Source organism: Scyliorhinus canicula, chromosome 3 (assembly GCF_902713615.1).
Source record: "Scyliorhinus canicula chromosome 3, sScyCan1.1, whole genome shotgun sequence".
NCBI classification, from domain to species: domain Eukaryota; kingdom Metazoa; phylum Chordata; class Chondrichthyes; order Carcharhiniformes; family Scyliorhinidae; genus Scyliorhinus; species Scyliorhinus canicula.
Window position 1 is genome coordinate 21,875,741 of NC_052148.1, and position 72,089 is coordinate 21,947,829.

General features: G+C 50.8%; 1 protein-coding gene and 1 long non-coding RNA gene across 2 annotated transcripts; one reads left to right on the forward strand and one right to left on the reverse strand.

Annotated features, from left to right (window-relative positions):
• Positions 1-12,394: 12,394 nt before the first annotated feature.
• On the reverse strand, positions 12,395-56,297 carry LOC119963856 (apolipoprotein L3-like). The gene is made up of 4 exons (XM_038793210.1): positions 56,180-56,297; positions 49,181-49,269; positions 27,379-27,406; positions 12,395-13,562 (listed from the first exon to the last, which is right to left on the reverse strand). The coding sequence occupies exons 2-4, from the start codon at positions 49,200-49,202 to the stop codon at positions 12,815-12,817; spliced, it is 798 nt and encodes a 265-aa protein (XP_038649138.1). The 5' UTR covers positions 49,203-49,269; positions 56,180-56,297; the 3' UTR covers positions 12,395-12,814.
• Positions 56,298-56,694: 397 nt separating this feature from the next.
• Positions 56,695-60,097, forward strand: LOC119963857. Its single transcript, XR_005460185.1, has 2 exons — positions 56,695-56,911; positions 59,707-60,097. It is a non-coding gene; the product is annotated as an uncharacterized LOC119963857 (long non-coding RNA).
• The last annotated feature ends 11,992 nt before the right edge of the window (positions 60,098-72,089 follow it).

Sequence of the window (72,089 nt, forward strand, 5' to 3'; positions counted from 1 at the left end):
GCTTCACAGTGCCAGGGTCCCAGGTTCGATTCCTTGCTAGGTCACTGTCTGTGCAGAGTCTGCACGTTCTCTCCGTGTCTGCGTGGGTTTCATCCGGGTGCTCCGGTTTCCTCCCACAGTCCAAAGACGTGCAGGTTAGGTAGATTGGCCATGATAAATTGCCCTTAATGACCAAAAAAGGTTAGGAGGGGGTTATTGGGTTACAGGGATAGGGTGGAAATGAGGGCTTGTGGGTTGGTGCGGACTCGATGGGCTGAATGGCCTCCATCTGCACTGTATGTTCTATGTAATGCTACTTTGGCTACTGCAGTGTTGATATTTACAGCGAGGGAAGCAAGAAGCAAGATAATGGCATAGTGGTATTGTCACTGGACTAGTAATTCGGAAACCTGGGATAATTCTCTGGGGACGGAGTTCAAATCCCACCCCAGAAGATGGTGAAATTAGAATTCAATATACAAAATTCTGGAATTAAAATCTAATGATGACTATCGTCAATTATTGAAAAAAAAACCATCTGGCTTACTGATGTCCATTGGGTAAAGAAATTTGACGTCCTTACGGCCGACATGTGACTCCAGACCGACAGCAATGATATTTAGCTCTTTCACTACCACTTGTGGTGATATTTGGTTCTAGTTTCTGGTGGAGAGATGGAAGTTGTGTCTTCAGCCATCTTCCCATCGGCAACTCTGGTGGTGAGAATATATTTATAGTGGTGACATTTATTGCATGTGTAAAACCTCAGATACTTCCACCAGTGAATTAATCAAACGTTTTACCCAGGTGCCCTTATTTGTGAGGTGAACAAAGGACAAAATAGGTTCACGGTTCAACGCAATTTTATTCACTATTTTCTCACTAAACAAAGTGTGACTCAGACTCAGATCTGAGCTTTAGGATTTGCCCGCACTTAGTGAAGGAGGCTGGGCAGGCTACGATCACACGATGTGGATGCCTTTTCTGGGCTTCGAAAACCAGGGTCCCAGCTTCTTGCAACGGCTGTGCCTGGGGCACTCCCAGGTTATCGCTAAAGATCTGTTCCAAATGGTCCTTCTTTTATACTGGTCTGCTAGGATTGAGTCACAGGTATACACCCACAGCTGGCCATTGTCCCACCCAGACCCCAACTTGTTAATGGGGAAGACAGGATACTCCTGGGGCAGCAGGGTAGCATGGTGGTTAGCATAAATGCTTCACAGCTCCAGGGTCCCAGGGTCCTAGGTTCGATTCCCAGCTGGGTCACTGTCTGTGTGGAGTCTGCATGTCCTCCCCCTGTGTGCGTGGGTTTCCTCCGGGTGCTCCGGTTTCCTCCCACAGTCCAAAGATGTGCGGGTTAGGTGGATTGGCCATGCTAAATTGCCCGTAGTGTCCTAATAAAAGTAAGGTTAAGGGGGGGTTGTTGGGTTATGGGTATAGGGTGGATACGTGGGTTTGAGTAGGGTGATCATTGCTCGGCACAACATCGAGGGCTGAAGTGCCTGTTCTGTGCTGTACTGTTCTAAGTTCTATGTCCTGTTTATCCAGGGTGATTCAATGAAGACCTGTTGTCCTCTGAAACACCCTTTGTCTGACCAGCCATCAGCTCATTAAGGAGTCTGATGGTTCCTTTTGCCTGTCCAACATCCTGCTGCAAAGGTGATCACCTGTGTTTGGAAATTTGTTACATATTCATATCACGGCCTTGTTCTTTTGTGTAATCACAAAGACCAAAAAGTAATAACAAGTTTCTGGAAGCGATTTTCCAGAAAGCTTTCCAAGTGTTGTAGCGAACAGGAGCTGCCACGAACTTCCGGGCACTCAGCCCAGTGAGGCCAGCAACGCTATTCAATGTTAATTGGTCCACTTAATGAGGCCTCACGGGCTTCTCACCGCAAATGAAGGCTCCCAGCTGATTCGCCGGGACCGCGCTCGCCAGCCGCCCGCTTACAAGATCGAGCAGCACTTAAGCTGCACTTGCTCAGCCAATCCCAGCCAGCTCGCAACAATGGCGCCGAGGAGACCTGCCTGAAGTTTCGGCGTTGAAGACCTGGGGAGGCTGCTGGATGCTGTGGAGGCCAGGAGGGATGTCCTGTTCCTCTAAGGCTCCAGTAGGGTCAGTCACAGGTCATCCAGCGCTGCCTGGAGCGGGCTGGTGGCAGCTGAGAGTGGCAGGAGTGTGACTAGGAGGACTGGCCTCCAGTGCAGGAAAAAGGTCAACGACATAAACCGAGCAACATGAGGGAGTACGCAGCAACGCACCCCACCCCCTGTTGGAACCAGCAATTCTACGGACACGTGCTTGTAGGATTAGAATAGCGGTTTTAATATACTTACATCAGAGCCAGCCTGTTAGCCGTTGAACTTTCGGTGAACTGGCCGGCTGACCCTGTGGCACTGATCTTTATACAGCAGCTCCTGGGGGGAGGAGTCCTGGGCGGAGCCAAGGGAGAAGCCCAGTGCAACTCTCGAGTATTCCCAGAGCTACTCCCCCTGGTGGTCAGGTAGTGCAACTGCACTTATAATATAGACACAGATATATATACAGATTATAATCCCGTGTGAATCACATTCACCCCCCCCCCCCAAGATCATCCACCCCCAAGGAGCATCCGCCCCCAACTCTCCATGCAACCCCTAACCCTCCCTCCACCCGCTTCCCTTTCAACTCACCAACCCTTCCTTCACACTCCCCGCTCCCACCACTGTGAACCACACGTGTGGCTAACGATGCCCTCTCCATGTCTCCTCAGGAAAACCTCTCCCACATTCGACGGAAGAGGGCCCAGATTGGCGGTGGTGTGCCGGACAGCAGAATCCTCACCACCTTCAAGGAGCGAGCCCTGGAGGTGACTGGGTAGGCCGAGGGAAGGGCAGTCACCAACACGGAGGCTGGAGGACACCTCTGAGGTGAGGAACCACCGGGCTCTACCGGAGGATCTGTCAAACATGCATTGGTATTGCCTTGCTGACTGACCCATCCCTCCCACTGACCACATGTCCATTCTCCCGCAGGTACTCCAGCCGACAGCACCGGTCCATCCCGGGTGGTCCCCTCTCCAGTCTCCCAGGAGACAACTTCGGAGGAGAGCTCCAAGGATGCCATCGTAATATTCACGTCAAAGCTGTCAGCCCCACCCTCCACCAACGTAGACACACGCACCTCGGTGGGAAATGTTAGTGGTCAGGCTTCCGGGGAACAATTTAGTACACAACACGGCACCATTAGTGAAGGTGTCCAAGGCGTCCTGCAATTGGTGTCGGCCGTGGCTGAGGGTCTCGGCAGAATGGTCGGCTTGCTGGGGGATGTGACCCAGTACCAGGTTGACTTGATGAGGTTTTGCGGGATATGGCCCACTCTAAGTTGGGAGTGGCCGAGGCACTGCGGAGCTTGTCCCAGTCACAGGCGTGCATTGCCGAGGCATTGCAGAGCATGGCCCAATCTCTGAGGGGTATCGCCGAGGGTGTCGCCACGATGGTGCAGACCATGGGGAACCACCAGGGCTGGCAGAACCAGATGATGCAGGAGCAGCTGGGACCCGAGCCCACTGCCCCTCCATCCCAAGGTGAACCCCAGGGCCCTGTGGGCACTGAGCGGGCACTGGGTGGCAACCTGGACCTGTCTCATGGAGTGGTAACAGTGGCCAGCAGCTTCCCCAGGTTCCACCCCCTCTGATGAGGCCGTGCCTCACAGCCAGTACACGGGACATGACTGCACGGCTGTGCATGTGCTGCCAACAAGTGAGCTGGGATCCTCCGGCCTCCAAGCACCAAGAGGATGCCCGTCAAGGGCATCGTAGGCCCGTGGACATGGTAAGCAGCTGGCTGCCTCCATCTTGGATGTGCATCATGGCGACACACCTAGACGTAGTGGTAGAGATGGGAAGGCAAAGCACATTGAGGATCATTGAGGGCACCGGGGGAGAGGGGGAGGGGTTGGTGGGGGTAGGTAGGGGGTGAGGGGGCTGTGAGTGGGTGAGGGGGCAGAACCATCAGGAGGGTGGGGAATTGTAAAACGCGATAAACACCTTTGTGCACAACTAGTTTGATGCCTCTGTTACTTTCTTTCGCAATGTGTGGCGGCCTCCGAACCCTTGGCCCTTCTCTCCAGGCATTACCCCCTTCTCTCCCCCCCCCCCCCCCCCCCCCCCCCCCCCCGCCCCCCGGGCACTCACCCACTCTCCAGCCGTGAATATGTCCCCGGAGTTGTTTTACCTCCCCTGGGTGTTCGCATGTTGGCTGCTGCGTGTGTGGCGTTGCCTCACGCAGTGTTCAAGCACAGTGCCCATGCATCAAGGTGTGATTGGGATGCTTGGCAATGACTCCCACATGCTACATGGCCCGCCCTCCCATGGGAATCCACTTGAGTTGGGTGAAGTTGGGTGCCAGTTTGCCCGTGCCAGCGATCGGGCCGTACCTTTATGAGGTGGGGTGTGGGATGGGGGTGGTGGTGGGGGGCTGCAGATTAAGGACCCCCTATTTGGTAAACTGTGGCAATGGGGTGGTCTGGATGTTACAACGGGGGAGTCAAGAAATCAGAGCGCCAGCGATCTCTTCCTGTACCGCTGAGCTGAGCTTGGCAGTGCAGGAAATAACTCTGAGTGTGGCCTCGGCATGGCGTCCCTCACAGGGCCCAATAAGAAGCAGAGTCACGTTTAAAAGCAGGGTCATTCTCGGCACTACAAACACAGGGAAACAACTGGCTAAACTCGACCAAAACAGGACTGTGTTATTTTCATTAAGTCGCACCCTAAAATGTGCCACGTGTTGCATACTTTCTGTTCAGTGATTAAATGACTCCTTCCACTGTGATGCTGTGCAATCTGTTCAGTTTAATCTCTCCGGAGCAGTAACCAATGACAATGCTTTGCCTTTAAAACCAAATCCATTCCCAGGTGTTCCTGTCGTATGAGAGGGTGACAGCAGTTCCCTTTGCTCTTGGCTGTTTGTTGTAGAAAATTCAAAATAACTTCTTCTAGGGCAGCACGGTGGCCTAGTGGTTAGCACAACCTCCTCACGGCGCTGAGGTCCCAGGTTCGATCCCGGCTCTGGTTCACTGTCTGTGTGGAGTTTGCACATTCTCCCCGTGTCTGCGTGGGTTTCGCCCCCACAACCCAAAAATGTGCAGCGTAGGTGGATTGGCCACGCTAAATTGCCTCTTAATTGGAAAAAATAATTGGGTAATCTAAATTTATAAAAAAAAAATTTTTTAAATAAAAATAACTTCTTCTATGGAATGAGTAATTCCTGTCTATGATGGCTCTTAATCGATATTCTGTTGTCTGTAAGTGACATTGGGGAACTCTTTGAAGAATGTCAAGCTGAAATGTTCTGAGGAAGACCATCCTTTCATCAAAAGCTGAGAGATCATCAATGATTGTGAGGTGCACTTCACTGCTGGGACACTGACCAGGGGCAGCGCCGGTGTCCTCCCCAGGCATGATCCTCTCGTCCCGCGTGATGTATTCACCTGCGAGCGCCTGGTGGGTTCTGCTCACCAGGTGCATGTCGTGGGTGGTCTGTCGTGATTCACGTTGGCATGCCGCTACGCGGACATGAATGGGCAGCCTAACAGGGGTAGTTATCTGTTGTATGTAAAGGCCTGATGGTGACATTTAAATGTATTCAAATGGGGATTCCTGTTGCGCCATTGGAGGGCAGGTGGGGACAATGTGAAAGGGAAATCCCGCTGACGTAAATGGTGTTTTGGGCCTCCTGCAGTTTCTCCTGCTCCATCGCTGATCCCAAATGTAGTATTATCATACATGAAGGTAATGTAAGGGTTAATGAAATGGATACAGACAGCCACTAGAGGGAGTTATCCTAGAGGTATATAAGGGATAACACTGCGCCTTGTGGGGCAGAAGGTTGGAGTAGGTGGTAGGAGCAGGAGCTGAGCAAGGAGTACTGAAGATGGTGAGAGAGCAAGAGAGTAGTTGAAAAGTTAGTGGGTTAGATGTTAGATCATAGAATTTACAGTGCAGAAGGGGGCCATTTGGCCCATCGAGTCTGCGCTGTCCCTTACAAAGAGCACCCTAGTCAAGCCCACGTATCTATCCTATCCCCGAAACCCAGTAACCCCCAGTTAAACTTTTTGGACACTAAGGGCAATGTAGCATGGCCAATCCACCTAACCCGCACATCTTTGGGCTGTGGGAGGAAACATGAGCACCTGGAGGAAACCCACGCAGACACGGGGAGAAAGTGCAGACTCCGCACAGACAATGACCCAGCAGGGAATCGAACCTGGGACCCTGTTTATGTGTGTTTCATAAACTGTGCAGTGCACGTTGTAGATGGTGCAAGTGTAACCCTACACTTCTTAGGGTTAAGTGTTGAATCCAATTGTCGTGTCATATTAATAGTTTTGTTAGTTTACAAGACTCGTTGTTCTCTGATCAACACTACACTGTGTTGTTCCTCGTATCTTAATAAAGCTCGTAGTCTCAAAGGTGGAGAAGATGCTTTATTGTGAATTTGTTCTGTCTTCAGAGCTTAACTTACGGCTACCTCAAATGCTGCCTGCCTGTGTCTGTGTCCTGCTACGAGTTCTGCCTTCCGTGAAGTGTGTCGTCACTTCCTGTCCCTGTGTATATATAGCTCTCCCGTGCTCCCTCTAGTGCTTGCTCAGTTGTATTGCATCTAGTCAAATCTACAATCACCACATGCACATCAAATCCATCTGGTTAGAGCAATGCAGAGAACAACACACCAATTCCAAAAACAGAGGAACAGAATCCCCCACAATGATAGTTAGGAATTCAATCACGTTACAATTCTGAGCGCAGAATCTTAGCTCTCTGTGAACTGTAATACTCGTTATAAACTAACAGACATTTCTCTGAATTCCTCACCGTAACAACCCAGTCATGTTATTTCACTCAGCCAATTACATTTTCACCACGTGAACCTCAATTAGGAGTTTGCTTTTTATTTTCTATCATTTTGTGCAAGACAACCCAGATGTTTCCCTTCGCAAAATAAACTGTTCTGATGAAGATTCATAGGGACTCGAATCAAACTCCGTTTCTCTCTCCACAGATGCTGACAGTCCTGCTGGATGTTTCCAGTATTTTCTGATTTTATATGTTTTCCCTCCATGTCGTCAACTGATTCAAGTTCTGTGAAATATCTCAGTCCGTAGGGAGATGTGCGTGGAAAGTTTTTTACGCAGAGGGTGGTGGGTGCCTGGAACACTTTACCAGCGGAGGTGGTAGAGGCGGGCACGATAGCATCATTTAAGAGGCATCTAGACAGGTATATGAATGGGCGGGGAATAGAGGGAAGTAGACCTTGGAAAATAGGAGACAGGTTTAGATAAAGGATCTGGATCGCCGCAGGCTGGGAGGGCCGAAAGGCCTGTTCCTGTGCTGTAATTTCCTTTGTTCTTTGTATACACTGGGACACTGCTAATTCTTGCAATTCAGAGATACAGAGGACACAAAATGTCACAGTTCATTTCAGTATCAACATTTATTTTATTAATCGTGGATTCATACAAAGCTAGTCCGTTTTGGTTAAGAACACGCAACTTTTAATCAAACAAATGTTAGGAAATTTGTAGAAAAGCAAAATAATAATTCAGCGAAGTTTTACAGCCATTTTTATTGTTTCCTATTACATCCCGGAGGGAATCCTCTCCGGAACACCCACTGATGTCAATAAAGACACCGAGGACAAAGAAAACAATTGGACACAAGCTCATGGAAGTGCCAGCAAAAATAATTGCAACAAAAAAAAGTTTTAAAAAAGCTAAAATGCTGGAATAAATCTTCTTACTGGTTAACTAAAATTGCTTTGCTTTACTTCTTCAATTCTGCATGCTCATTTCCATGAGTTGTTATTAGCAATGTGTGCACACAGTCAGAAAAAATGCGGAAACTTTGAACGCAGAAAATATGAATACACGTTTTATCTACAATTTTCAAATTTCTCTTTATACAATCTAATGGAGCAAGACATACTCCAGTGCAGTTTACATAATTTTAATAGGGTCAAATAAAACATCGCACAGTTATGAATATGTTCAGACAAATCATGCAGAGACAAGGGGGAGAAATTGGAATGAGTTGTCTACATTTAGGCTCCCTTTAACCATGGAGCATCTGACCTGAAAGTGGATGAAATATTCTCGTGTCTAACAGCCTTACCAGCAGCTTTTAAAGTAATAACTGAGGACAGTCAAAGACATGGTAAAATAAATCTTTAATTCATTTATGGGATGGGGGCATCTCTGGTTGGTTCAACATTTATTGCCCCTCCCTAGTTGCCCTTCAGAAGGTGGTGGTGAGCTGCCTTCTTGAACCACTGCAGTCCTTCAGGTGTAGGTACACCCATTGTGCTGTTAGGGGGGGGGGGGAGTTCCAGGATTTTGAGCCTGCTACAGTGAAGGAACGGCGATGTGTTTCCAGGCCAGGGTGGTGAGTGACTTGGAGGGGTACCTCCAGGTGGTGGGGTTCCCAGGTATCTGCTGCTCTTGTCCCTCTAGATGGTAGTGGTCATGGGTTTGGTAGGTGTTGTGCAAGGAACTTTGGTGAGTTCCTGCAGTGCACATTGTAGATGGTGCACACGGCTGCCACTGTTCATCGGTGGTGGAGGATATGAATGTTCGTGGAAGGGGGAGCAATCAAGTGGGCTGCTTTGGCCTGGATGTAGTCTAGCTTTTTGAGTGTTGTTGGAGCTGCACTCATCCAGGCAAGTGGAGAGTATTCCATTACACTCCTGACTTGTGCCTTGTAGATGGTGGACAGGCTTTGGAGGATCAGGAGGTGAGTTATTCGCCGTTGGATTCCTAGGGCGCGATTCTCCGCAACTGCGGAGAACCGGGAAGGCTGCCGTGAAAGAGGGCGTCACTCAGGTAGCCTTCGCGCCCCCTCCCGGGACCCGATTCTCCCCCTCCGGCGGGGCTCGGTGTGGGGCCCCGGGGGTCTCGGCGGCGCGGTCTTGACGACTGTCGTCAAGGCCACGTGCCAAGAATGACGCGCGGCTGGCGCCTGTTGGACGGCTCCAAACCGCGCATGCGCTGATGACGTCATCATGCAGACGGCTCCGACCCACGCATGTGCGGAGCCGTCTTCTCTCAACCGCCCCGCAAGATGTGGCGGCTTGATCTTGCGGGGCGGCGGAGGGAAAATAGTGTGTCCGTTTTCGACGCAGGCCCGACGATCGGTGGGCACCAATCGCGGGCCTTTCCCCTCCTTAGCACGGCCGTGGTACTCCCGTGCCAATTGGGCGCCTGGAAGCCCCTAATGGGCTTCTGGCGCCCGTTTCACGACGGTGGCGACCAGGTGTGGTTGCCGCCGTCGTGAAATGGTCGTAAACGGCCGGCCACTCGGCCCATCGACCTCGGAGAATTGCCGTTCGCCGTGAAAAACGGCGAGCGACGATTCGGCGTGCGGGGAAGGGGGAGAATAGCGGTAGGCACCACGGGGGGGCGTGAAAAATGGCGGGAGGCCCTCCAGCTATTCTCCCAGGCGTCGTGGGGAGCAGAGAATTCCGCCCCTAGTCTTTGGCCTGCTCTGGTAGCTGGAGTAATAATGTGACCAGTTCAGTTTCTGATCAATGGTGACTCCCAGGATGTTGATTATGGGGGATTCAGCGACGGTAATGCCATTGTGCAGACATCAGCAAACATCCCCACATCTGACCTTATGATGGAAGGCAGGTCATTGATGAAGCAGCAGACGATGGTTGGGCCTAGGACACTACCCTGAGGAACTCCTGTCATAATGTTCTGGAGCTGAGATGATTGACCTCCAGCCACCAGAACCATCTTCCTTTGTGCCAGGTATGACTCCAACCAGCAGAGAATTTACCTCCTGATGCCCATTGTCCCCAGTTTAGCTGGGGCTCCTTGATGCAATACCTGGTCAAATGCTGCCTTGACATCAAGGGAAGCCACTCTCACGTCACCGCTGGCATTCAGCTCTTTTGTCCATGGTTGAACCAAGGCTGTAATGAGGTTAGGAGCCGAGTGACCCCTGGCAGAACCCAAACTATGAGAGCAGGTTACTGCCGGGTAAGTGGCTCTTGGTAGCACTATTGATGACTCCTTCCATTACTTTGATGATGATGGAGAGTAGACTGATAGGGCAGTAATTGGCTGGGTTGGATTTTTCCTGTTTCCCATGTACAGGAGATATCTAGGCAAGTTTCCACATTGCCGGGTAGATGCCAGTGTTGTAGCTGTACTAGAACAGCCTTGGCTAGGGGTGCGGCAAGATCTGGAGCACAAGCCTTCAGTACTATTGCTGGAATATTATCAGGGCCCAGAGCCTTTTCAGTATTCAGTGCCCTCAGCTTTAGCCCTCGTATTGGCTAAAAACTGACATCTGAGATGCTGGGAACCTCTCGAGGAGACTGAGATGGATATCCATTCGGCACTTCTGGCTGAAGATTGTTGCGAATACCTCAGCCTTGACTTTGAGGATGGGGGTATTTGTGGAGCCTCCTCCTCCAGTGAGTTGTTTGATAGTCCATCACCACTCATGGCTGGATGTGGCAGGACTGCAGAGCTTACATCCGATGTGTTGGCTGTGGAATTGCTCAGCTCTGTCTACTACTTGCTGCTTACACTGTTTGGCACACAAGTAGTCCTGTGTTGTCGCTTCACCAGGTGACACCTCATTTTCCGGTACACCTGATGTTTCTCCTGGCATGCTCTCCTGCACTCTTCATTGGATCCCCCAGCTTGGGGGTAATGGTAGAGAGGGGGAGATGCCGGGCCATGAGGTTACTGATTGCGGTTGAATATAATTCTGCTGCTGATGGTCCACAGTGCCTCATGGATACTCAGTCTTGAGTTGCTAGATCTGTTCAAAGTCCATCCTATTTAGCACGATGGTAGTGCCACACAACACGATGAAGGGTATCCTCAATGTGAAGACGGGACTTTGTCTCCACAAGGACTGTGCAGTGGTCACTTTTACCAATGATGTCATGGACAGATGCATCTGCAGCAGGCAGATTGGTGAGGGTGAGGTCAAGTATGTTTTTCCCCCTCGTTGGTTCCATCACCACCTGCTGAAGCCCCAGCCTATGTCCTTTAGGACCCGGCCAGCTCAGTCTGGTATTTACTTCCCTCAATGTGAAGCTGGAGTAGCAGGGGCACTAATCCTGTCTCCACAAAAATATTGTGGGTTATTGTTGGTCGCACGGTAGCATGGTGGTTAGCATAAATGCTTCACAGCTCCAGGGTCCCAGGTTCGGTTCCCGGCTGGGTCACTGTCTGTTCGGAATCTGCACGTCCTCCCCGTGTGTGCGTGGGTTTTCTCCAGGTGCTCCGGTTTCCTCCCACAGTCCAAAGATGTGCGGGTTAGGTGGATTGGCCATGCTAAATTGCCCATAGTGTCCTAAAAAGTAAGGTTGGGGGGGGGGGGGGTTGTTGGGTTACTGGTATAGGGTGGGTTTGAGTAGGGTGATCATTGCTCGGCACTACATCGAGGGCCGAAGGGCCTGTACTGTTCTATGTTCTATTCACATCCCGTAATCCCCGCCACACATTCCCTGTTCCTTTTGTCTCCCAGGACAGACCTGACTATGACTGTTGCAGCCAAGCCTCTTCGGGATGTCCAGTTAGTGTTTGCAGCCTATGGGTTTTGTGGGAAAGAATTCATGCAATTGACAACTTTCCAGTGATCCTCAGGTTCGAACATTCATTACATGTACGGCACGATAACCAATTTCTCCCCTCAGATACAACAATTATTTGCTTTTATATAACATTACAAACAGCCCATGGAGCCTCACAAAAATATAATCAGAAAAGCAGTAACACCAAACCAAAGAAGGAAATATTAGAATGACTGAACAAACTTTTCTCAATGAAGGAGATATTAAGGAATGTTTTAATGAAGGGAAGAGAGTTAGACAGACAGAAATACATGGGTCGATAGACTCCCAAGGCATGAAGGGAATGGGAAAGGGGTCAGGGGTCATTGTGGGAGGAAGGCCATGTTCTTGAAAACATTGAGAGCTGGAGGATGTTTGAGACTTGAAATATAATCAGTCTGATGTCACTTCTAACTTTCCATCATCATGTGAATTAAATTTTTCGTCCATGGGGTGTGCACGTCGCAGCTGTGACATGATTTGTTGCTATCCCTAATTGTCCTTGAGGGGGCAGTTGAGAGTAAGCCATATTGTTGTGGGTCTGGAGTCACCTGTAGGCCAGACCAGGTCAGGGCGGCAGATTTCCTTCCCAAAAGGACAATAGTGAACCAGGTGGGTTTTTCCGACAATTGACACTGGCTTCACGGTCAGCATTCGACTTTTAATTCCAGATTTTTATTGAATTAAATTTCACCAAGTGCAGTGGCCAGATTTGAACCTGGGACCCCAGAACGGTACTGGATTACTAGTCCAGTGACAATACCACCACATCACCCCCACCCTTTGCCATGAGGTAAACTCGCAGTCAGCTGCCATTTTAGATCATTTCAATTAAGCTTCTCACTGAGTTGGACACTAATGAAGCGATGCTGTCCTTAAACTTGAAACAAAGGAAGTCGAACTAGATTGGGGTTGTCAAGAGTTAAAGGCCTTGGGACACAAATATGACAATTTTCAATTTTCTGAAGCCAGAGTTAATGCAGCAGACACAATGGCATTTGATGAGCAGGTCTTTGTGCGAGTTAGAGATTTAAATGAGGGCTAGTTTATGGAAATGGGGCTGATTTTTCATCTGACGATCCCCACATCAGAATTCAATGCTGAGTTTGTAAAGTTTAAAGTAAACACATCTTACAGAGAATAAGAAATGGTAATTTGGTAATTTGGTAATTTGGAGAGAGTGAGTTCTGATTTTGACAGATTAAATTCCACCTCTTAGACAACACTAACAATGGAAATGTTCCGCCAGTTCTTTATAAGCATCTTTGTAGCTCTGAAGTTCCTCCTCTATATTTTTCGCTGCCTCACGTATCTGTTGAGCAACTTCAGTCTCACTTCCATTGTAAAGGTCATTTGCATCCTTCACTAAAGAGTAGACATCCCAGATTATGAGGAGCGCTGACAGAACTCCTGAAACAGCTTTGATTGCTCTGAGAGCGTTTCTGGTTGCTGCTGAAGTCGCTACAGCAATGGTATTCAAGGTTCTGGTGGCAGTTTGGGTTCCACCAATCATTAAGTATTTTGGTATATCTTCCCCATTGCCTTCCATGATTGATTCAATTGTACAGTGGACCAGATGTAAACTGTCTGACATAATTTTGCTATCTTCTTTATAAAATTCTATGATTTCAGTTACTCTTTTCTGTTTATTGTTTTGTATTAAATTATCAGTAATGGAGGCTCCAATGTTAGTGGCACCACCAGCTGCACCCACTCCAATACCCACGCCAGTGAGGGCTAGTGAGGCACCAAAAGTGAAAGGAGAAGCAATTAATCCAGCAATGCTTAGAATTCCTCCGACGATACCTGCAGAAGACCCTGCGACATTCGCAATTGTAGAATTTTTGTGATGCCTGTCAATATCATCCGCGATCTCTCGAAGCTCAGTGGTGTATCCACTCATCTTCTCTTGAATCTTCGTGTATATCGTTAGATAATCCATGACATTCTTTGTCAATGGAACAATCTTTTCACTGTAAGATTAAAAGCAGTTTCTTTGTTAATTTGTTTTGATGTGTCACAGTAATTTACTGACGAACACAAATAATGCACATCAGACAGAGAGCAAACTGTAGCTTCCCTCATCAGCTTCACCCTCTACAACCACTTCGATGTGGGACAGGAGTTACATAATAACATAGGAACAGGAGTAGGCCATTCAGCCCCTCGAACCTGTCCTGCCATTCAATGAGACCATGGCTGATCTGTGACCTAACTCCACATACCTGCCTTGGGTTCACATCTTTATTATTTTTGTTTAACAAAAATCTATCTTTCTCGTATATAAAACTAACAGCTGTTCTCGCTTCAACTGCAGTTTGTGGGAGAGAGTTCCAAACCTCTACCACCCTTTGTGTGAAGAGGTTCTTCCTAACATCTCTCCTAAACAGTCTGGCCCTAATTTTTAGACAATGCCCCTTCGCTTTAAAATCTCAAACCAATGGAAATAGTTTATCTTTATCCCCCCTGTCTTTCCCTGTTAAGTAGGGTCACAACATCGAGCTATGGGGTCAGCTACTATCAAGTCATTACTCGCTAGGGGGTGAATTTTGCATCTGCCCCCTCCAGCCCCCCATCCCCTCCCCCCCCCCCCCCCCCCCCACCATTCCTACCTCCCCCATCATCCCCCCACCCCAGCCCCCACACTGCCAGAATATTTGAAAGTGGGGAGTGGATGCGCTTAATAGAAAATGGGTGGTCACCCCACTCACCCCCAACCTCTTTCCGATATTACAGGAGGCAGAGGCGTCTGATACCCCAGCACCCTCAACATATTGAGGTCTTTAAATGGACATACCCTCTCTGCCCTTATAATACATTGGGCTGGGGAAGTCCAGCAGCTTTAACAGCTTAGCCTGTTGACTGACAGGAAGGGAGGGGTACCATTAGGGGAGATCCCCTGTGTCCATCGGGGGAACACCCCCAAAATGCTGCCCTGTCCTTTGTGCCTCCCTCCAATATCCTCCCTGCTGTCACTGCTGTCACAAAACCTGCCAGCCTCAAAATCCCTGGACTTACTTTAAGTCCGCTGGACTTCTTCAGTCGTCTTGGACTCCTTGTAGTCCCTGTGGTGACCACTAACTGTGTTTTTGCATTGCTGGGACTGACTCCCTGATGGGGTTCGAAGTTTCACTCTTTCCTCAGGAAGGCCTCCACCAGCATAATATCCTTTGAGGCCAACCAGATTTCAGATCGATACAGGCCTAAGGGACCTTTCGGCCTGGTGTGTGGGCAATCCATCCCACCCCCCACCCCCACCATAAGATTTGCCCCTAAGTCATCCTTTATTAACTATTTATCACTTGAAATTCTTGTAATGAGAAGGGAATCATTGCCAGTCTGGCTGCATGAGACCCCTTGGGGATGAGCGACCATAACATGATAGAAATTTTTTATCAAGATGGAGAGTGAAGTTGTTGATTCGGAGACTAGGGTGCTGAACCTTAATAAAGGGAACTATGAGGATATGAGGCATGAGTTGGCCTTGATAGATTGGGGAGAGTTGCTTAAAGGGATGACAGTGGATAGACAATGGCAAACATTCAAGGAATGCATGGGGAAACTACAGCAACTGTTCATCCCTGTCTGGCACAAAAGCAAAGGGGTGGAAGAGGGCCAATCCATGGCTTACAAAGGAAATTGGAAATAGCATCCAATCCAAGGAAGAAGCATACAGATTGGTCAAGAAAAATAATAGGTCTGAGGATTGGGAGCCGTTTAGAATTCAGCAAAGAAGGACAAAAGGGTTGTTTAAGAAGGGGAAAGTGCAGTACGAAAGGAAGCTTGCAGGGAACATAAAGGCTGACACAAAGAATTTCTTTAGTTATGTGAAGAGAAAGAGATTGTTGAACAGAAATGTAGGCCCCCTACAGACAGAAACAGGGGAATGCATAATAAGGGACAAAGAAATGGCTGAACAATTGAATACATACTTTGGTTCTGTCTTCACAAAAGAGGACACAAATCAGATACCAGAAATGCTGGGGAATGAAATGTTATGTGAGAGGGAAGAACTGAGGGAGATCAACATTAGTAGAGAAATGGTGCCGGGAACATTGATGGGACTAAAGGCAGATAAATCCCCAGGGCCTGAGAATCTGCATCGGTGGCTGTGGAAATAGTGGATGTATTGTGGTCATGTATTGAGATGGATAGAAACTGCTTGGCAGAGAGGAAACAAAGAGTAGGGATTAATGGGTCCTTTTCAAATTGGCAGGGAGTAACTAGTGGGGTACCACAGGGATCAGTGCTAGGCCATTTCTTCACACAAAGTATGGTGAGCCTGTGGAATTCATTATCACAGGAAGTAGTTGATGCTAATACTTTGAATATATTCAAGAGGCGGCTGGATATAGCACTTGAGGAGAATGGGATCAAAGGCTATGGGGAGAAATCAGGGTTAGGCTATTGAGTTGGATGATCAGCCATGATCGTGATGAATGACGGAGCAGGGTCGAAGGGCCAAAAGGCCTCCTCCTGCTCCTACCTTCCATGTATCTCTGCATCTATGTACACAGTCAGGAAGAGGTCCTTTCTTGGCAACTTGAAAAGTGATTCAATTGGGGCCTCTGTGTCTGGGTCATCTGCTACCTGACCTACCACTAGCAAAATGGCTTGGGGTTTAGGAAATGTCAGCAATGCCACCCTACCCTTCACATGCCATTCCATTGAATTCCCACCTCCTAGCCCATTCCCAAAGCTATTGTAACATTCATCTGTTAGATTGTCAATCAAATGCACAGTAAAGACTGAAGAATACTGGATTGTTCAAATTTGATTGGGTGAATGGTTTTCCTCTCCAATTCTTCTGTTTAAACGTTATGGCCTGTGTTTAATCTTCTCAATGGTACACTTTTGGTTTCCTTCTTTAAGAAAGGATAGAATACCATTAGAAGGAGTTCACAGGATGTTCACTTGACTGATACCAGCGATGAGGGGATCAGCCTCTGAGGAAATGTTGGACAGGTTGGGCCCATATCCAGTGCAATTTAGGAGAATGAGCGGTGACCTTATTTATCGGGATCTGGATGGATGCTGAAAGGGTTATGGGAGAGACAAGAACTAGGCAACACAGTTTAAAATAATGCGGCTCCCATATAAGACAGGGATGAGAATAGTTTTTTTCTCTCAGAGGTCGTGAGTATGGACAATTCTCCAGACAGCAATAGAGGTTATGTCATTAAATATTATTAATGCTGTGTCAGATAGTGCAATAACCTGCACAGAACACAAGGGGCAGTGTCGATTGTTTTCCTCATGTGTCTCAAGGAGTATGTGCTCTCCCACTAACTACAGGGCTGATACCATATAGATCGGCCAGATAGGAACCGACCGACAATGAAACTAATTCGGCAGGGGGAGGGTCTGCAGACTGTTAGCAGAATAGAGACACAGTGTATCACAGAAAAACAATCAAGTCAGAGGGAAAGCAGTGGTAGTAAGTTTCAGGAAAGTAAGACAAGGCTGAATGGCCTCTACTTTAACAGGTAAAACCGATGAGTTAAGGGCAAGGGTTGACACGTGTAATTCTGATACAGTAGCCATCAGGGAGAAGTGGTTGAGAGAAGGGCAGGGTTGACAGCTTAACGTCCCGGGATATATAAACTTCAGGAGGGACATGGGTGGGGGCAAACGAAGGGGAAGCATTGCACTACTAATCACAGAGTCAATTACTGCAGTAAAGAAAGATAATATCTTGGGGGTGGCGTTAAATCAAAGATTTGTGGGTAGAGCTTAGGAATGAAAAAGGGACAGCCAAATTGCTAGGTGTCTATTATAAATCCCCAGATAGTCAGCGGGAAATTGAGGAGCAAATGTGTGCGCAATTTGCAGAAGTGTGTAAAAGTAAGGTAATTATCGTGGGTGATTTCAACTTTCCCAACAATAACTGGGATAGTCATTGTGGTAAGGGCTTCGATGGAGCAGAGTTTATAAAATGTGTACAAGAGAACTTTTTAGCTCAACACATGAGGGGTTCACCATGGTGCAGTGCTGGACCTAATTCTGAAGAATAAAGCTGGACAGGTGATTGATGTGATGGTGGGGGAGCATTTTCTTGATAACGAGCACAACATGGGGCAATTTAAGTTTGTTACGGACAAGGAAATAGACAAATTACAGAAAAAGGTCTTGGATTGGGGGAGAGCAGACTTTAGTAAAATAAGGCAATATTTGGTTCAAGGTAGATTGGAGCAAGTTGCTGGTGGGGAGATCTACAGGAGAGCAGTGGGGGGGGGGGGGGGGGTGTTCAAATGGGGAGGGTATCATCCCAACATGTTCCCTCTGGGGGTAATAGGAAAGAGTTTATTTTTTTTATTTATTTATTTTTTTATAAATTTAGATTAGCCAATTATTTTTTTCCGATTAAGGGGCAATTTAGCGTGGCCAATCCACCTACTTTACACATTTTTGGGTTGTGGGGGCGAAACCCACGCAGACACGGGGAGAACGTGCAAACTCCACACGGACAGTGACCCAGAGCCGGGATCGAACCTGGGACCTCAGCGCCGTGATGCGGTTGTGCTAACCACTAGGCCACCGTGCTGCCCCCAATAGGAAAGACTAATAAGCCCAGAGAATCATGGATGACCAGACATATTCAGGATACAATGAGAAGGAAGAGAGAGGCTTTTAGTAAGTACAAGGGGAGCAAATCAAAAGAGGCATTAATGGAGTACAGAAAGTGCAGGATGGAGCTGAAGAAAGCAATCAGGAGAGCAAAGAGGGGTATGAGAAATCTCTAGCAGGTAAAAGTAAGAAAAATCCCAAGATATTCTATAAGTATATCAATAGGAAGAGGATAACTAGGGAAAAAGTAGGGGCCATTCGGGACCAAGATGGGAATTTGTGGGTGGAGCCAGAGGACATTGATAGGGTGTTACGTGAATATTTCACATCTGTCTTCACCCAAGACAATAAGGAGACAGATATGGAATTCAGATATGGAAACCTTGTCATAGGGAGGGACAAGGTATTGGAGGTGTGGGCAGGCTTAAAAGTGGAGAAATGTCCAGGTTCAGATGAATTGTATCTCAGGTTGCTGTGGGAAATCCCAGGGGCCTTGATCCAAATTATTAACTTTTCTCTGCCCATGGCACAGGTGCCAGAGGACTGGAGAACTGCGAATGTCGTCCCAGTATTTAAGAAAGGCTGCAGGGATAAGTCAGTGAACTACAGGCCAGTGAGACTCACGTCAGTGGTGGGGAAACTAATAGAGAAAATTTGGTCTGATAAGAAGAAGGCCCAAATCACTTAACAGCCAGGTTGGAGCTGCCATCTCAGTCAGCAATCAGCGAGTTACCATATTACATCGAGAGGAGGCGGGAGATGGACCCAGACATGTGAGGTTCACCTCGAGTGTTGTAGGAGTTCTCCGCCTCATCTGCCACCGATACAAACTCCTCCAGTGGCAATGGCCACTAGCAGCCCTCTCTACTGCCCTGGGCCATCCAGGCCTGTGGCTGGAAGAAGATCCCCACCATGGCCATCGAAGGTTGTGGAGATTGACAGCAACAGTCTGCTCCCAACACTTCTGCTGATGCTGGGGACACATCTCACTGGAGCACGCAGAAATGTTTTACAAAAATCACTGAGACACACTCAGGCTGCAGTCAGTGGTGGTAATAAAAACATTGTTTGTGTCACATTAACTGGTTTTGCAGCATTCATTAACGTGCACTCTTTAAGTTCAAGGCTTCCTGGTGTTGTCTCATCAAGGGGTTTGGGAACACATGGGCATGTGTGCAAGGGGCATTGTGAACTTTTCCTCCATTTGTAAAATCAGGAAGGGCAAGATTAGGGATTTATTAAAAGGACATGAGTTATGCATGGTCAGAGAGTAAGGATGGTGTTGAGCTGACCCTTATTGCTGTCCAAGGCATTTAGATTGGCCGTGCATCTGCCTCTATGTCCCAGGCATCAGCAGAAGACAGAGGCTTTGACCTCGCTTCATGAAAAATCTCCTCTTCCCTATCCTCCTCGTCAGATGAGGGTGTGCTTTCCCTTTTTTCCTCAACGATGAGGTTCTCACCAATTGGTTATGTGTTGCTTGAGGGATACCCTGCCACAAGGTGAGCAGTCAGGCCTCCAGGCTACCTGTAGGCCTCATGGGCTGTGTAGGGATGGAATCTGTGCCATTGGCATCATTCTGCATCACTCTCTGGGGGAAGACATGGAAAGGATAAAACAAGAAGGTGTGATACTGTCATGTGAGCGTCCCGTTAAGAAAGATTTTGTTTCAGCACATGGCTTGGAGCACGGCTTCAGTGATGTCATTTGTGGGTGGAGCTGGGCTGTGGCTGTCAGGTGAGAGGAGGTTTAGTGTTTTGGTTTTCAGTTTCAGTTGGTTTGTTTGGACTGCAGAAGAAGAAGCAGTGTTGGAAAGCACTGTGTTAAGCTGCAGGACATGGTCCCTGTTTTCTCTGTTTTATTTTAAAGCTGGTCCAGTGAACTGAAAGCACGTTGGGTGCGGCAAACTGCCTTAGTAACTGTCATAATATCCACTCATGTATATAATCAGATGCAGACAGGCAGTGATTGACCCACAGGATAACCAATGAACACACACGACACATAACAACAAATCACCAGACAGGATAGCACCACTATAAAGCCCACAGGACATTAAGACTCTCCCTCGCTCTACAGGACACAGCTGAGATTGTCAGAGTGCACAAGCCAGTGAGCACTATCACCATGTGGTAGAGAGTTAGTCTGGTCAAGCCAGTATGAGGTTATCATAGATTGATAGAGTGTCAACCCACAGCAGACTATGTACAGCAATCAGGAAGTTAAATCAAACAGTGTTGGACCATCTCCCGTGTCAAAAGCCTGTTTCTAGTTTCACTGCATCCAGTTGCAGTCAACGTTGAACCAACTTACTTAACACATCAGTAACCTTAAAGCTCGAGTTGCTTTCCTGAAGGAGTTTTGAATCTGCTGGTTGGAAACTGGATCAGAATTTCAGGGAAAGGACCAGTCCCATTGAGGTGAGATTACAGTGTGCTGAGGCCACGCCCTTGAAAGGGGTTTTGGAGGACTTCCGGTTGCGGCTATGACCAGCTAAGTCGCACGTTTGGCTGCTCCTGCTACAAAGGTGTTTTCGGGCCGATTGGAGGGCCCCAACGGCGCTGTAAGGACAAATCCCGGTGGGGGAAGGCTCCCTGAAGAGAACCAGACCAACTTTATGGTCGGTACCCGGAGTGGGGTGGTAAAAAGAGCAACAGCAGCTCCCAAAAAAAAGCGGGGGAAGAAGACCAAAATGGCGGCCGGTGGCGCACCCGAGGAATGGAGGAAATGGGCGGAGGAGCAGCAGGCCGCTCTCCTGCGCTTCTTTACGGAGCTGAAAATGGAGCTCTTGGAGTCAATGAATGCGACGACCACCAGGCTGATGGGAGCCCAGGCGACCCAAGAGGCGTCGATTCGGGAGCTGCAACAGGAGATGACTGCGAGGGAGGAGGAGGCCACGGTCCTCGTGGGAAAGGTAGAGGTGCACGAGGCACTCCACCTGAAATGGCAGAGCCGTTTTGAGGAGCTGGATACCCGAATGAGGCGGAAGAACCTGAGGATCTTGGGCCTGGCAGAAGGCCTGGAGGGGTCAGACCTCCCGGGATATGTAGCAGAAATGCTGAGCTCCCTGATGGGGGCAGGGGCCGTTCCTTCGCCCCTGGAGCTGGAAGAGGCCTACAGGGTCATGGCTAGGAGGCCAAGAGCAAATGAGCCCCCGAGGGCGGTGCTGGTGCGGTTCCAGCGACTCAGCGACCGTGAAAGAGTGCTGGAGTGGGCCAAGAGGGAAAGGAGCAGCAAGTGGGAGAATTCGACAGTGAGGGTCTACCAGGACTGGAGTGCGGAGGTGGCAAAGCGGCGGGCCCGGTACAACCGGACGAAGGCGGTGCTACATGAAAAACGGATCAGGTTCGGAATGCTGCAGCCAGCGCGCTTGTGGGTCACCTACAGGAACCAACACCACTATTTTGAGTCCCCAGAGGAGGCGTGGGCCTTTGTACAGGAAGAGAAACTGGACTCGAATTAGACCCAGGGGATACTTGGCGGCCTTGGCCGCTCGGGTACTTTCAGCTGAATTCTTTGTTTGGATTTTGAACTCTTGCTGTGGTTTTTCTTCTGATGTTTTTTCCCCCTTTGCCAACTTCCCTTAGTTATTGTTATTGTGGTTATTCATGGTTATTTATGGTTATTTATGCTGTTTGGTAGAGGGCGACTGTTAAGTACATTGTTATTTGTTATTTATCTGTTATTTATAATGTTAAGTTGGGGAGGCGGGACGGGGGGGGAGAGCAGATCGGGGATATGGGCTCCTAGGGGGGGTTCTTTACAGGCATGGACGGGGACGGGGGTGGAACTGAAGATGGCGGGGTGGGGTGTGGCAGGGCGAAAGCGCGGGCTTTCCTCTGTTTTCCCGCGCGCGGGGCAGAGGAGGGGGGAGGGGAGGAGTGCGGGGCGTGGCTAGCAATGGCGACTTTTCCCGCGCTGGAGCGGGGCCAGGGAGGAGTGGCAAGGGGGGGGAGGCCCCCCCCCCCGAGCCGGGGGGAGTCGGAGTGTGGCAGGAGCAGCCGGGTCAGCGTGAACCAGCTGACTTACGGGAGTACAATGGAGGGTACATCGCGGCTAGGAGGGGTCCTAGCCTGGGGGGGGAGGGGGGTTAGGGAGGGACACCGGGTTGCTGCTGAAAAGACCAGAAACGAGAAGTGGAGGACTGGAGAGGTGGGGGGAGGGGGACATCGCCATGGGGAGCGGGTCAGAAGGGGAGGGTCGACCCGGGGCGAGCAGGGAACAGGACATGGCTAATCGGCAGGGGAGGGGGGCGGGTCGTCCCGCGACCCGGCTGATCACTTGGAACGTGAGGGGGTTGAATGGGCCGGTCAAGAGATCAAGGGTATTCTCACACCTGAAGGGACTGAAGGCTGATGTAGCAATGTTACAGGAGACCCATTTGAAGGTAGTGGACCAGGTTCGCCTGAGAAGGGGGTGGGTGGGACAGGTGTTCCACTCTGGATTGGACGCAAAGAACCGGGGGGTGGCGATTCTGGTGGGAAAGAGGGTGTCGTTCGTGGCGGAGGAGGTGGTGGCGGATAAGGAGGGTAGGTATGTGATGGTGAAGGGTAAGCTGCAGGGGGAGAAAGTGGTGATGGTCAACGTATATGCCCCGAACTGGGATGACGCGGGTTTTATGAGGCGCCTATTGGGCCTCATTCCGGGACTGGAGGCAGGGGGCTTGATCATGGGGGGGGACTTTAACACAGTGCTGGACCCCGGGCTAGACAGATCGAGCTCAAGGACCAATAGGAGGCCGGCAGCGGCAGAAGTGCTGAGGGGGTACATGGAGCAGATGGGAGGAGTAGACCCATGGAGGTTTGGTAGGCCGAGGGCGAGGGAGTATTCCTTTTTCTCCCACGTCCATAGAGTGTACTCCAGAATCGATTTCTTCGTGTTGAGCAGGGGGCTGATCCCGAGGGTACGGGAAGCTGAGTACTCGGCCATTGCGATCTCTGATCATGCACCACATTGGGTGGATGTGGAAATGGGGGAGGCGCGGGACCAGCGCCCGCTGTGGCGGCTGGATGTGGGGCTGTTAGCGGACGACGAGGTGTGTAAAAGGGTCCGGAAGAGCATTGAGAGCTATCTGGACTTGAATGACACGGGTGAGGTGCAGGTGGGGATGGTCTGGGAGGCCCTGAAGGCAGTGATCAGGGGAGAGCTGATCTCCATAAGGGCGCACAGAGAAAGAAAGGAGAGGCAGGAGAGGGAGAGGCTGGTGGGGGAGCTATTGGAAGTGGATAGGAGATATGCGGAGGCACCAGAGGAGGGGCTGCTGGGAGAACGGCGCAGCCTGCAGGTCAAGTTCGACCTGCTGACCACCAGGAAGGCAGAGACGCAGTGGAGAAGGGCACAGGGCGCGGTTTATGAGTATGGGGAAAAGGCGAGCAGGATGCTGGCACACCAGCTTCGCAAACGAGATGCGGCTAGGGAGATTGGGGGAGTGAAGGAGAGGGGCGGGAAGGTAGTGCAGAAGGGGCAAGAAGTGAACGGGGTCTTCAGGGATTTTTACAAGGAGTTGTATCGGTCTGAGCCGCCGACGAGGAGAGGGGGAATGGAGGACTTCCTAAACAAATTGAGGTTCCCAAGGGTCCAGGAGGGGCTGGTAGAAGGGCTGGGGGCGCCAATAGGGCTAGAGGAGCTAGTCAAGGGAATAGGTCAGATGCAGGCGGGGAAGGCGCCGGGGCCCGATGGGTTCCCGGTGGAATTCTATAAGAAAAATGTGGACTTGGTGGGACCGGTACTGGTACGAGCCTTTAATGAGGCGCGAGAGGGGGGGGTTCTGCCCCCGACAATGTCGCAGGCTCTGATCTCCCTGATATTGAAGCGGGATAAAGACCCCGTGCAGTGCGGGTCCTACAGGCCTATCTCGCTTCTGAACGTGGATGCCAAGTTGCTGGCAAAGATCCTGGCAGCTAGAATAGAGGATTGTGTGCCAGGGGTAATCCATGAGGACCAGACGGGGTTCGTGAAGGGGCGGCAGCTCAACACGAACGTGCGGAGATTGCTGAATGTAATTATGATGCCGGCAGTGGAGGGGGAGGCTGAGATAGTGGTAGCGCTGGACGCGGAGAAGGCATTCGATAGGGTGGAGTGGGAGTACCTGTGGGAGACGTTGGAACGGTTTGGGTTTGGGGAAGGCTTTATTAAGTGGGTGAAGCTGCTCTACTCGGCCCCGACGGCGAGTGTAGTGACAAACGGGAGGAGGTCGGAGTATTTCGGGCTCCACCGAGGGACCAGGCAGGGATGTCCCCTATCCCCCCTACTTTTCGCACTGGCGATTGAACCGTTGGCGATGGCACTGAGGGGTTCAGGGGGGTGGAGAGGACTGACTAGGGGAGGGGAGGAACATCGAGTATCGCTGTATGCGGATGATCTACTGCTGTACGTGGCAGACCCAGAAGGGGGAATGCCGGAGATAATGGAACTATTAGCAGAGTTTGGGGACTTTTCGGGGTACAAACTAAATTTGGGCAAAAGCGAGGTTTTTGTGATACACCCGGGGGACCAGGGAGAGGGTATTGGGAGACTCCCCTTCAAGCGAGCAGGAAAGAGCTTTAGGTACTTAGGGGTGCAGGTGGCAAGGAACTGGGGGACCCTCCACAAGTTGAACTTTTCCAGGCTGGTGGAACAGATGGAGGAGGAATTTAAGAGGTGGGACATGGTACCGTTGTCGCTGGCGGGGAGGGTGCAGTCAATCAAAATGACGGTCCTCCCAAGGTTCTTGTTTTTATTTCAGTGCTTGCCCATCTTCCTCCCTAGGGCCTTCTTCAAAAAGGTGACGAGTAGCATCATGAGCTACGTGTGGGCGCATGGCACCCCAAGGGTGAGGAGGGTCTTTTTGGAGCGGAGTAGGGACAGTGGAGGGCTGGCACTACCCAATCTTTCGGGGTACTACTGGGCGGCAAATGTGTCAATGGTGCGCAAGTGGATGATGGAAGGGGAGGGGGCAGCTTGGAAACGAATGGAGAGGGCGTCCTGTGGCAACACAAGCCTGGGGGCCCTAGTAACGGCACCATGGCCGCTCCCCCCCACGAGGTACACCACGAGCCCGGTGGTGGCGGCCACCCTCAAGATATGGGGGCAGTGGAGGCGACATAGGGGGGAAATGGGAGGTCTGTTGGCGGCGCCAATAAGAGGGAACCATAGATTCATCCCGGGGAACATCGACGGGGGATTTCAGAGCTGGTACAGGGTGGGCATACGGCAGCTGAAGGACCTGTTTATAGAGGGGAGGTTTGCGAGCCTGGGAGGGCTGGAGGAGAAGTTTGAGCTCCCCCCGGGAAACATGTTCAGATATTTACAAGTGAAGGCATTTGCTAGACGGCAGGTGGAGGGGTTCCCCCTGCTCCCCAGTAAGGGGGCGAGTGATAGGGTGCTCTCGGGGGTCTGGGTCGGAGGGGGGAAGATATCAGACATCTACAAGATAATGCAGGAGGCGGAAGAAGCATCAGGGGAGGAGCTGAAAGCCAAGTGGGAAGGGGAGCTGGGAGAGCAGATAGAAGACGGGACGTGGGCGGATGCACTGGAGAAGGTCAATTCTTCATCCTCGTGTGCGAGGCTGAGCCTCATTCAATTTAAGGTGCTGCATAGAGCTCACATGACGGGGACAAGGATGAGCCGGTTCTTTGGGGGTGAGGACAGGTGTGTCAGATGTCTGGGAAGCCCAGCGAACCATGTGCATATGTTCTGGGCATGTCCGGTGCTGGAAGGGTTCTGGAAGGGGGTGGCAAGGACGGTGTCGAAGGTGGTGGGGTCCAGGGTCAAACCAGGATGGGGGCTTGCGATCTTTGGGGTCGGGGTAGAACCGGGGGTACAGGAGGCTAGGGAGGCCGGAATACTGGCCTTTGCATCCCTAGTGGCTCGACGAAGGATATTAATTCAATGGAAGGACGTGAGGCCTCCAAGCGTTGAAACTTGGATTAACGATATGGCTAGCTATATTCAGCTAGAAAGGATCAAATTTGCCCTGAGAGGGTCGGTACAGGGATTCTCCAGGCGGTGGCAACCTTTCCTTGACTTTTTAGATCAGAGATAGACGTTCGGGGTCTTGGCAGCAGCAACCCGGGGGGGGGGGAGGGGGGGAGGGAGGGAGGGGGGGGGGGAGGGAGGGGGGGAGGGGGGGGGCAGCAAGGGGCGTGGGGGGACATGCACGACTGTAACGCGGGCAAGTCTGCTCGCTGCTCATGTCTGAAACTGTAGGCTGCCTTGTTTGTTAAGGTTGCCTGGGGGGGGGGGGGGGGGGGGGGGACTGGTGCGCGCGAGGGGGGGGGGGGGGGGGGGACATTTGCCTAGAGGGATTGTGTTGTAAATAATTTAAAAATTAGTGGGGGTAAATGTTTGTATGGAAAAACTCTTTCAATAAAAATTATTTAAAAAAAAAAAAAAAAAAAAGAAAGGGGTTTTGGTTTGTTGGATTTTGTATTGAATTGGAACAGCTAAGGGGAATTCATTAAGAATTATTTATATTTACAATTTGTTTTTGGGCCTTAACTTGCCATCAGACTGTCGCTTGCGGCTTTGTCCTTCCTTTTTTTTTGGAATAATTTTTATTCAAGTTTTCAACAACAAACTTTATCACAATAGAGAAAAACAGTAACCCCTCTCCTCCAATACAAAAACAATAAATTAACAAGAAAATGTATGCCGGTTAAAGGAGGCGGTTGTTATTATGAAGATGCTTACCTGTAAATATACATGTAAATTTTTGCGTGTTTTTTTTCTTCTAATAATTTGTAATTTGTTGAATATAAAATATGAAAACTCAATAAAAAACATTTCCAAAAAAAAAAGAATTATTTATATACATGGATTACTGTAGCTGTTGTGTTTTTTTCAAGTTTGAAATTGAGAACAAATTCTGTTTTAAATATGTTAACTACATTCTTATAATAAACTTTGTTTTGATAAAAGAGCTTCGGAAGTCTGATGAGTCACACCTGAAGTGAAGGTCTTGTGCTCATCCCAGCCAAATTCAACATCAAAGTTTAGGTCAGGTGAGCTTCAGAATACACTTTGGAGCTTCTAAGCTCTGGCCCATAACAATCCAAATGGGGAAGCACAAGGAATGTGATTGGACATTTTTGATTACTTGTGAATGTAAATGCCAACAAGAAGCGGTTGGGCTAAATGATCTCTTTCTATACTGTAACTTCTAAATATTGGAGAAAAGATGAATGATCCAGTTATAATTAAAAGCAATTCACCCACACAAGTGTTGCATAAATGGGTATATACCTGGACGTTTGTGTGCCTGAGTCTTCATCTGTTGAAGAAATTATACAAAAGCATTATTAGTTCCAGAGAAATGAATCTGCCAGACATATATTATTCTGTATCACAGTTGGACAGTTAGACTCAGTCTGACGTCTATTTTACAGAGAATTATACAGAACCTACCCCACAGAAACAAGCCATTTGTTTTGACTAGTTTATACTGGAATTCATTCTGCACAAGTCTCCTCCCACACTCATTTATTTGACAATATCAATGGACCTTAGCCTCCAGGTTCTTCACAGTCAGACCCATGGGTAACTCACAGATTAGCTGGGAAATTGCTCTGGGAAATGTACAGGTAAGGGTTTGCTGGAAAATGCCAAAAGTGAAAGCTGCCTCTAAACAATTGTGCTGTGCTGGGAACCAACCAAAAATCTGATTTAAATCGCAAGCTTCAGCAGCGGGATTCTCCGTTTGCCGATGCTGGAATCGCGATTGGGAAGGGGAATAGGTTCCAACCGCAGAATAGAACATAGAACATAGAACATAGAACAGTACAGCACAGAACAGGCCCTTTGGCCCTCGATGTTGTGCCGAGCAATGATCACCCTACTCAAACCCACGTATCCACCCTATACCCGTAACCCAACAACCCCCCCCCCCTTAACCTTACTTTTTAGGACTACAGGCAATTTAGCATGGCCAATCCACCTAACCCACACATCTTTGGACTGTGGGAGGAAACCGGAGCACCCGGAGGAAACCCACGCACACACGGGGAGGACGTGCAGACTCCGCACAGACATTGGCCCAGTCGGGAATCGAACCTGGGACCCTGGAGCTGTGAAGCATTTATGCTAACCACCATGCTAGAATAGCGGCGGGAACCAATTTGGCGCAAAATCGCAAATCTCCATCACCTCGACATCGATGTCAATGCGTACCAGAATGCACAGACAGTAAACACCGTTTCCATATCATTCGCGGGCCAGAACTGGTATTCTCCAGGACCTCCGCAATTCGCCTCCAATGGGCCGAGTTCCCGATAGCGCGGTTCACTTGTGCTTTTAAAAACCGTCAAACCAATGTGGTGTCTGATTAAAGAGAGAGAGAGGAGGTAGGACACAGAGAGGAGCGACTGCGGGCTGCTGGGCCGGACACTGGCTGGACTTGCCAGAGGGATGGGAACCAGATTAGGAAGTTAGAGGTCAGTAAAGAGGCAGCAACTAAAGCCAGCAAGGTACTAGATAATAAACTCAATGTGACTAAGGGGAAGAGTAGACAGGGAAGAGATGATGAACGCAAAGGGACAGGTGGTCTGAGGTGCATTTGTTTTAATGCGAGAAGTGTAACAGGTAAGGCAGATGAATTTAGGGCTTGGATTAGTACCTGGGAATATGATGAGACTTGATTGTGGGAAGGACAAGACTGGCAACTAAATATCCCAGGGTATAGATGCTTCAGGAGGGATAGAGAAGGAGGTAAAAGGGATGGAGGAGTTGCATTACTAGTCAGAGATGATATCACAGCTGTGATTAAGGAGGGCACGATGGAGGGTTTGAGCACTGAGGCAATATGGGTGGAGCTAAGAAATAGGAAGGGTGCAGTAACATTGTTGGGACTTTAGTACAGGCTTCCCAAAAGCGAGCGTGAAGTAGTGGTACAAATATGCAGACAGATTATAGAAAAATGTAGAAGCAATAGGGTGGTCGTGATGGGAGATTTTAACTTCCCCAACATTAAATGGGACTCATGTAGTGCTGGAGGCGTAGATGGAGCAGAATTTGTAAGGAGCATCCAGGAGAGTTTTTAGAGCAGTATGTAAATAGTCCAACTCGGGAAGGGGCCATACTGGACCTGGTATTGGGGAATGATCCCGGCCAGGTGGTTGACGTTTCAGTCGGTGATTACTTTGGGAATAGCGACCACAATTCCGTAAGTTTTAGAATACTCATCAACAAAGACGAGAGTGGTCCAAAAGGAAGAGTGCTAAATTGGGGAAAGACCGAGTATAACAAAATTCAGCAGGAGCTAGGGAATGTGGATTGGAAGCAGCTGTTTAAGGGTAAATCCACATTTGAAATGTGGGAGTCTTTTAAGGAAAGGTTGGTTAGAGTGCAGGACAGACATGTCCCTGTGAAAATGAGGGATAGAAATGGCAAGATTAGGGAACCAGGGATGACAGGTGGAATTGTGAGACTAGCTAAGATGAAAAAGGAAGCATACATAAGATCTAGGCGACTTAAAACTGATGAAGCTTTGGAGGAATATCGGGAAAGTAAGACAAATCTCAAACGCGCAATAAAGAGGGCTTAAAGGGGTCATGAAATATCTTTGGCTAATAGGGTTAAGGAAAATCCCAAAGCCTTTTATTCGTATATAAGGAGCAAGAGGGTAACTAGAGAAAGGATTGGCCCACTCAAAGACAAAAGAGGGAATTTATGCGTGGAGTCAGAGGAAATGGGTGAGATTCTTAATGAGTACTTTGCATCGGTATTCACCAAGGAGAGGGACATGACGGATGTTGAGGCTAGGGATGGATGTTCAAATACTCTAGGTCAAGTCGGCATAAGGAAGGGGGAAGTTTTGGGTATTCTAAAAGGCATTAAGGTGGACAAGTCCCCAGGACCGGATGGAATCTATCCCAGGTTACTGAGAGAAGCGAGGGACGAAATAGCTGGGACCTTAACAGATATCTTTGCAGCATCCTTGAGCATGGGTGAGGTCCCGGGGGACTGGAGAATTGCTAATGTTGTCCCTTTGTTTAAGAAGGGTAGCAGGGATAATCCAGGGAATTATAGACCTGTGAGCTTGACGTCAGTGGTAGGCAAAATGTTGGAGAAGATACTGAGGGATAGGATCTATTCACATTTGGAAGAAAATAGACTTATCAGTGATAGGCAAAATGGTTTTGTGCAGGGAAGGTCATGCCTTACAAACCTAATAGAATTCTTTAAGGAAGTGACAAAGTTAATTGATAAGGGAAGGGCTGTAGATGTCATATACATGGACTTCAGTAAGGCGTTTGATAAAGTTTCCCATGGCAGGTTGATGGAACAAGTGAAGTTGCATGGGGTTCAGGGTGTACTAGCTAGATGGATAAAGAACTGGCTGGAAAACAGGAGACAGAGAGTAGTGGTGGAAGGGAGTGTCTCAAAATGGAGAAAGGTGACTAGTGGTGTTCCACAAGGTTCCGTGCTCGGACCACTGTTGTTTGTGATATACATAAATGATCAGGACGAAGGTATAGGTGGTCTGATTAGCAAGTTTGCAGATGATACTAAGATTGGTGGAGTTGCAGATAGCGAGAAGGAGTGTCAGAGAATACAGCAAAATATAGATAGATTCGAGAGTTGGGCAGAGAAATGGCAGATGGCGTTCAATCAAGGCAAATGCTAGATGATGCATTTTGGAAGATCCAATTCAAGAGCGGACAATATGGTCAATGGAAGTGTCCTGGGGAAAAATGATGTACAGAGAGATCTGGGAGTGCAGGTCCATTGTATCCTGAAGGTGGCAACGCAGGTCGACAGAGTGGTCAAGAAGGCATACAGCATGCTTGCCTTCATCGGACGGGGTATTGAGCACAGGAGTCAGCAGGTCATGGTACAGTTGTATAGGACTTTGGTTAGGCCACGTTTGGAATACTGCGTGCAGTTCTGGTCGCCACATTACCAGAAGGATGTGGATGCTTTAGAGAGGGTGCAGAGAAAGTTGACCAGGATGTTGCCTGGTATGGAGGGTGATAGTTGTGAAGAAAGGTTAAGTAGATTAGGATTGTTTTTATTGGAAAGAGGGAAGTTGAGGGGGGAACCTGATTGAGGTCTACAAAATTATGAGAGGTATGGACAGGGTGGATAGTAACAAGCTTTTTCCAAAAGTGGGGGTGTCAATTACAAGGGGTCACGATTTCAAGGTGAGTGGAGGAAAGGTTAAGAGAGATGTGCGTGAAAAGTGTTTTTACGCAGAGAGTGGTGGGTGCCTGGAACGCTTTGCCAGTGGAGTAAGAAGTCTTACAACACCAGGTTAAAGGAGGTGCCAGCGGAGGTGGTAGAGGCAGGCACGATAGCATCAGTTAAGATGCATCTGGACCGGTATATGAACGGGTGGGGAACAGAGTGAAGTAGATCCTTGGAAAATAGGCGACAGGTTTAGATAAAGGATCTGGATCAGCGCAGGCTGGGAGGGCTGAAGGGCCTGTTCCTGTGCTGTAATTTCCTTTGTTCTTTGTTCTTTGATTGGAGGAGGAGGAGAGGTGAGGTGATGGGGAAACAGGCCGAGTTCCGGGGTGACCCCCTATGGGACTGGGCCGGACTACCATTACCCCGGCCATCTTGCTGTGTACCCACTGATACTGGCCATATGGGCTGCCCCACTGTCGCACCCTTCCCTCCTTCACACACCCCACACCCCTGCCACGCTACCACCACATGGCCACCACCCACCGGCAGCCAACCCAGGGCAACACTCACAGTAGCCCCAAGGGGGCCATGGTGCATACGACTGGCAAGGGCAGAGCCGATGGCACCTTGGCATCAGGGACGGGCACCAGGGCCAGTAGCCCCCACGATGCTGGCCACCAATGGGTCCAAGGGTGCAGAGATGGGGGTGGACTTGCGGGGGCGGAGCCCACAGTGCCAACTGGGGCCACCGTGTCACCCTTTGGACCTGGTTGGGCACAGGGTTATGCACCATGCTAACATGTCAGCCTTTCACCCCCTGCCGACAATGGATATTGGAATTCAATCAGCAATGGTGGCCTTCCACTAATCGCTGCAGCCCTGGGAGATGCCCTGCGGCAGTACGAGGATGATACTGTAGCAGCAGAGCGGGCAGCAGTGGGGCGAGTGGGGTGGGCAGCAGAGGGGCAGCTGGCAGCCGTCCTGGATGGAGAGTGAGCTGCCCAACAGGCCGAGGAGCAGGAGGTGCCAAGGAGACACCGCATGAGGTCTTGCGTGACCGGCATCGCCTGTCTTTTGAGGGCTTGCCGTGCCGGGCATGCCGTCGTAGACTCCGGCTGAACATGGAGACAGTGTGACATATCTGCCAGATCATGGCACACCTGGCACCGCTGGGGTGTGGGGAAAGGACACCTGCTCCATGTGGCCATCAAGGTGACGATCACCCTGAATGTTTATGCGACGGGGTCAATCAAGTGCTGAGTGGGGCCCTGTCCAGGATCTCACAGCGCTCGATGCACAGGTGCATCTGCGCTGTTATAGAGGCTCTGTATGCCTGTGTGGCACAATGCATCTATTTCAATGTGGACCCAGACCACCAGAATACACGGGTGTATTTCGCCACCATCGCTGGTATTCCCCAGGTCCAGGGGGTGATCGACGGGTTGCGTGCCCCCCTAGGGGCACCTGCAGATGACAATCCGCTCTGCACCAACTGAAGGGTTCCACTCGATGAACATGCAGCTGATATGTGACCATCAGCTGCACATCATACACATCTGTGCCCGGTACCCGGGCAGTGTTCACGACGCCTTCATCCTGGCACACTCCATGAATCTTGACATGTTCGAGAAGCCCCCACCGCCCATCCCCCGGCTGGGGTATTGGTTCCTGGGTGACAGGGGTTATCCACCAGTCATGGTTGATGACGCCTATCGGAGGCCACAGACCGACATGGAGACCCGCTACAACGATGCCCATACAGCGACCAGGAGCGTGATCGAGAGGTGCTTCGGCATCCGCAAGATGCAGTCCAGGTGCCTGGATCGCTTTGAGGGGCCTTCCAGTATGATGCTGGGAGGATTGCCCACATCATGGTGGCCTGCTGCATCCTCCACAACATTACACAGCAGGGGGGCAACGTGTTGGAGGAGGAGGATGAATGGCAGGCCTTGTCTGACAAGGAGGATGCAGGGGAGGGGGGCGATGAGCAGGACATGGGACCCAGGCAGGCAAGGGAGTCCGCACGATATGTGCGCCCAGGTCAATGCACAGGGGACACTCTGATCGTCTCCAGGTTCACCGTCTGGGGGTGGGGGGGTGGACTGGCCAGAGGCACGGACACTGTATCCAACTCCCACACCCCCTTACTGCACTCCCCCCCCCCCCCCCCCCAACCCCGCCTACAACTCATTCCGTGGTGCATACCTGTCGCACTATGGGGTACTGGCCCTGGGTTGACAGTAACAGCGGGTCTGGTCCATGGGATGGAGGATGATGACAACCCATTCTGTGATGAGCTCTGGTGCTCCACATCGTTTGACAATGTCTGCCTCCTGCCCACGGTAGCACTTTCCACTCGCCACCTGGGTGCTGCGTGCATGTGAGCTGGCCAATCCATCGAACCCCTGGGGTGGCGGTGGTGGGGAAATTCGGGCGTACGGGGGATAGGGTTGAGAGGATGGGCCACCCACAGGGTCTGCCCAGTTCCTTGGCCAAAACCCTCAGCACTTCCTTTTGCCCTATCCCTCTATACCCATCCTGTCCAAGGATTTGTCAAGATGCCTTTTGAACGCCGTTAATGTATCTGCTTCCACAACCTCCCCTGGCAACGCGTTCCAGGCACTCACCACCCTCTGTGTAAAAAAACTTGCCTCGCACGTCTCCTCTAAACTTCACCCCATAGAATTAAACCTACGCCCCCTGGTGACTGACCCCTCCACCCTGGGAAAGAGTGCCTGCCCATCCACTCTATCCATGCCCCTCATAATTTTGTAGACCTCTATCAGATCACCCCTCAACCTCCGTCTTCCTAATGAAAACAGTCCGAATCTATTCAGCCTCTCCACATAGCTAACACCCTCCCAGACCAGGCAACATCCTCTTCTGCACCCTCTCCAAAGCCTCCACATCCTTCTGGTAGTGTGGCGACCAGAATTGTGCGCAATATACAAACTGCGGCCGTACCAAGGTTCTATACAACTGCAGCATGACTTGCCAGTTTTTATACTCGATGCCCCCTCCAATGAAGGCAAGCATTCCATATGCTTTCTTGACTACCTTGTCCACTTGTGTTCCCACCTTCAAAGATCTGTGGACCTGTACCTCCAGATCTCTCTGAATTTCTATATTTCTAAGAGTTTTGCCATTTACGGATATTTCCCCTCTATGTTAGACCTACCAAAATGCATTATCTCACATTTGTCTGGATTAAACTCCATTTGCTATTTCTCTGCCCAAGTCTCCAACCTATCCATGTTCTGCTGTATCTTCTGACAATCCTCAACACTATCTGCCACTCAACCAACCTTGATGTCATCCGCGAACTTGCTAATCAAGTTCGGAGTCCAGATGACTGAGGTGTCAGCTCCCTTCTCTCTGCACAAACTCAGTCAGACCTGCTGAGATTTTCCAGTATTTTCTCTCTCATGCTTCCATGTTAGCTACCATACCACTCTGCGCACAACAAGGGGATTTCTGCCAGGCGACACCTGGACCAATTGAGATGCTGGGCTGCAGGCTTTATGGTTTGCAGCATGTGTGTGCAAGGCTTCTGGCCAAAGAGGACAAGACATGTACTGGGGGCTTGTTGAGGGTAGGTTGTGAGGGAGATGCAGGCAGCGGAATGTTGTCAGCCTTTAGATGATTGGGACAGAAGTGAGGGGTGAGGGGCGGTAGTGATGCCAGGGGCACAGAGGCGATTACGCACCTGAACTGATCTAAGGTGGTCGTTCACCTTTTTCCGGCATTGCGTGCCGGCCCACCTGGTGAGGCAGCGCTCGCAGCCTCTGCCACCTCATCCCAGGCCCCATCTAAACCACGGACGTGAGTCTTCACCCCATCCTGGGGAAGAGGGTGACCCACTTCTCCTCTACCAGCAGTATGTACAGTTCTGCATCCAGGAACCTTGGGGCAGCACTTTGTGCAGCCACCTTCTTGGCTGAAAGGGGAGGCAGTAGTGAGGGGAGCGTTTCAAAGCTGCTCCAACAGTGAGGGCTCACCCCGACCCCAGCAAATCAGACTCCACCGGGGCTGCACGAGGCCTGCGTGCTGCGTTATTAACATCGACTGAATTGCCTGTGGCCGGCACACCCAGTGGCAGCAGAAGGTACAGAAATTCTCTTCCGGCGGCAGCACTTCGTCTCCAGAATGGAGCAGACAGGCCCGGGTGTCCCTCAACGGAGAGCAGGATTAACCATTCCTTAACGCTGGCAGCATTCTCCAACTCCGATGCAGCGAGTGGAGATTTGGCTGAACTCCAAATTCTGTCTTGTCGCTGGTAGTGGTGCCGAGGCAGGTTCGCAGCGGAGAACCCCTGACCTGATGACCATGCCAAGGGGTCTTGGGAGGCCATTGGAGCCCCAAGGGTGGTTAGGGGGCTGGCGCGCTGGCATTGCCAAGGGACACTGCCAATGGGTGGGGCTGGAAAGGGGACGTGGCCATGGAGGCGGGTAATACCGTGGATTACATGCCCTGCACCATGGAATACAGGTGCTAAACCATTGAGTACATGACCTTAACCAGGGGGTACATGTCGTGCACCATGGAGTACATGTGCTACACCTTGGAGTACATGTCCTGCACAATGGGAGACATGTGCTACACCTTGGAGTCCATGTCCTGCACCTTGGAGTACATGTCCTGCACAAGGGAGTGCATGTCCTGCATCATGGAGTACATGTCCTGCACCATGGAGTGCATGTCCTGCATCATGGAGTACATGTCCTGCACCATGGAGTACATGTCCTGCACCATGGCGTACATGTCCTGCACCATGGAGTACATGTCCTGCACCATGGAGTACATGTCCTACACCATGGAGTACATGTCCTGCACCTTGGAGTACATGTCTTACACCATGGAGTACATGTCCTGCAGCTTGGAGTACATGTCCTGCACCTTGGAGTGCATGTCCTGCACCTTGGAGTACATGTCCTGCACCATGGAGTACATGTCCTGCACCATGGAGTACATGTCCTGCACCATGGAGTACATGTCCTGCACCATGGAGTACATGTCCTGCACCATGGAGTACATGTCCTACACCATGGAGTACATGTCCTGCACCATGGAGTACATGTCCTGCACCTTGGAGTACATGTCTTACACCATGGAGTACATGTCCTGCAGCTTGGAGTACATGTCCTGCACCATGGAGTACATGTCCTGCACCATGGAGTACATGTCCTGCACCTTGGAGTCCATGTCCTGCACCATGGAGTACATGTCCTGCACCTTGGAGTACATGTCCTACACCATGGAGTACATGTCCTGCACCTTGGAGTACATGTCCTGCACCATGGAGTACATGTCCTGCACCTTGGAGTACATGTCCTGCACGATGGGAGACATGTCCTGCACCATGGAGTACATGTCCTGCACCATGGAGTGCATGTCCTGCACCGTGGAGTACATGTCCTGCACCATGGAGTACATGTCCTGCACCATGGAGTACATGTCCTGCACCATGGAGTGCATGTCCTGCACCATGGAGTACATGTCCTGCACCATGGAGTGCATGTCCTACACCATGGAGTACATGTCCTACACCATGGAGTGCATGTCCTACACCATGGAGTACATGTCCAACACCATGGAGTACATGTGTTGGAGTACATGTCTTACACCATGGAGTACATGTGTTGGAGTACATGTCTTACACCATGGAGTACATGTGTTGGAGTACATGTCCAACACCATGGAGTACATGTGTTGGAGTACATGTCTTACACCATGGAGTACATGTGTTGGAGTACATGTCTTACACCATGGAGTATGTGTCCTGCACCATGGAATACATGTCCTGCACCATGGCGTACATGTCCTGCACCATGGAGTACATGTCTTACACCATGGAATACATGTCCTGCACCATGGAGTACATGTCCTGCACCATGGAGTACATGTCCTGCACCATGGAGTACATGTCCTGCACCATGGAGTACATGTCCTGCACCATGGAGTACATGTCCTGCACCATGGAGTACATGTCCTGCACCATGGAGTACATGTCCTGCACCATGGAGTACATGTCTTACACCATGGAATACATGTCCTGCACCATGGAGTACATGTCCTGCACCATGGAGTACATGTCCTGCACCATGGAGTACATGTCTTACACCATGGAGTACATGTCCTGCACCATGGAGTACATGTCCTGCACCATGGAGTACATGTCCTGCACCATGGAGTACATGTCTTACACCATGGAGTACATGTCCTGCACCATGGAGTACATGTCCTGCACCATGGAGTACATGTCCTGCACCATGGAGTATGTGTCCTGCACCATGGAGTACATGTCCTGCACCATGGAGTATGTGTCCTGCACCATGGAGTACATGTCCTACACCATGGAGTACATGTCCTGCACCATGGAGTACATGTCCTGCACCATGGAGTACATGTCTTACACCATGGAGTACATGTCCTGCACCATGGAGTACATGTCCTGCACCATGGAATACATGTCTTACACCATGGAGTACATGTCCTGCACCATGGAGTACATGTCTTACACCATGGAGTACATGTCCTGCACCATGGAATACATGTCCTACGCCATGGAGTACATGTCCTGCACCATGGAGTACATGTCCTGCACCATGGAGTACATGTCTTACACCATGGAGTACATGTCCTGCACCATGGAGTACATGTCCTGCACCATGGAGTACATGTCTTACACCATGGAGTACATGTCCTGCACCATGGAGTACATGTCCTACGCCATGGAGTGCATGTCCTGTACCATGGATACATGTCCTGCACCATGGAGTACATGTCCTGCACCATGGAGTACATGTCATGCACCATGGAGTACATATGTTGCAGTACATGTCCCACACCATGGAGTGCATGTCCTGCACCATGGTGTACATGTCATGCACCATGGAGTACATATGTTGGAGTACATGTCCCACACCATGGAGTGCATGGCCTGCACCATGGAGCACATGTCCTGCACCATGGAGCACATGTCCTGCACCATGGAGTACATAGAACATAGAAAAATACCGCACAGAACGGCCCCTTCGGCCCACGATGTTGTGACAAACCTTTGTCCGAGATTAATCATAGATTATCATAGAATTTACAGTGCAGAAGGAGGCTATTCGGCCCATCAAGTCTGCACCGACTCTTGGAAAGAGCACCCTACCCAAGGTCAACACCTCCACCCTATTCCCATAGCCCAGTAACCCCATCCAACACTAAGGGAAATTTTGGACACTAAGGGCATTTTATCATGGCCAATCCACCTAACCTGCACATCTTTGGACTGTGGGAGGAAACCGGAGCACCCGGAGGAAACCCATGCACACACGGGGAGGGTATGGAGACTCCGTACAGACAGTGACCCAAGCCGGAATCGAACCTGGACCCTGGAGCTGTGAAGCAATTGTGCTATCCACAATGCTTTGGTGCTGCCCTTAAGAACAAATTAATCTACACTCCATTATTCTACCGTAATCCATGTACCTATCCAATAGCCGCTTGAAGGTCCCTAATGTTTCCAACTCAACTACTTTCACAGGCAGTGCATTCAATGCCCCCACTGCCCTCTGGGTAAAGAACCTACCTCTGACATCCCCCCTATATCTTCCACCATTCACCTTAAATTTATGTCCTCTTGTAATGGTTTCTTCCACCTGGGGAAAAAGTCTCTGACTGTCTACTCTACCTATTCCCCAGATCATCTTATAAACCTCTATCAAGTCGCCCCTCATCCTTCTCCGTTCTAATGAGGAAAGGCCTAGCACCCTCAACCTTTCCTCGTAAGACCTACTCTCCATTCCAAGCAACATCCTGGTAAATCTCCTTTGCACCTTTTCCAAAGCTTCCACATCCTTCCGCAAATGAGGCGACCAGAACTGTACACAGTACTCCAAATGTGGCCTGACCAAGGCTTTGTACAGCTGCATCATCACCTCACGGCTCTTAAATTCAATCCCTCTGCTAATGAACGCTAGCACGCCACAGGCCTTCTTCACAGCTCTATCCACTTGAGTGGCAACTTTCAAAGATCTATGAACATAGACCCCAAGATCTCTCTGCTCCACATTGCCAAGAACACTACCGTTAACTCTGTATTCCGCATTCATATTTGTCCTTTCAAAATGGACAACCTCACACTTTTCAGGGTTAAACTCCATCTGCCACTTCTCAGCCCAGCTCTGCATCCTACCTATGTCTCTTTGCAGCCGACAACAGCCCTCCTCACTATCCACAACTCCACCAATCTTCGTATTGTCTGCAAATTTACTAATCCAACCTTCAACTCCCTCATCCAAGTCATTAATGAAAATCACAAACACCAGAGGACACAGAAATGAATCCTGCAGTACGCCACTGGTAATTAGGCTCCAGGCTGAATATTTGCCATCTACCACCACTCTCTGACTTCCATTGGTTAGCCAGTTCGTTATCCAACTAGCCAAATTTCCCACTATCCCATGCCTGCTTACTTTCTGCATAAGCCTACCATGGGGAATCTTAGCAAATGCCTTATGAAAAATCCATGTACACTACATCCACTGCTTTACCTTCATCCACATGCTTGGTCACCTCCTCAAAGAATTAAATAAGACTTGTAAGGCAAGACCTACCCCTCGCAAATCCGTGCTGACTATCCCTAATCAAGCAGTGTCTTTCCAGATGCTCAGAAATCCTATCCCTCAGTACCCTTTCCATTACTTTGCCTACTACCGAAGTAAGACTCACTGGCCTGTAATTCCCAGGGTTATCCCTATTCCCTTTTTTGAACAGGGGCACGACATTCGCCACTCTCCAATCCTCTGGTACTACCCCTGTTGACAGCGAGGACGAAAAGATCATTGCCAACGGCTCTGCAATTTAATCTCTTGCTTCCCATAGAATCCTTGGATATATCCCGTCAGGCCCAGGAGACTTGTCTATCCTCAAGTTTTTCAAAATGCCCAACACATCTTCCTTCCTAACAAGTATCTGCTCGAGCTTACCAGTCTGTTTCACACTGTCCTCTCCAACAATATGGCCCCTCTCATTTGTAAATACTGAAGAAAAGTACTCGTTCAAGACTTCCCCTATCTCTTCAGACTCAATACACAATCTCCTACTACTGTCCTTGATCGGACCTACCCTCGCTCTGGTCATTCTCATATTTCTCAAATATGTGTAAAAGGCCTTGGGATTTTCCTTGATCCTACCCTCCAAAGATTTTTCATGCCCTCTCTTAGCTCTCCTAATCCCTTTCTTCAGTTCCCTCCTGGCTATCCTCTATCCCTCCAGCGCCCTGTCTGAACCTTGTTTCTTCAGCCTTACATAAGTCTCCTTCTTCCTCTTAACAAGGCATTCAACCTCTCTTGTCAACCATGGTTCCCTCACTCGGCCATCTCTTCCCTGCCTGACAGGGACATACATATCAAAGACACGCAGTACCTGTTCCTTGAACAAGTTCCACATTTCACTTGTGTCCTTCCCTGACAGCCTCTGTTCCCAACTTATGCACTTCAATTCATAGAATTTACAGTGCAGAAGGAGGCTATTCGGCCCATCGGGTCTGCACCGGCTCCTGGAAAGAGCACATTACCCAAGCTCAACACCTCCACCCTATCCCCATAACCCAGTAACCCCACCCAACACTAAGGGCAGTTTTGGACACTAAGGGCAATTTATCACGGCCAATCCACCTAACCCGCACATCTTTGGACTGTGGGAGAAAACCGGAGCACCCGGAGGAAACCCATGCACACACGCTGAGGATGTGCAGGCTCCGCACAGACAGTGACCCAAGCCGGAATCAAACCTGGGACCCTGGAGCTGTGAAGCGATTGTGCTATCCACAATGCTACCGTGCTGCCCTCTTGTCTGACAGCATCGTATTTATCCTTCCCCCAATTGTAAACCTTGCCCTGTTGCACACACCTATCCCTCTCCATTACTAAAGTGAAAGTCACAGAATTGTGGTCATTATCTCCAAAAAGCTCCCCCACTAACAAATCTATCACTTGCCCTGGTTCATGACCAAGTACCAAATCCAATATGGCCTCCCCTCTGGTTGGACAATCTACATACTGTGTTAGAAAAGCTTCCTGGACACCCTGCACAAACCCCACCCCATCCAAACTATTTGATCTAAAGAGTTTCCACTCAATGTTTGGGAAGTTGAAGTCACCCATGACTACTACCCTGTGACTTCTGCTCCTTTCCAAAATCTGTTTCCCCATTTGTTCCTCCACATCTCTGCTGCTATTGGGGGGCCTATAGAAAACTCCCAACAAGGTGACTGCACCTTTTGTATTTCTGACTTCAATCCATACTACCTCAGTAGGCAGATCCTCCTCGAACTGCCTTTCTGCAGCTGTTATACTATCTCTAATTAACAATGCCACCCCCCACCTCTTATACCATCCTCCCTAATCTTATTGAAACATCTATAACCAGGAACCTCCAACAACCATTTCTGCCCGTCTTCTATCCAAGTTTCTGTGATGGCCACCACATCGTAGTCCCAAGTACCGATCCATGCCTTACGTTCACCCACCTTATTCCTGATGCTTCTTCCGTTGAAGTATACACACTTCAACCCATCTCCTTGCCTGCAAGTACTCTCCTTTGTAAGTGTTCCCTTCCCCACTGCCTCACTACACGCTTTGGAGTCCTGAACATCAGCTACCTTCGTTTCTGGACTACTAATCCGGTTCCCATTCCCCTGCCAAATTAGCTTAAACCCTTCCGATGAGTACTGGAAAACCTGCCTCCCAGGATATTGGTGCCCCTCTGGTTCAGATGCAACCCATCCTGCTTGTAAAGGTCCCACCTTCCCCAGAATGTGCTCCAATTATCCAAATACCCAAAGCCCTCCCTCCTACGCCATTCCTGCAGCCACGTGTTCAACTGCACTCTCTCCCTATTCCTAGCCTCGCTATCACGTGGCACCGGCAACAAACCAGAGATGACAACTCTGTCTGTCCTGGCTTTTAATTTCCAGCCTCACTCCCTAAACTGGTTTATTACCGCCACACCCCTTTTCCTACCTACATCGTTGGTACCAATGTGCACCACGACTTCTGGCTGCTCACCCTCCCCCTTCAAGATCCTGAAGACACGATCCGAGACATCCCTGGCCCTGGCATCCAGGAGGCAACATACCTTTCGGGAGTCTCGCTCGCGACCACAGAATCTCCTATCTATTCCCCTAACCATTGAATCTCCTATTACTATTGCTTTTCTATTCTCCCACCTTCCCTTCTGAGCCCCAGAGCCAGACTCAGTGCCAGAGACCTGGCCGCTAGGGCCTTCCCCCGGTAGGTCATCCCCAACAGCATCCAAAACGGTATACTTGTTTTGAAGGGGAACACCACAAGGGATCCCTGCACTGTCTGCCTGTTTGTTTTCTTTCCCCTGACTGTAACCCAGCTACTCTTGTCCTGTACCTTGGGTGTGGCTACCTCCCTGTAACTCTTCTCTATTACCCCCTCTGCCTCCCTGATCATCCGAAGTTCATCCAGCTCCAGCTCCAGTTCCCTAACATGGTCTCTGAGGAGCTGGAGTTGGGTGCACTTCCCGCAGGGTTAGTCAGCGGGGACACCAGTGGTATCCCTCACCACCCACATCCTACAGGAGGAGCATGCAACTGCCCTAGCCTCCATCCCCTCTTACCTTACAGAATATAGCTGCACTGCGGACCAACTGGACCTCCGCCCTCCGACTCTGCTCCCAGTCAGCTGCACTCTAAACTCCTGGCTCCCTTCTCGCTCTTTGCAGAAATAAAATGAAAGGAGCACCTTGTTCCCTCCTCACCTAACTCCCTCAGTCACCAAACTCTCACTATAGCACTCAAATGAACCCAAATTCAGCACTCCCTCAGTCACCAACCTCTCACTATAGCACTCAAGTGCACCAAATTCAGCACTCCCTCAGTCACCAAACTCTCACTGTCGCACTCAAATGCACCAAATTCAGCACTCGCTCAGTCACCAAACTCTCACTATAGCACTCAAATGCACCCAAATTCAGCACTCCCTCAGTCACCAAACTCTCACTGTCGCACTCAAATGCACCAAATTCAGCACTCGCTCAGTCACCAAACTCTCACTATAGCACTCAAATGCACCCAAATTCAGCACTCCCTCAGTCACCAAACTCTCACTATAGCACTCAAATGCACCCAAATTCAGCACTCCCTCAGTCACCAAACTCTCACTATGGCACTCAAATGCACCAAATTCAGACTTTGTTCGCACTGTAGCTGGATCCCTTTTACACTGTAAATCTAGCCTCTGAAAACTGGCCGAATCCAATTAACAAATTAACAAGCTCCAGCTGCAAGTACCTACGAGTAGAACCTTTGTTTAAAGTTGATTTAAAATTCACCTTCTTCTAAACCAAACAGCAACTTTTAAGTTAATTAACTAAATAAAAGAAAGACTAGACATTAGTCACCAAACTCTCACTATAGCATTCAAATGCACCAAATTCATCAATCAGTGCAAACATGTCCTGCACCATGGAATATGTCCTAAACCATAGAGTATATGTCCTGCACATTGGAGTACCTGTCCTGCACCGTGGAGTACTGTCCTGCACCGTGGAGTACTGTCCTGCACCGTGGAGTACTGTCCTGCACCGTGGAGTACTGTCCTGCACCGTGGAGTACTGTCCTGCACTGTGAAGTACTGTCCTGCACTGTGGAGTACTGTCCTGCACTGTGGAGTACTGTCCTGCACCGTGGAGTACTGTCCTGCACTGTGGAGTACTGTCCTGCACCGTGGAGTACTGTCCCGCACCGTGTAGTACTGTCCTGCACCGTGGAGTACCTGTCCTGCACTGTGGAGTACTGTCCTGCACCGTGAAGTACTGTCCTGCACCGTGGAGTACCTGTCCTGCACTGTGAAGTACTGTCCTGCACCGTGGAGTACTGTCCTGCACTGTGGAGTACTGTCCTGCACTGTGAAGTACTGTCCTGCACCGTGGGGTACTGTCCTGCACCGTGAAGTACTGTCCTGCACAGAGAGTACTGTCCTGCACCGTGGAGTACTGTCCTGCACCGTGGAGTACTGTCCTGCACCGTGAAGTACTGTACTGCACCGTGGAGTACTGTCCTGCACTGTGGAGTACTGTCCTGCACCGTGAAGTACTGTACTGCACCGTGAAGTACTGTCCTGCACTGTGAAGTACTGTCCTGCACTGTGAAGTACTGTCCTGCACTGTGAAGTACTGTCCTGCACTGTGAAGTACTGTACTGCACCGTGAAGTACTGTCCTGCACTGTGAAGTACTGTCCTGCACCGTGGAGTACTGTCCTGCACCGTGGAGTACTGTCCTGCACTGTGGAGTACTGTCCTGCACTGTGAAGTACTGTCCTGCACCGTGGAGTACTGTCCTGCACTGTGAAGTACTGTCCTGCACCGTGGAGTACTGTCCTGCACTGTGAAGTACTGTCCTGCACCGTGGAGTACTGTCCTGCACCGTGGAGTACTGTCCTGCACTGTGGAGTACTGTCCTGCACTGTGAAGTACTGTCCTGCACTGTGAAGTACTTTCCTGCACTGTGAAGTACTGTCCTGCACCGTGGAGTACTGTCCTGCACCGTGGAGTACTGTCCTGCACTGTGGAGTACTGTCCTGCACTGTGAAGTACTGTCCTGCACTGTGAAGTACTGTCCTGCACTGTGAAGTACTTTCCTGCACTGTGAAGTACTTTCCTGCACTGTGGAGTACTGTCCTGCACTGTGAAGTACTTTCCTGCACTGTGGAGTACTGTCCTGCACCGTGGAGTACTGTCCTGCACCGTGAAGTACTGTACTGCACCGTGGAGTACTGTCCTGCACCGTGGAGTACTGTCCTGCACCGTGGAGTACTGTCCTGCACTGTGAAGTACTTTCCTGCACTGTGGAGTACTGTCCTGCACCGTGGAGTACTGTCCTGCACCGTGAAGTACTGTACTGCACCGTGGAGTACTGTCCTGCACCGTGGAGTACTGTCCTGCACCGTGGAGTACTGTCCTGCACCGTGGAGTACTGTCCTGCACCGTGAAGTACTGTACTGCACCGTGGAGTACTGTCCTGCACTGTGGAGTACTGTCCTGCACCGTGGAGTACTGTCCTGCACCGTGAAGTACTGTACTGCACCGTGAAGTACTGTCCTGCACTGTGAAGTACTGTCCTGCACCGTGGAGTACTGTCCTGCACCGTGGAGTACTGTCCTGCACTGTGGAGTACTGTCCTGCACTGTGAAGTACTGTCCTGCACCGTGGAGTACTGTCCTGCACTGTGAAGTACTGTCCTGCACCGTGGAGTACTGTCCTGCACTGTGAAGTACTGTCCTGCACCGTGGAGTACTGTCCTGCACTGTGAAGTACTGTCCTGCACCGTGGAGTACTGTCCTGCACTGTGAAGTACTGTACTGCACCGTGGAGTACTGTCCTGCACTGTGAAGTACTGTCCTGCACTGTGGAGTACTGTCCTGCACTGTGAAGTACTGTCCTGCACCGTGGAGTACTGTCCTGCACTGTGAAGTACTGTCCTGCACCGTGGAGTACTGTCCTGCACTGTGGAGTACTGTCCTGCACTGTGGAGTACTGTCCTGCACTGTGAAGTACTGTCCTGCACCGTGGAGTACTGTCCTGCACCGTGGAGTACTGTCCTGCACTGTGAAGTACTGTACTGCACCGTGGAGTACTGTCCTGCACTGTGAAGTACTGTCCTGCACTGTGAAGTACTGTACTGCACTGTGGAGTACTGTCCTGCACCGTGGAGTACTGTCCTGCACCGTGGAGTACTGTCCTGCACCGTGGAGTACTGTCCTGCACTGTGGAGTACTGTCCTGCACCGTGGAGTACTGTCCTGCACCGTGGAGTACTGTACTGCACCGTGGAGTACTGTCCTGCACTGTGAAGTACTGTACTGCACTGTGGAGTACTGTCCTGCACTGTGAAGTACTGTCCTGCACCGTGGAGTACTGTCCTGCACTGTGGAGTACTGTCCTGCACTGTGGAGTACAGTCCTGCACTGTGAAGTACTGTCCTGCACTGTGGAGTACTGTCCTGCACTGTGAAGTACTGTACTGCACTGTGGAGTACTGTCCTGCACCGTGAAGTACTGTCCTGCACTGTGGAGTACTGTCCTGCACCGTGAAGTACTGTCCTGCACCGTGGAGTACTGTCCTGCACCGTGAAGTACTGTCCTGCACTGTGAAGTACTGTACTGCACTGTGGAGTACTGTCCTGCACTGTGAAGTACTGTCCTGCACTGTGAAGTACTGTCCTGCACTGTGGAGTACTGTCCTGCACCATGAAGTACTGTCCTGCACTGTGGAGTACTGTCCTGCACCGTGAAGTACTGTCCTGCACCGTGGAGTACTGTCCTGCACCGTGAAGTACTGTCCTGCACTGTGAAGTACTGTACTGCACTGTGAAGTACTGTACTGCACCGTGGAGTACTGTCCTGCACCGTGAAGTACTGTCCTGCACCGTGGAGTACTGTCCTGCACCGTGAAGTACTGTCCTGCACTGTGAAGTACTGTACTGCACTGTGGAGTACTGTCCTGCACTGTGAAGTACTGTACTGCACTGTGAAGTACTGTACTGCACTGTGGAGTACTGTCCTGCACCGTGAAGTACTGTCCTGCACCGTGGAGTACTGTCCTGCACCGTGGAGTACTGTCCTGCAGCATGGAGTACTGTCCTGCACTGTGAAGTACTGTACTGCACTGTGGAGTACTGTCCTGCACTGTGGAGTACTGTCCTGCACTGTGAAGTACTGTACTGCACTGTGAAGTACTGTCCTGCACTGTGGAGTACTGTACTGCACTGTGAAGTACTGTACTGCACTGTGGAGTACTGTCCTGCACTGTGAAGTACTGTACTGCACTGTGGAGTACTGTCCTGCACTGTGAAGTACTGTACTGCACTGTGAAGTACTGTCCTGCACCGTGGAGTACTGTCCTGCACCGTGGAGTACTGTCCTGCACCGTGAAGTACTGTCCTGCACCGTGGAGTACTGTCCTGCACCGTGAAGTACTGTCCTGCACCGTGAAGTACTGTCCTGCACCGTGAAGTACTGTCCTGCACAGTGGAGTACTGTCCTGCACCGTGGAGTACTGTCCTGCACTGTGGAGTACTGTCCTGCACCGTGGAGTACTGTCCTGCACTGTGAAGTACTGTACTGCACTGTGGAGTACTGTCCTGCACTGTGGAGTACTGTACTGCACCGTGGAGTACTGTCCTGCAGCATGGAGTACATGCCCTACACCATGATGTACATCTCCTACGCCATGGAATACTTGTCCTACACCTAGGAGTATCATCTGCTGAGAGAGAGAAACGGAGTTAGTGGGCGCGATTCAAGCAAAAAATTCTATTTCCGGATTTGGGCACCTGCAGCATTCCGAATTACCCTGCTATTCAACGGAACTTTGTCAGTTCTTTTGGTCTTGGTGAGGAAATCTACGGCAAGGAAGCGCTTCAGTCATTTCCAGTACGAATGCTCGTGGATCAGGGCCGCCATTTTTAAAGGTAGCCTGATCTTTCGACTCCCCCGTCAGGAACCTTTCTGCAATCTCTGAACCGCCCCCCCCCCCCACTTCACTCAACATATCGGTTCCAGGGTCCTCGAGCACACCTCACACCACCTCTAATGGGCATGGCCCGACCCATGGCAAGAGTGCCCTGGCACCTGGGCTACTTGGCAGTGCCAGCTGGACACCCTTCCAGCTTGGGCGTGCCACCTAGTCAACCTGGCCGTGCCAGGGTGCCACTGTTAGCGTGCCTGGGTGGCAATGCCGAGGTGCCTGGGTGGCAGTGCCAAGGTGCTTAGGTGCCAGTGGAAGTGTCGGGGCCACCATGCCCAATGTCCAATAACCCAGGGGTCTCCAATAGCCTGGGAAACCCCAGGTGTCATTGCAACTGGTCCAATTTGTGTGGATCAGTACTAAACAGCGGCTTGGTGAGGTCTCCCATGCCCGGCCGCCGAGTCTCAGGCCCCAGGGGAATCCAGCAAGCGCATATTTAAATGACCCGAATGGCTCACTTAAATATGCCTATCTGGATCTCGCTCAGTGGGAGTGACATCCAGATCACGACATCCCGCGAGATTCTATTGAATCTCTTGAGACGTTTAAAGCATCGTAAATCTCACGAGATTCAACTGCTTCGTCTCCAGACCAAGCTAGGTCCGACGAGGCCACTGGATCACACCCAACATTTTGAGTCCATCTGACTCTTCACAGAACTCTTCTTCACAGATATATAGAAACATAGAAGATAGGAGCAGGGGAGGCCTTTTGGCCCTTTGAGCCTGTGCACCATTCATCACGATCATGGTTGATCATCCAACTCAATCGCTTAATCCTGCTTTCCCCCCTATAGCCTTTGATCCCATTCTCCCCAAGTGCTGCATCTAGCTGCCTCTTGAATATATTCAAAGTTTTAGCATCAACTACTTCCTGTGGTAATGAATTCCACAGGCTCACCGATCTTTGGGTGAAGAAATGTCTCCTCATCTCTATCCGAAATGGTTTACCCTGAATCCTCAGACTGTAAACCCTGGTTCTGGATACACCCATCATTGGTGACATCTCAGATGGCATGTGGCACAGTGGTTAGCACTGGGATTGCGGTGCTGAGGACCCGGGTTCAAATCCCAGCCCTGGATCACTGTGCATGTGGGGTTTTCACATTCTCCCCATGTTTGCGTGGGTTAGACCCCCACAACCAAACGATGTTCAGGGTAGGTAGATTGGCCACGCTAAATTGCCCCTTAATTGGAAAAAATAAATAATTGGGCACTCTAAAATTATTATTTTTTTAAATCATTGGTAATATCTTCCCTATATCTACCCTGTCTAGTTTTGTTCAAATTTTGTAAGTCTCTTTGAGCTCACCCTTCATTCTTCTGAAGTTTCTCATCAATTCAAGTAAAATCAATCAAAATATTTACAATACCTGTTTTTGACTCCATTTCCATTTTCGGATGAAGGTGTAATTTTCACAAGATGACTTCAAACAAATTCTTCTGATTTAAGGGGAAGAAACTGAAAAATATCAACAAATTGCATTTAAACAACATGATTAAACAAGAAATAATGGGCACGATTCTTTGCACCCGCGGAAAATCGCGAAGTCGGCCGTGAAAACGACGGCCCGACACGGCCCCGTTCCCGACGTATTCACGTCCGGGAAATGGGCTAGGAACGGGGCCGCGTCAATCACGTGCGCGATGACGCCGGAAGGCGGCGACGACACGAACACGCCCACGTGACGCCGCTTGACGCCGTAAAAAGGCGCAGGCGAGCACAGAAACTGTAGGCCAGGATGTCGGAGCCAAGGAGAGCAGCCCCACGATTCGTGGAGGCTGACGTGGAGACGCTGCTCGAATCAATCGAGCAGAGGAGGGGCATCATCTGCCCGAGTAGAGGGCATCGCCACCCTGCCAGCGCGGTGCGCCAGGCCTGGCGTGAGGTGGCTGCTGCCGTCAGTGCTGTGGGGCAGACCCCTCGCTCTGCAGAGCAATGTAGGAAGAAGATGCACGACCTCACCAGGGCTGCCAGGGTAAGTGCCAAGAGGGTGCCCCTGGGTCACAACCATCCCTCCCCCCTTTACTTAATCACCCACCTCCCCCCCCCCCCCCCCCCCCCCCCCCCCCCCCCGGCACGAGGGGTGGAGGGGGGTTGGGGCAGAGTGAGTTGAGGGTGGTTCACAAAGTTGTCACAGACCCAGCGCTCTGGCCCCCGTGGAGAGATGCAATGGTCTTATTACAACTTGACCCCCAAACTGTGCCAGTGTCTGGACGGACTGCTGATACCTGCCGTATTGTAATGATCTACCTATGCCCCCTCCCCCAACAGGACAAGACCGCTCACAACACTCGTGAGCGGAACAAGACTGGAGGGAGTTCGCCCATCCTGCACCCCCTCACCACGTTTGAGCAGAGGGCACTGGACCTTGTTGGGGGATCTGCCACCCAGGAGATCGCGCAATGCGAGGTTGGCGGAGCTGCAACAAGTGAGATAACCCTGCATGACAAACACACCCCTCCCCCATCCTCTGTCCCTTCACACCCTGCCCACTGGGATACCTCCCCCATCCTCTGTCCCTTCACACACCCTGCCCACTTGGACACCTCCCCCATCCTCTGTCCCTTCACACACCCTGCCCACTTGGACACCTCCCCCATCCTCTGTCCCTTCACACACCCTGCCCACTGGGATACCTCCCCCATCCTCTGTCCCTTCACACTCCCTGCCCACTTGGACACCTCCCCCATCCTCTGTCCCTTCACACACCCTGCCCACTGGGATACCTCCCCCATCCTCTGTCCCTTCACACACCCTGCCCACTGGGACACCTCCCCCATCCTCTGTCCCATCACACACCCTGCCCACTGGGATACCTCCCCCATCCTCTGTCCCTTCACACACCCTGCCCACTTGGACATCTCCCCCATCCTCTGTCCCTTCACACACCCTGCCCACTGGGATACCTCCCCCATCCTCTGTCCCTTCACACACCCTGCCCACTTGGACACCTCCCCCATCCTCTGTCCCTTCACACACCCTGCCCACTTGGACACCTCCCCCATCCTCTGTCCCTTCACACCCTGCCCACTGGGACCGTCCAGTGCCCGGCTGAGCGTCTCTAAATAACCGTTTCATTCTCTTCCCTAGGACGTGATGCCGAACGACCAGGGCCGTCTGGCTGCAGACAGATACAGGCATCTGCCCCCACCTCACCCAGGGCCGCACGACAGAAGGTGCCCGATCAGCGGGGAGTCCCATCCTCCCTAACCGAATCTGTGGAGCAGGACGCTCAGAGGGCGGCGAGAGAGGAAGAGAGAGAAATGGCCCGCGAACGCCCTGCGGCCTCTCAGCGGGCCGATGACATAGAGGAGGGGTGCACCCAATACGACCTCGAGCTTGCGGCACAGCTATCTCCCACACCATCCACCATCCCAGAGACACTCACCCCGGTTGGCCTATTTAGTGATGAGGCTCCTGGGTCACAGTCTGGGTCGCACATCACAGCTGAGCAAGTACAGCAAGCGGAGGTTGGAGCAGCCGAGGGCCCGGACTGGTGGAGGGCAGGCCAGGCCCAGCATCCAGCTGGCTCCGAGACGTTTACCGAGTTCCTGGAGTTTCTCAACCCACCCGCACAGCCGATGCATCAAGAATCCCAGGGACACAATGATGGGATGAGGGCTGTCTTCCAGACTCTGCAGACGCTGTTAGAGGAGTCGAACCGCGTCCACGAGCAGGGAGTGGTGCCGCTCATGGCAGCAACCCAGGCCGACACCGCACGGGTGGCATCCGCGGTGGAGGCAATGGGTCAGGTTATGCAAGGCGTTGGGCTTAATGTGCACGCGTCATCCTCGGCCCTGGACAGGGTTGCCCTCTCACAGGCAGCAATGTGCCAGAGCCAACACGACATTGCCGGCGCCCTGCGGGCCATGGCCGAGTCTCAGCAGGTCATGGCCCAGTCGCAGCACGCCATGGCACAGTCACAGCAGTCAATGGCACAGTCCCAGCAGTCAGTCGCGGAGAGCATCAACCGCCTGACACATGTGCTGGATGGCCTCGTGCACACACAGGTTGAGGTCGCACAGTCCCTGGCGGGAATGTCTAACTCCCTGGACTCCGTCTCTGCAAACCTTCGGATCCTGGTAGATACCGTTGCAGGCCTCCAGGACTGGCAGCGCCAGGTGTCGGTGGCGCAACGGGGCACCTCCCCGCTCGCACTTCTGTCCCAAAGTGAGGCCCGGGGGCCACCGGGCTCCCCGAGGGTGGAGGAGGTTTCGGGGCCCGTCCCATTAACTTCATCACGGGACGTCCCGGAATTCTCGGCCTCCCCCGTCCCATCCCTGGTGCATCGGGTGGGCAGCAGGCAGAGCAGGGTGGCACAACGTTACCCGAGACGCCTGCAGAGCAGCCTGGCCCATCAAGGCCGGGTCGCCCCAGGAAACGCTTGCCGAAGGAGAAACGAGTCGAGGGGGGCGATTCGCAGCAATCCTCCTCCACTCCTGCTGTATCATCTGGGGAATCACTTAGACGTAGTGGTAGGGCCCGCAAGGCAACAAAGATAGACACTGAGTAAGTTGGCACGGGTGAAGGGCACAGTTTAGTTGTAGGGGCTAGGGCACCTGTAAATTATTGTTAACATTAAACGCACTGTTCCACCTTACTTGTAATACCGTGTGACTGTTCCACAGCCACAGGAATCGTGATGGTGACCGAGTGTCGCTGGGGTTGACGAGCGGTGAAACTTCGGTGCCGGGTGTGAAGTCCCTGCTCCTCCCCCCACCCCCTCCCACAGCTAGCCCACGCGAGCACGTGATGGAGTGTCCGTGACAAACTCAGCGGCCACCAAGGTGGATGGTTCAGCTATTGCCATGGGTCAGACTCTCTCTAACGTTTCTGAGCTCACAGCTCTTCACAGAACGGGCTGTCATCATTCCACATGGCACTGATCACACCCGCTGACACAGCCATCAATGTTGTGCCATACCGTCTGGACCCAGTGGTAAGGGTGATGTCGAATTGGAGCACTGTACACTGAGAGGGGGTGGGGCGGGGGGGGGGGGGGGGGGGGGCAGTTGGGTGTTGACAGCCTGCATGACTAGCGATGCAGGTGGTGGTTTGGTGTTCAGCGGGGACGTTGCATGCGACGCGTGAACCGTGCTGCCACCAAGGCGTCGTATGCCCGCCGTCCTCGCCGGGTCCATCGTGCCGCCTCCTGGACATCACCAGGACCTGGGTCGTGTCTGCGTGCTGCGCCCGCCACTCCACCAGCCTACTCCTCCTCCCTCTCCTCCTCCTCATCCTCCTCCTCTGTGCTGGCACCACTGCCACTGGCTTCTCCCTCCGCCTCCTGCTGCAGGTCATCTCCCCTCTGCATCGCGATGTTGTGCAGCGCACAGCAGACCACAACAATGCGAGCGACCCTGTCGGGCTGGTACTGCAGGGCCCCTCCGGAGCGGGCCAGGCACCTGAATCTCATCTTCAGGAGGCCAAGGTAGCGCTCCACCACACCCCTGGTTGCTGCATGGGCCTCGTTGTATCGTGTTTCCGCATTGGTCTGAGGCCTCCGTATAGGCGTCATCAGCCAAGACCTCAGCGGATAACCCCTGTCACCTAGCAACCAGCCACTCAGCCGGGGGGGGACGTCCCTCAAACATCGCAGGGATGTATGACTGCGCCAGTATGTAGGAGTCATGCACACTCCCTGGGAACCTTGCACAGACGTTCATGAACATGGCATGAACGCACAACACCTGGATATTCATGGAGTATGTCCCCCTCCTGTTTGTGAACACCTCCCTGTCCCCTGCAGGCGGGCGCATGGGGACGTGAACACAATCGATTGCCCCCTGCATCATCGGTATCCTGACCACGCTGGCAAATCCACGAGCTCGTGAGTCTTGACTTGCTCGGTCCTCGGGAAAGGCGATGTAGCGGTCCGTGATGGCATAGAGGGCGTCGGTCACATCCCGGATGCACCTGTGGACCGATGACTAGGAGATCCCGGAGAGGTTCCCGCTCGGAGACTGGAAGGAGCCGGTCGCATAGAAGTTAAGAGCGACCGTCACCTTGATGGCAACCGGGATCGCGTGTCCTCCCCCCGTTCCACGTGGGGCGAGGTGCGCCACGAGGTGACAGATATGTATCACCGTCCGCCTACTCAGCCGGAGTCTCCTCCTGCAGGTGATGTCCGTAGTTGTTAGGAAAGAGATCCAGGCACTGTACACCCTCAGCCTTGGTCGTCGCCTCTGGCGCCGTGGCTGCACCCTCACTCTCTCCCCTTCCTCTTCCTCCTCCTCCTCCTCCCCCCCCCCCCCCATGCTGCTCGACGACTGGCAACTCCTCGGCCCTTCCCTCTGCTGCTGCAGCTGGCCCTGCATCCACTGCGGGTTGTGGCTGTGGATGCTGCTGCATCTCCAAATGCAGTGCAGCGGCCCCAACCACTGCGCAGAACATAGCCGTTCTGTTCGCAGACATTGTGCTAACCTACAGAAGGGTGGTGGGGGGGGCAGAGAAACGGGACATGTTAGACGGAGGTTAGTCGACACCTCGGCAGCCGCCTGCCACGGGATACCTGTGTGTCCCGGTGGCCTGGTCGCGCTGCTGACACGCGGGCAGCCTAACCCCTGGTCACTTTCTGCATCCAACGGGCAGTTAACTACGCCCTCTTCACCGGTGCGTCAGTGGCCTGTGGCCGTAACCACAGGGCAACCAGCGGCCGTGTCCTCGTGACCGGCACGCAATGGCATGGTGGCAGACATTTTGTAACCGGGGTTGGACGGGTCACTCGCTCACTCTCTCCCTACCCCCGCCCCCCCCCACTCGCACTCCCCTCCCCTCCGTCTCACCCACTCCCCCCTCCGTTTCCCCCACTCCCCCCTCCGTCTCCCCCACTCCCCCCTCAGTCTCCCACACTCCCCCCTCAGTCTCCCCCACTCCCCCCTCAGTCTCCCCCACTCCCTCCTCAGTCTCCCCCACTCCCCCCTCAGTCTCCCACACTCCCCCTCCATCTCCCCCACTCCCCCCTCAGTCTCCCCCACTCCCCCCCTCCGTCTCCCACACTCCCCCCTCAGTCTTCCCCACTCCCCCCTCCGTCTCCCCCACCCCCCCCTCAGTCTCCCCCACTCCCCCCTCCGTCTCCCACTTCCCCCCTCAGTCTCCCACTCTCCCCCCCTCAGTCTCCCCCACTCCCCCTCCATCTCCCCCACTCCCCCCTCAGTCTCCCCCACTCCCCCCCTCCGTCTCCCACACTCCCCCCTCAGTCTCCCCCACTCCCCCCTCCGTCTCCCCCACCCCCCCTCAGTCTTCCCCACCCCCCTCAGTCTCCCCCACTCCCCCCTCCGTCTCCCCCACTCCCCCCTCAGTCTCCCCCACTCCCCCCTCCGTCTCCCACACTCCCCCCTCAGTCTCCCACACTCCCCCTCCATCTCCCCCACTCCCCCCTCAGTCTCCCACACTCCCCCTCCATCTCCCCCACTCCCCCCTCAGTCTCCCCCACTCCCCCCTCCGTCTCCCACACTCCCCCTCCATCTCCCCCACTCCCCCCTCAGTCTCCCCCACTCCCCCCCTCCGTCTCCCACACTCCCCCCTCAGTCTCCCCCACTCCCCCCTCCGTCTCCCCCACCCCCCCCCTCAGTCTCCCCCACCCCCCTCAGTCTCCCCCACTCCCCCCTCCGTCTCCCCCTCCCCCCCCCGCTCTGGACCCTCTCCCGTTCTCGGGGATGCCTTCCCGGTTGTGGCCAGACTCCAGCAGTGCGCTGAGCTGTGCGCTGAGCGGTGCGCTCACCCACTCGAAGCTCTCGTCAGCCAGCACGACTGGTTGACAAACTTCAAAAGCAGGTGTGTTGGCCGGCGTGAAAACATGGCGTGAGGACATCGGGACTTCGGCCCATCCGGGCCGGAGAATAGCGGGGGGCCAAAAAGTCGGGCTTCTGGTCGTGTGGGGGGGGGTCTTTCGAGGCCTTTGCCGGGAATGCCGACGTGTAGTTTGTACGGGGTTCGAAGAATAGCGGGAGGGCATCGGACCGGCGTCGCCGTGAAAATATGCGCGGCCCGCTATTCTCCGAACCGGCGTGAGAGCGGAGAATCGCGCCCAATGAATCAGGATCATTATTGTGTGGGAAACTGAGAAATTAAAAAATTAGAAAGGTATCTTGCAGTTAAAAGCAGCAGCGTATCTGGAACATTTCCCACTGAGAATCTGGCACATTGTTACCCTCCATGTTAGCTCAGCAGCAAAATCCAATCCCACTCTTAGTATTGCTTCATTGAAAAGAATTAAATCTAACGTTGTCCCTCGCATCCCATTGTCTGCAAACTCACTGAAAAGGAGTTTAACATGAATCATCACACCAGGTCTGGATTTGATCAAAGTATTAGAACAAAACCATAACTACAAACTATCATTTTGCCACTGATAATATGTACTTACATATTCCGAAACAATGATTGTAGATTCACAGCGATTTGATTTGGTGAAGTGTTTGCGGCAGCCTTGATACACTCTACACAGACTGAGGAGACCAAAGACCACATTTATATAAAAACACACTGTGAAACTGAAACTGCAATATTTAGAGTACGTTTTGTAAGGTATATTTCTGCAGCTGCTTCTAGCTCTGACTAAGGAGGGCGATGGGAGTGGCGGTTTAGATAACATTTAGGTTAGCAACAGTACTGTGAGTGGGCAGCTATGTAACCCGCCCAAGGCCATTGCGCGCGGAACAACCTTTATCAGTGTGTGTAACTTGAGGCTCGGCAGAATGCGCCTTCTCCAGCCATAACTCAGATGGCTGTACGTGTTACAATCCTAAGTAAAAAACTATCTACTTGATTGAAGCCTTACTGTGTCGACTCACTCATTGAACTGAGATTTAGCCTAACAAATTGGTGACCCCGACGTGATTTGAACACGCAGCCTTCTGAACATGCCCCCTCCATAATTGGTGACCCCGACGTTGGGGGGGGAGTCGAACACAACTCCGTTTAAGATCGCAGAGACAATTAAAAGCCGGCTAAAAAGAAGGTACGGAGTCAAACCTGTTAAATCAAAACTCCAAAATTGAAATTTTAAATTGTGTAATAATTGTCTCAGTGATTGAAAAAGGAGACAAAATTAGAAGACGACCATAGCCGGACGTCAAACGCCTTGGGATTGTGACACGTAAGTGTTAAGTTAAACTTAAAAGTCCTTAAGGTGTAAGATTAATGTTATTACCTTCGACCAAATATTAGTGATAATATTTACTTAAAGTCTTTACTTAAAAAACTGTCAGATATCAGAAGTAGAGTGAGTCTTTACTTAAAAAACTGTCAGATCTCAGAAGTAGAGTGAGAAGGAAGTAGAGGGCATGTTATTACCTTCGACCAAATATTAGTGATAATATTTACTTAAAGTCTTTACTTAAAAAACTGTCAGATATCAGAAGTAGAGTGAGAAGGAAATAGAATTATTACCTTCGACCAAATATTAGTGATAATATTTACTCAAAGTCTTTACTTAAAAAACTGTCAGATCTCAGAAGTAGAGTGAGAAGGAAGTAGAGTCTTAGAATCGGAAAATTGTTTTGTTGCCTTAGACTGGTTATTAAGAACAGAGATCTGTCACGTGAAGGTCGGGCATTGAAAACAAAACAGTTTTGGATCTATTATCACCGGTTCATAAGAGACTTGAAATATAAATGTCCTTGAAATATAAATGTCCGGTAACATTAGCGCGCGAAAAGAGCATAAAAATTTAGAAGAAAAATGGCCACTGGGGGAAAACTAATGCATTAAAATTGGGTATAAAATTGACAGAGAAAGAAATAGTTAAAACAGCCAACGTCTTAAAAAAAAAAGGACGGCACATATGGGAAAATAACCAAGTCATTAGGCTATCCGCCTTGAATCTGTATATTAATCCATGTGAGTTTAAGCTATATTCAGGCCTTTGTGTGAATATTTTCACCCCTAACATTTAGTGTAAGTCTGGAAGGATTTGCTGAGCTGGACGCCGCTCGAGCCGGTGGACAAGGCGAGTAGTCAAACCTTTGACCGCCTAAAATTAGAATCACTTGGCAAGGCGGACAGACGGTGAGGTAACATCCAATAAATCTAGTATCAAGGCCAAATGAGTAAAAAAGTCAGTTTAAAACATTTTTTTTGGTTTTTGAAGAGCAAAATACTCTGGTAAAAAAAAAACAATGATCAAAGATGGGTGTGATTTCTGTGGAACAGAGAAAAATGGTGAGATACACAGAAGTAAAGATAAGACAAATAAAGTTCTAAGCACAAATGATATAAATTAAACCTTCATACCATTTGGAAGACAGGCTGGTTTAAAGGAATTGAGCTCTAACTCCTTTAAGCAAAGCAATCAAGTGGGTAAAGATAGCGTAAAGACCTCACAAAACTGCCAACAATTACGGCTAACGACTGTCCCGGAATGTCTCAAGGAGAGAAAAAAAATAATCAAATTAAGTGAAGTCCAAAAGATCAGAAAGGGGCTAAAACACTCAATTACTTTTGTTCAGGAATATCTGAGGATGACTAACCCCCCCTCCCAAAACAAAAAAATGGGGAGGAAAATCAATACAAGGTTACGGTTAGAAACTTAAGAATGGATACATGTCGAGAATAACTTCAGATCGTTTCAAGCCGTCCAGATAAATTCAGCAGTAATTCAACTCACTTGAAATAAAAGAAAAATAAACGTCCAGTAATGTCTCTTTCCAAAAACCAGTTAAATAACGAACATTGAAAATTGAAAGAAAGGATGGGTAATGTCTAAGGTCACATAACGGATGGAGATGGCATCATGCCAAGTTCTCCACCACTTTTGATTCTGTACAAAAATTTAACCATTTCAGCAAGCAGGTCATCTGCACAAAGAAATATACATCTCTAAGAATAGCTAATGCCTCTAAAATTAATCAGTAGAAATTGACTTAAATGGAATGACACAGATAAAGTTTTTGAAGGAGAATGAAAAATTTTGTTCAGTATTTTAATTTTGTTCCATTTTAGAGAGAGAGAGAGAGTTTTAGGCATCTAAACTTTGTTCTGAACTATTCACAGTCTTTGTATTCAGACTTTGACTTCAGACCTTGCCTTGTTACGAGCTGTGATTATTTGAAAGCTTCAAATTGTCTACGCATTGTCTTTAAAGATTATAGTTTGAGTACAGTTAACAATTGTTTTTCTTTTCAAAGGCTATAATTTTAATCAGGGTGCAAAATCACGTATGTAAAAATAAGAAAATATTAGTTTTATGGTGTTCAGTGGAGGTTAGGATAGTTGAAATATATATGACAAATATGGTGTTCAGTGGAGGTTAGGATAGTTGAAATACATATGACAAATATGATCAAGCCGGTGTTTCATTAGTTCAGGGTTAAAACTTCCCTGACACAAATAATCATCAGTAATGTGAAACTAAACTGTCTCACAAAGCAGATGTTTTAATTATGAGATTGCAGAATGACTTATAAACAACAGATGGGTAAATGAAATATGTCCATGAGTTTCAATAACATATTGTGTTCCCTGAAAAACTTGATAACGGGAATTTGGCAGCACTCCAACTTTTACTCCCAGCCATTTGAGTGAAAAATTTAAAAACAAGTTTCGAGATGCGAATGGCATCATTCCAATTTATGCACCCACTATACCCCCCTTTTTGTCTCTGCAAGACAGTCAACCCTTTCAACAAGCTTTTGTGTGTAATCCAGAAGATGTCTTGACACTCCCATGCTGGTTTGCCTGCGAGTTCTGGCCTTTTAAATTCTGATAAAGTAATGAACAGTCCACACAGCTGAAGATGCTTTTTAATTGGAACTTGCAAATCTTAAGTTTTGAATTTTCACCCTCTTAACGACCCAGGACCCAAGACCAACCCGGAGTGGGTGCAAACATGGGAAGATAGGGAAATTGAAATGAGTCAATATATCAAAATGCTCGGTAACATGGTCACTTTAGTTTCGCAACAGGTGAACAACGCGGCCGGTGACGGAGAAGAAGGACAGGAGAGTCCGATAAAAGAAGGGGACCTGGTGTGTATCAGAAAACCCGGAAAAATCCCGTGGGCTGAGGGCATTCGCCAACCGGGAGGAACTACCTCCTAAATACCAGGACATGAAGATATTTTTGACCAAGAAGAGTACTTAGAAGCTGAAATGTGAAACTGGGGGGGGGGAAGGGAACGAAAGAAAAACGCGCGGGTTATAAGGGGCAAGGCAAAAATTGTATGTAATGTACACCGCCCCTGGGAAGGACTTGAGACTCCGGCGGGTCGAGCCAAGAGGATTGGGGGGTCCTCACCTTCCTGAGACCTCAAGACCCAACCAGGCGGTATAGAACGCTTGGCAAAAAGGGTTTTTTATTTTCTTTTTGCGCGCGTTTCAAAACATAGGGGGCGCGGGAAGTAATTGTTGTCCTCATAAGAGGACAAAGGAGGGATTGTAAGGTATATTTCTGCAGCTGCTTCTAGCTCTGACTAAGGAGGGCGATGGGGGTGGCGGTTTAGATAACATTTAGGTTAGCAACAGTACTGTGAGTGGGCAGCTATGTAACCCGCCCAAGGCCATTGCGCGCGGAACAACCTTTATCAGTGTGTGTAACTTGAGGCTCGGCAGAATGCGCCTTCTCCAGCCATAACTCAGATGGCTGTACGTGTTACAATCCTAAGTAAAAAAAACTATCTACTTGATTGAAGCCTTACTGTGTCGACTCACTCATTGAACTGAGATTTAGCCTAACAGTTGCCAACTCCTAAAATAAAGATTACTTCTGCCACAAAAACAAATACCTTCCTGATGAGAGATAAATTGTGAGTCAAAAAATTTCCAAGAAAGCCTTGGTTCAACCATGGGCAGAAGAGGTGGGGCTGGATTCCCCGCACCCTGACGTCGAAATTGTGTTCAGTACCGGGGCGGAGAATTCAGTTTCACGCATGGAAACGGGACCGGCGCCGGTTCCTCGATTCCCCGGCCCCCGAAAAGCGGTGTACTCGGGGAAGACACCGTGCTGCGTATCCACCACCTGCGGCCATTGCTTGAGACCGGCCCCGCTATTCTCTGCCCCCAAATGGCAGAAGTCCCGACGGCATATTTCTAATCTGGTCCCACAGTCCGGGATCTCGCAAGACGGCTGCAGTCCGCGGCCGCCATGGTCGGTGCGGGCCGAATGGAGGGCAGAAGGGTCCTCATACGGGACTGGGCCTTTGTTGAGCGGGTGGTCAGGGTCGGGCGCGCGGTCAATGGGGGGCACTATTTCCGCGGTTCACGTCCTCGGTCTGAGTCCGCCATGGGGCACAGGCAGCCGCTGACCCGGATGTGCGGCGGCCCGAATTTGCAGCTGGAGATGGGAGCTCCTCAATGCCTCCCTGCTCGACCCCTGCAGAGGTGCGAATCTGTGGCCTTTTGATGGCAGTATTTCTGGCCTGAAAGATCACAGTTTTTATGACGGTGTGGGGACATCGTCTCTGAAATGGAGAATCCAGCCCCTGAAATTGACTTCCCTTGACATCACAGGCTGGATTGTCCGCCGTTCGGCATTCTCCGTTTTCCGGCAGTTTGCAGGTTTCCTGATGGTGTGCGGGTGCCCCACAATGGGAAGCCCCATTGACCAGCCGGTGAAACGGAGAATCCTGACGGTGGGCTGAACCAGATTCCCCACCCCACACGTTCGCTGATGACTGCACAATGTTCAGCACCATTTGCGACTCCTCAGATACTGAAGCAGTCTATATCTAAATGCAGCAAGACTTGGACAATATCCAAGCTTGGACTGACAAGTAGCAAGTAATAGTGATGGCTGACAAGGGCCAGGAAACAACCATTGCCGAACAGAATCCCGCACAATCAATATCCTGGAGGTTACCATTAATCAGAAGCTAAACTGGACCACCCATATTAATACTGTGGCTACCAGACCAGGTCAGAGGCAAGGAATCCTGCAGTGAGTAACTCACCTCCTGACTCCCCAAAGCCAGTCCACCATTTACTGGGCACGGGTCCCCGGCGGTGTGAAGCAACAGTGCTAACCACAGTGTGAACCACAGTGCTAACCACTGTGCTGCCGTGCCGCCCATGTGGCCTTGGTGAGAGAAACTCCCTGAGGACTAAACAAATGCGAAGTGCCGTTGGAAAGCGGATGTTTCTCGACGCTGCAGTGAAGTTCACAAAGTAAAAACACCCCTCATTGCTGAGGAACCCGTTCATCTGTATCGCAAACAGCTGTTTGTATCTTAAAGCTGATAAATATTAACATCTCAAAAGCTTTGCTCTGTTTGAAACTTTCCAGCCCTATCCCAGAATGAGAGCTAACTTTACCCTGAGGTGCATCATTACCATTTACAGAGACACACTCCTACATTCAACATAGAAATACCTGTACCGTTATACTCAATTCATTCACTGTCACTGTAACACCAACAAGGAATTTGTTTGGGCACGATCTAATGCAAACATTTGAAGTGTCATTTGTGGTGGATTTTTCAGGGAGTTTCCCGCCGGCTCTGCCGGCAATATCCCCATCGCTATTCAATGGCACTGAGGGCGCGATCTTCCGGGAAAATTCCCAAGTGCTGGAGCGAGCGCTTTTCCCACCGCTCGGCCCAGCGAGGCCGGCAACACTATCCAATGTTAATTGGCCCACTTAACGAGGCCATAACGAGTCACAAATGATGACTCTCCAGCTGATTGACCGGGACCGGGCTCGGCAGCCCCTCGCTAACATGGTTGAGCAGCACTTAAGCTGCACTTACTCAGCCAACCCCAGCCATCCCACAACAATGGCGCCGAGGAGGCCAGCACCAAGATTTGGGGATGCTGACCTGGGGAGCATCCTGGACGCAGTAGAGGCCAGGAGGCAAGTCCTGTTCCCCCAGGGATCCAGGAAGATGAGCGACAGGCCATGGTTTAGCACAGGGGCTGGTTTAGCACAGTGGGCTAAAGTGCTCGCTTGTCATGCAGAACAAGGCCAGCAGGGTGGGTTCAATTCCCGTACCAGCGCCACGGAGGCCAGCACCAAGATTTGGGGATGCTGACCTGGGGAGCATCCTGGACACAGTAGAGGCCAGGAGGGATGTCCTGTTCCCTCGGTGATCCAGGAGGGTGAGCCACAGGGCACTATGGGGGGAGGGGACGCTGGGTGCCAACCTGGACCCGTCCCATGGAGTGGTGACAGTGGCCAGCAGCTCATCCGAGTTCCACCCCCTCTGATGAAGCGTCCCGCAGGCAGCACGCGGGATAGGGAATCGAGGCTGTGCATGTGCTGCCGACAAGTGAACCAACGCCCTCCGGCCCCAGAGCCCGCAGAGGACGCCCGCCAGGGACATCGAGGGCCATGGGATGAGGTAAACAGCCGGCTGCCTCCACCTCAGATGTGCATCCTGGGGAAACACCAAGACATAGTGGGAGAGCTAGGAAGGCCAGGCACATTGAGGATCACTAAGGACATGGGGGTAGGGGGAAGGGGGATAGCTAGGGGGTGGAGAGTGGGGGGAGGGTGGGGTAAGGGGGTGGGGGGGGGGGGCGGCACTATCGGAACCGGGATATTGTGCAGAACATTGAACAACTTTTTGAACAACCATTATGTTGCCTCTGTCACTTTATTCCGCAATGCGGGCTGACCCCTGGACCCTTTGCCCATCTCTCCAAACTCCCCCCTCCCCATGGCACCATCCACCCTCCAGCCATGGGCATGTCCCCGAAGCTGTGTCCCATCCCTCTGGGTGTTCAGATGTTGGCTGCTGCGTGTGTGTTGTTGCCTCCCACAGTTTCCAGGCATCAAGGTTGGATTGGAATACTAGGCAATGTCTCCCACATGATAAATGGCCTACCCACGGGAACCTACTTGGAATATATGAAGTGCTCACTTCACCATGATTGGCAATAGCTTATTAGTAACAGCCTTCAGACGTACAGCCAGAGGCCTCAGCAGTTGGTGGGGGTTATGGGTAGTCGGTGGGGCAGACGGGCAGGGACAAGGGCAGCCCCGGAATGGGTACACACGATCCAGGCATTGGCATGATGGTGAAGTGGTAGTTGCCCCCCAGCGCCCCTCACACTCCCCTATGGTGGCACATCCCTGCAGAGGGTCCCCCCACCCCCAGCCAAGGGTGCCCCATCCCCCTCCAAGCGCAGGAGCAGCAAAGCCCAGCGCCCCCAGACTCATTGCCTGTGAGCAAAGATGGCTACTCACCTCCTCGGGTCTCCACAGAAGACCTTCCGTCAGGTTCATGGTTTGCAAAAGGAGTACTAATCGGTGCCAGTGTGACCACTTGTTGGGGAGGCCACTGAATGGCAGGAGGCAGCTGGATAATGGTGGCTCTCATTAATTGCATGGAAATGGGGCTTAAATGGTGATAATTGGCTTCTTGCCACGCTACGGTGAGATCCTAATTTCGCCTAGCGCTGCTGGCCGGTTGCATTACAAACTGTTTGGCGCCTGGCGTGGTTCCCATTTTGATCTCTCCCGCTGTTCACCAGCCTCGTTGCTTTTGAGCGTGAGTATAACAAGGCCGGAGGATCGCGCCCTGTGTCACGTTTTTGGGCCCTGGGGAGTTTCTTACCGATTTAGTTCACAACTAGAATTTTTTTCATCACTGGAAAGCTGAATCCAGTGGACTGAACGGCTCCTCAGAGATCCAGCCGCCATTTTGAAAGGGTGCCCCGAAGTCTAAGTGTGCTTGAGAGACCCCCACACCTCCACCCATAGACAATGTCACCCCCACACATATAGGCATTACCCCCCGCCCCCCAAAGTGAGGTTACCCCGTTTTGGGGTTCACTGAGTGGCCCGCTTTCAGGTTTTCACACGCCTCCTTTCTGCCCCCACCCCCATCTTCCAGGAGTGCCCCCTGCTGGCTATGCAGTGCCACCCGGGTGCCTTGTCAGTGCCAGGTTTGTGTAGCCCAGTGCTGAATGTCGCCTGGCAGGGTACCCCCTGGGGAGGCCGTTAGATGGCGGGAGGCTGGTAGATTGCGGTTTGTCCCGTCCATTGTGCGTGGTACTCTGGTTGTGCTCATCGTGGCCCTTGGGTCAATCCCGCGAGGTGTAATGGCTGCCAAGACGCCTGTGGGAGGCCTCACCAAGAATCTACTGGTCACGTCGCACTCCCGGACATTTGTTAATATATCAAGAGCCATTTTATACATTGTTGATTTTCAGCTCAGTTTATAACTGTGAAACTGAAAGTAGAATATTTCCCGTAAATGGACTAGTTTCAAATAAAAAATACTGTGAATTAACAAAGGAAGGAAATTGTGGTCTCAAAGAACAAGATTAAAGCCCCAGATTATAAATGAAAGCAGGGGAAAATTGATATGTCTCCAGGGTGTTAATTGTAGCTAATTTATCCACAATTAAACTGCAAAATGCTTGAGTTATATTTTGATGCCGGATCCGATCAAACACCCGAACAGCTTAATTGGCTGAGATAAGGGTGTGATTTAACCAAAACTTTTCCAATGGCGTTAGCAAGCGGGAACTGCCATGACCTTCCTGACGCTCGGACCGGCGATGCCGTCACCGCTATCAACTGTTAATTGGTCCACTTAGTGAGGCCCAATGGGCTTCTGTTATGGGCCAGGGTTTAGAGAACCCCAAAGTTGTATCATGGATTTCAGCTGACCCATGACTTTTAACAGATTGTGGTATGGGGAGCACATGGCCCACTCTACAAGTGTGGTACAGCAGAATTGGAAAAGTATCTTTTAAAGAAAAACAATATTTATTCTATTAACTCAAGTTATCCTTTTTGAAACAAACCGTGAACATCTTAGCAACCATCAATTCAAATACAACCACCAAAGAATACAACACTAAGTAATCTTTTAAGCTTTCCTTTTAACATCCAGAAGACTTAAAGAAACAGAAAGCACATCAGGTTAAAGTCACTACTGAGAGCAGTTTTAGTTTTAAATCACCAAAGGATCGATTTACGGTCTTTAGATTATAGCGAGAGAGACTCATGCACCCTCTCGCTGTGACAGCAGCGATCCAGCTCTGAAAACAAAACTAAAACACACCCTACAGCAAACAGCCTAAAACGGAAGTAAAAAGCTGACACACAGCCCAGCTCCACTCTGACATCACTGATAAACACTCATTTCTTAAAGGTACATTTCTTAAACACCCGCTTCCAAAAGGTTCTCTCACATGACACTTCATACCGTATATTATGGTCCTGCCGGCAGAATCGCCGGGACCCGCGCTCGCCAGCCCCCTGCTAAGAAGGGAGAGCTGCACTTATACTGTTCCTGCACAGCCAACCCCACACAGCTCACAACCATGCCACCGGGGAGACCAGCCCCTGATTCGGGGATGCCACCCCAGGGATGACACTGAGGGTACAATCTTCCGGCAGAATTTCCATGTGCTGCAGCGAGCGGGAATTGCCTTCAGCGATGGTGATGAACCGGGAACTGTGTCCCATCCTGGGTGTTCGGATGTTGGCTGCTGCGTGTGTGATGTTCCCTCCCACACTGCCCAGGTATCAAGGTGCAATTGAATGCTAGGCAATGACTCCCACATGCTACAAGGCTCACCCACTCACGGGAATCCACTAGGCATGTCTGAAGTGCTCACTTAACCACGCGTGCCAATTCCCTATCAACAATAGCCTCAGCAGCACGGCCAGAGGCCTCGGAGGTTGGTGGGGGTTATGGGTGGTGTGTGGGGCAGACAGGCAGAGACAAGGGCTGTCCCCGGAATGGGGACACACGGTCCAGGGGTTGGAATGGTGGTGCAGTGGTGGTTGCCTCCCTCCCAGGTGCAGCCGAGGGTGGCCAATCCCCTACCGAGCATAGGGGCGGCAAGCCCAGTGAGGCAAGGTTCTTTGCCTGTGAGCAAAGATGTCTACTCACCTCCTCAACCCGCTTCAGAAGCCCTTCTGCCAGGTTCATGTTTTTCAAAAGGGGTACAATTTGGCCCCAGCGTGAGCACCCATTGGGGAGGACGCTGAATTATATGAAAATGGGGCTCAAGTGGTGATAATTGGTTTCTCGCCGCACTATGGCGACAGCCCAATGTCACCTAGCGCTGCCGGCCGGTTGCATTGCAAACTGTTTGGCGCCTGGTAAGGTGCCCATTTTTGGTCTCTTCCGCTATTCACCAGCCTCATTACGCTTGAGCGTGAGTATAACAAGGCCGGAGGATCGCGACCTGTGTCACGTTTTTGGGCCCTGGGGAGATTCTTACCGATTTAGTTCACAAATGGAATTTTTTTCATCACTCGAAAGCTGAATCCAGTGGACTGAACGGCTCCTCAGAGATCCAGCCGCCATTTTGAAAGGGTGCCCCGAAGTCTAAGTGTGCTTGAGAGACCCCCACACCTCCACCCATAGACAATGTCACCCCCACACATATAGGCATTACCCCCCGCCCCCCAAAGTGAGGTTACCCCGTTTTGGGGTTCACTGAGTGGCCCGCTTTCAGGTTTTCACACGCCTCCTTTCTGCCCCCACCCCCATCTTCCAGGAGTGCCCCCTGCTGGCTATGCAGTGCCACCCGGGTGCCTTGTCAGTGCCAGGTTTGTGTAGCCCAGTGCTGAATGTCGCCTGGCAGGGTACCCCCTGGGGAGGCCGTTAGATGGCGGGAGGCTGGTAGATTGCGGTTTGTCCCGTCCATTGTGCGTGGTACTCTGGTTGTGCTCATCGTGGCCCTTGGGTCAATCCCGCGAGGTGTAATGGCTGCCAAGACGCCTGTGGGAGGCCTCACCAAGAATCTACTGGTCACGTCGCACTCCCGGACATTTGTTAATATATCAAGAGCCATTTTATACATTGTTGATTTTCAGCTCAGTTTATAACTGTGAAACTGAAAGTAGAATATTTCCCGTAAATGGACTAGTTTCAAATAAAAAATACTGTGAATTAACAAAGGAAGGAAATTGTGGTCTCAAAGAACAAGATTAAAGCCCCCAGATTATAAATGAAAGCAGGGGAAAATTGATATGTCTCCAGGGTGTTAATTGTAGCTAATTTATCCACAATTAAACTGCAAAATGCTTGAGTTATATTTTGATGCCGGATCCGATCAAACACCCGAACAGCTTAATTGGCTGAGATAAGGGTGTGATTTAACCAAAACTTTTCCAATGGCGTTAGCAAGCGGGAAGTGCCATGACCTTCCTGACGCTCGGACCGGCGATGCCATCACCGCTATCAACTGTTAATTGGTCCACTTAGTGAGGCCCAATGGGCTTCTGTTATGGGCCAGGGTTTAGAGAACCCCAAAGTTGTATCATGGATTTCAGCTGACCCATGACTTTTAACAGATTGTGGTATGGGGAGCACATGGCCCACTCTACAAGTGTGGTACAGCAGAATTGGAAAAGTATCTTTTAAAGAAAAACAATATTTATTCTATTAACTCAAGTTATCCTTTTTGAAACAAACCGTGAACATCTTAGCAACCATCAATTCAAATACAACCACCAAAGAATACAACACTAAGTAATCTTTTAAGCTTTCCTTTTAACATCCAGAAGACTTAAAGAAACAGAAAGCACATCAGGTTAAAGTCACTACTGAGAGCAGTTATTAGTTTTAAATCACCAAAGGATCGATTTACGGTCTTTAGATTATAGCGAGAGAGACTCATGCACCCTCTCGCTGTGACAGCAGCGATCCAGCTCTGAAAACAAAACTAAAACACACCCTACAGCAAACAGCCTAAAACGGAAGTAAAAAGCTGACACACAGCCCAGCTCCACTCTGACATCACTGATAAACACTCATTTCTTAAAGGTACATTTCTTAAACACCCGCTTCCAAAAGGTTCTCTCACATGACACTTCATACCGTATATTATGGTCCTGCCGGCAGAATCGCCGGGACCGCGCTCGCCAGCCCCCTGCTAAGAAGGGAGAGCTGCACTTATACTGTTCCTGCACAGCCAACCCCACACAGCTCACAACCATGCCACCGGGGAGACCAGCCCCTGATTCGGGGATGCCACCCCAGGGATGACACTGAGGGCACAATCTTCCGGCAGAATTTCCATGTGCTGCAGCGAGCGGGAATTGCCTTCAGCGATGGTGATGAACCGGGAACTGTGTCCCATCCTGGGTGTTCGGATGTTGGCTGCTGCGTGTGTGATGTTCCCTCCCACAGTGCCCAGGTATCAAGGTGCAATTGAATGCTAGGCAATGACTCCCACATGCTACAAGGCTCACCCACTCACGGGAATCCACTAGGCATGTCTGAAGTGCTCACTTAACCACGCGTGCCAATTCCCTATCAACAATAGCCTCAGCAGCACGGCCAGAGGCCTCGGAGGTTGGTGGGGGTTATGGGTGGTGTGTGGGGCAGACAGGCAGAGACAAGGGCTGTCCCCGGAATGGGGACACACGGTCCAGGGGTTGGAATGGTGGTGCAGTGGTGGTTGCCTCCCTCCCAGGTGCAGCCGAGGGTGGCCAATCCCCTACCGAGCATAGGGGCGGCAAGCCCAGTGAGGCAAGGTTCTTTGCCTGTGAGCAAAGATGTCTACTCACCTCCTCAACCCGCTTCAGAAGCCCTTCTGCCAGGTTCATGTTTTTCAAAAGGGGTACAATTTGGCCCCAGCGTGAGCACCCATTGGGGAGGACGCTGAATTATATGAAAATGGGGCTCAAGTGGTGATAATTGGTTTCTCGCCGCACTATGGCGACAGCCCAATGTCACCTAGCGCTGCCGGCCGGTTGCATTGCAAACTGTTTGGCGCCTGGTAAGGTGCCCATTTTTGGTCTCTTCCGCTATTCACCAGCCTCATTACGCTTGAGCGTGAGTATAACAAGGCCGGAGGATCGCGACCTGTGTCACGTTTTTGGGCCCTGGGGAGATTCTTACCGATTTAGTTCACAAATGGAATTTTTTTCATCACTCGAAAGCTGAATCCAGTGGACTGAACGGCTCCTCAGAGATCCAGCCGCCATTTTGAAAGGGTGCCCCGAAGTCTAAGTGTGCTTGAGAGACCCCCACACCTCCACCCATAGACAATGTCACCCCCACACATATAGGCATTACCCCCCGCCCCCCAAAGTGAGGTTACCCCGTTTTGGGGTTCACTGAGTGGCCCGCTTTCAGGTTTTCACACGCCTCCTTTCTGCCCCCACCCCCATCTTCCAGGAGTGCCCCCTGCTGGCTATGCAGTGCCACCCGGGTGCCTTGTCAGTGCCAGGTTTGTGTAGCCCAGTGCTGAATGTCGCCTGGCAGGGTACCCCCTGGGGAGGCCGTTAGATGGCGGGAGGCTGGTAGATTGCGGTTTGTCCCGTCCATTGTGCGTGGTACTCTGGTTGTGCTCATCGTGGCCCTTGGGTCAATCCCGCGAGGTGTAATGGCTGCCAAGACGCCTGTGGGAGGCCTCACCAAGAATCTACTGGTCACGTCGCACTCCCGGACATTTGTTAATATATCAAGAGCCATTTTATACATTGTTGATTTTCAGCTCAGTTTATAACTGTGAAACTGAAAGTAGAATATTTCCCGTAAATGGACTAGTTTCAAATAAAAAATACTGTGAATTAACAAAGGAAGGAAATTGTGGTCTCAAAGAACAAGATTAAAGCCCCAGATTATAAATGAAAGCAGGGGAAAATTGATATGTCTCCAGGGTGTTAATTGTAGCTAATTTATCCACAATTAAACTGCAAAATGCTTGAGTTATATTTTGATGCCGGATCCGATCAAACACCCGAACAGCTTAATTGGCTGAGATAAGGGTGTGATTTAACCAAAACGTTTCCAATGGCGTTAGCAAGCGGGAACTGCCATGACCTTCCTGACGCTCGGACCGGCGATGCCGTCACCGCTATCAACTGTTAATTGGTCCACTTAGTGAGGCCCAATGGGCTTCTGTTATGGGCCAGGGTTTAGAGAACCCCAAAGTTGTATCATGGATTTCAGCTGACCCATGACTTTTAACAGATTGTGGTATGGGGAGCACATGGCCCACTCTACAAGTGTGGTACAGCAGAATTGGAAAAGTATCTTTTAAAGAAAAACAATATTTATTCTATTAACTCAAGTTATCCTTTTTGAAACAAACCGTGAACATCTTAGCAACCATCAATTCAAATACAACCACCAAAGAATACAACACTAAGTAATCTTTTAAGCTTTCCTTTTAACATCCAGAAGACTTAAAGAAACAGAAAGCACATCAGGTTAAAGTCACTACTGAGAGCAGTTTTAGTTTTAAATCACCAAAGGATCGATTTACGGTCTTTAGATTATAGCGAGAGAGACTCATGCACCCTCTCGCTGTGACAGCAGCGATCCAGCTCTGAAAACAAAACTAAAACACACCCTACAGCAAACAGCCTAAAACGGAAGTAAAAAGCTGACACACAGCCCAGCTCCACTCTGACATCACTGATAAACACTCATTTCTTAAAGGTACATTTCTTAAACACCCGCTTCCAAAAGGTTCTCTCACATGACACTTCATACCGTATATTATGGTCCTGCCGGCAGAATCGCCGGGACCGCGCTCGCCAGCCCCCTGCTAAGAAGGGAGAGCTGCACTTATACTGTTCCTGCACAGCCAACCCCACACAGCTCACAACCATGCCACCGGGGAGACCAGCCCCTGATTCGGGGATGCCACCCCAGGGATGACACTGAGGGCACAATCTTCTGGCAGAATTTCCATGTGCTGCAGCGAGCGGGAATTGCCTTCAGCGATGGTGATGAACCGGGAACTGTGTCCCATCCTGGGTGTTCGGATGTTGGCTGCTGCGTGTGTGATGTTCCCTCCCACAGTGCCCAGGTATCAAGGTGCAATTGAATGCTAGGCAATGACTCCCACATGCTACAAGGCTCACCCACTCACGGGAATCCACTAGGCATGTCTGAAGTGCTCACTTAACCACGCGTGCCAATTCCCTATCAACAATAGCCTCAGCAGCACGGCCAGAGGCCTCGGAGGTTGGTGGGGGTTATGGGTGGTGTGTGGGGCAGACAGGCAGAGACAAGGGCTGTCCCCGGAATGGGGACACACGGTCCAGGGGTTGGAATGGTGGTGCAGTGGTGGTTGCCTCCCTCCCAGGTGCAGCCGAGGGTGGCCAATCCCCTACCGAGCATAGGGGCGGCAAGCCCAGTGAGGCAAGGTTCTTTGCCTGTGAGCAAAGATGTCTACTCACCTCCTCAACCCGCTTCAGAAGCCCTTCTGCCAGGTTCATGTTTTTCAAAAGGGGTACAATTTGGCCCCAGCGTGAGCACCCATTGGGGAGGACGCTGAATTATATGAAAATGGGGCTCAAGTGGTGATAATTGGTTTCTCGCCGCACTATGGCGACAGCCCAATGTCACCTAGCGCTGCCGGCCGGTTGCATTGCAAACTGTTTGGCGCCTGGTAAGGTGCCCATTTTTGGTC

Excerpts from the sequence above, each read along its gene's own strand:
- LOC119963856 (XM_038793210.1), bottom strand. The coding sequence starts at position 49,202 with ATGGAAATGGAGTCAAAAACAG. Across the intron at positions 27,407-49,180 it reads GGAAATGGAGTCAAAAACAG|ATGAAGACTCAGGCACACAA; the intron begins GTATTGTAAATA and ends TTTCTTCAACAG. Across the intron at positions 13,563-27,378 it reads TCAGGCACACAAACGTCCAG|TGAAAAGATTGTTCCATTGA; the intron begins GTATATACCCAT and ends TTAATCTTACAG.